The sequence below is a fragment of the Ambystoma mexicanum genome, chromosome 6p (assembly GCF_040938575.1).
Source record: "Ambystoma mexicanum isolate Mex_15411 chromosome 6p, UKY_AmexF1_1, whole genome shotgun sequence".
Taxonomy (NCBI): domain Eukaryota; kingdom Metazoa; phylum Chordata; class Amphibia; order Caudata; family Ambystomatidae; genus Ambystoma; species Ambystoma mexicanum.
The window spans coordinates 312,281,276-312,353,364 of record NC_090935.1 but is presented as its reverse complement, the minus strand read 5'-3'; the positions used below and the strand labels follow the sequence as shown (position 1 = coordinate 312,353,364).

Sequence of the window (72,089 nt, the reverse complement as noted above, 5' to 3'; positions counted from 1 at the left end):
GCAGACTGCATTACGCACAGACTCAATGGAAGTTTCAAATGTGATGTGAGTAAATAATCAGGCGTTTTCATACCGGGATGAGGGAATGATGTATGGATGCATGGACAGATGATTTAATTGAGAGTTTGCCATGTACATGGCTTTTCGGGATCTATCCCCTTCCCCTGCGCTATGTGATGCAGAGCTGCCATAGTGGGACCATCGTCTATCTGCCCTTGTTGAACCCTCCCTGTCTCGACGCGCCTTCAAACACTTGTGTCTATGCACGTTACGAATCCCATCTAATGGATTCTGTCTTAACAGACGCATGCACACAAACACTCGTTTGTAATAGTGTTTTCACCTCGATTTATATAGTTATGATTCGCAAGTGATTTTTGGGTGGAAATAATCCTTTTGAGTGGGCTAGCATGCATATGGCTGTGGATTTAGTATGATCATTGAAGTGAGTAATACAAATGAAGTTCTGATGCCCATGCTATTCTTTTTCATTTCATTTGGGTGACAGGTATCTCCTCCCCTTTTGCCGCTGCCATCTGTATGCCACTCCTGCAGATGGCTTTTACTCCCGACACCTGCTGCTTCGAGTTAATCAGTGGAGCACCATTACGATCTTATGGGACGATCGCCAATGGGCCACATGCCCTTACGCAGTACTAGTGGCTAGGAGCTACATATCAGCCTTTCAGCTGGACTAGTGCCTATCTAATGGGACGGCCCTGCGGTTCTCGGCGCTTCCATGTTGCCTTTTTGAACGTGAATGTAGCCCCTGTGTACCATGAAGGAACAGGGCGTCACACAAGAAGAAGCTGGTCATTTATTGCGGATGCAGCCCACAGTAATGAAAAATATTTTGGAGTTTATGACCTAATAGCTGTATGGGCTTGGTGAATTTGATGTGCATTAAAATTTGATTCTGATTTCAACCGTGTAGCGTTATTCTTTGCAAGTAATGTAGCATATTCCTATTTGTGGAGCGGTGTATTGTGAGGAGATCTGCATTGGGTTCCGGCTTCTGAGTATAGTTGCGTGGTACTGTACTGGCCGCGTTTGCCTACGAAGCCCAGTAAGGTCAGGGATGGGGCCTGCCATTATGACTGTTTTAATGATGTCATGCTCAGGGGCGGGGGATTAGCTTTTGTGTTACAGATGCCGGTCAGCCAGGTGGATTGGTGGAATGATGTGATTATCAGAAAATGGCTGGTCACAGGTGCCTGTGTTTGCGTGTGTTTCTTGGAGGGAGACTGAGGTCATGTCCATTGGAATAGCTTCTGTATTCGTGCCATCTGTGCCCTGCAGCTCCCATTGGCCCCTCTTGAGATGAGCCTGGCTGCTCAGTCACTCTGCCAACTTGTGTGGTACATGCTTATGCTGATGGTTGGTTTGTTTACTGGCAAGGGTACAGGGCTGGTGCAGTCTCCCTCAGGATACTGCTTTGAATGTTGCCTTACACTGGTGTCAAGCGATGGGGGCCTGTTGTTGTTTTGTCTCATGTTTCAGTTCATATTGCTGTACTTGAACCTTCACGTGCCTGTGCTGCATCAGTACGGCAATGGTGCCATGCCAAATATGGATGGCCACTCACAAGGCACTTGGAGCCCCTACATTCATTTGTTCGTTGGTATGCATGGGTGACTTGTACATTTCCCTCAGGATACTGCTTTGAATGTTGCCTTACACTGGTGTCAAGCGACGGGGGCCTGTTGTTGTTTTGTCTCATGTTTCAGTTCATATTGCTGTACTTGAACCTTCACGTGCCTGTGCTGCATCAGTACGGCAATGGTGCCATGCCAAATATGGATGGCCACTCACAAGGCACTTGGAGCCCCTACATTCATTTGTTCGTTGGCATGCATGGGTGACTTGTACATTTCACTGGTTGCATTGTGTAACTTCATTGCACCTACGAGGTGTTGTGCAATGTGGGCAGGGAGTGGTGTACAGGCACTCAGTAGGGCCATTTACGGTTGGTTCACGATGCCGTAATTCTCACCATGGCGGAATGGTACTTTCCGCCATGCTTGATGGCGTTAAGTGAATGTCCGCTAGGGTCAGCATTCGCGTACCGTTGCGCCATGGTGGTAATTACGGTTTTGCATGGCGCGCGTGCGCGTACTTGGTGCAGTTTGCGTTGGCGTTCACTACGGTGTCGCTGATGGCATCGTACTTTACGGTGACGGGTCATAATCGCACCGAGCGGTATTCGATGGCGGTATTGCATTTCCGCCATCGTTTTTCGATTTCCGCCAGGGTCGTAATGAGGGCCCCTGTCATAAAGGACACATCAGGTAAACAGGTGTGATTTGGGAGTATGCAGTCGTAAAACTGCAAGTCGGGAACCTGCACATTGAGGGCCCAATTCATGGGAAAGTGTGCAGAGATCTGGCAATGTCCATGCCCCGTCAACAACTCTGTGCAAGCCTGCGCACAGACATTGTTCTGCGCGCACAGCGTATTCATGGAATCGTTCAAGCAAAGTAACTGTATACGCAAGTCATGGCTGGAACACCCCTGACAAGCCCTCACACAAAGCAAAAGCAGGCACAAACAGCTACCTTTGCATGCTCCCCAGGCGCGAATACATGTACCCTTAAAGCAGTGTGTGGGGTCCCCCACAAGCAGGCCTGCATCTCGGGGATGCTGCGCAGGTTCCCCGGTAACTGTTACCGGCACCCTGACAGCATGAGCATGATTTATCATAACTCAGGTAAAACTCAGAAAATCTAAAAGCAAACCCCTGTAAATCGTTCCTGCACCCCACTATACTTCGTACGCACACCCCTAAGTTAGATCGGAACCCCGGCTGCATACACACACCCCTAAATTACACACCCAATCTTACCTCTGTGTGGTGAATCCTATGCGCAAGTGTCTTTACGCCTGCCTTTGAGTGGCGGATATAATAAGGGCTTTGCATGGCCATTTCCCTGTCGGATACATGAATACTTATCGTTCTGCGCAATAGTGGGCCTGCAATGGACTGCCTGCCAGCACCCCTCGTAATGCCCACATTTTCCATTGTTCTTTCTCATTGGATTTTGCACACAGTTTGGCGGTCAAAATCCCCATTTACCGTGTAAATAATCCCTTGAATCGGGCCCTGAGTGTTAGACATAGAGGTAGACCTATCCTGGAAAGAGTGTATAGCTGTTCTGAAAGGCAAACCTGCAGACAGAAAAGAACCCCTTTGATTGCAAAGGCAAAATTAATCTGTGGGCGCAGTCAATGTGTGAGTGGAAACTGAGTCTGCAGAAGTGAGCCAGTTTATGGTAGTAAAACAATCTCTGTGTGTCATGGCAAACTATGAGAGAAAAAGAATCTATGGTTCAAGATTACTTGCAAATGTAATAGCAAATCAATCTCCTATAGTTGCAGAAACAGACTGCGGAAGCCCAATTCATGGGTAAAATTGGCCGGGAGGATAGCTCAGGGGCAAAGTGTGTATACTGGCAGCAAGACAACGCAGATCGTCCCAGGTTTAAATCATGTGTAGAGAAACAATACATTAGAGAAAATGACCTCTAAACCCGATAGCAAAACCGGTCTAAGAGTGCAGTCAACGTGGGCATGCAATAGCAGCAATTGGAATAAAAATAGACCATGGGAGCAAACAATTTATCAAAGCAATTGGTGGGTGTGAGAAGGTGCCTGGAAGAAAGCAGGCTGTGCAAGTAAACACCTAAGAGTGCAATTAAAGTCTATGGAAGCATAACCAACCAATGGAGGCCATGTCAAAAACGGTTTGTGAATGTAACAGTTTCTGGACGAAAACAGTCGATGGAAGCAAAATAATTTACCAGTGCAATTACTGTATCTGGAACGCATTTTGCTCCGTTACGTAATTTGGCAGTGGGAAGCCGTTACGTGTAGATAGATATACAGCTCCTTGACACCAAACTTTATTTGCACGGCAGAGTCAAATGTGCAGGGCAAAAGTCAGCATACAAGCATGGCAGGCAGCGTTTAATTGTAATTGTAAATGATTCCTGCCATGCGAGCATAGTAGGCTGCGTATAATTGTAAACACTGCATTGTTTACAATCGATCCCTAAGGATCATACAGCTGACGGGATCCATAGGCATCCCCAGCAATTGCACCAGTATACAAATGCATGCCGTGTAAATTCTGGGGTATTTTTATAGTGGAGATGAAGGGAGGCGACGGAAATGCAAGTTGCGTGCTGCCCCTCCTCTCCGCCATAGAAATGAACGAAAAAGAGCAGTGGCGTCAATGGAAGGCGCAAAAGCCTTGCACATGGCTTTTCCGCAGGGGTGTTGCTAGGTCTGGAAAAGATCTGGGGCTATGCTAATGTCGGAACTGTCAGGACTCGGAGCTAGCTGGCCTTTTGGATGTAGCCCCTGAGATTCTATAGAGGCTACACACAAAAGATCTGGGGCTACAGCCCCCTCAGCCCTTCCCTCCCCTCAGCAACTCCTCTGCAAGTTTTTACACCTTCCATTGACGTTACAGCTCATTAGAAAATGAGGAAACAAAAGCATGTCATGGATGAAATAGCAAAAGAATATATGGGTGCATTAACAGTGTATGGCTGGGGACCCTCTTGAAGAAGCATAAGAGTCTATAGTTAAAAAGTGGTCTATGTGTGGACTTTCTACGCGTGCAATGACACCAGTTTATGGACCTCACAGAACTATATAGGGTGCCTTAATGTATGTACTTGTAATTAACGTATACAGTCCAACAATCGGCTGGTGTGGTGGGGCACACACAATCAGTTTCCGGAATCACTAATTCCTGGGGCAGCAACAGTGTAAGGGCGCAACACACAATTTAATGCAAAAACCCTCTGTGCGGGCCGCCAAATATAAGGAGGTAAACAGTGCATTTTTACATTTTAGAAAACATTTTAGAAAAATGTTGCTCGTTTTTTGAAAAGCGATCCATTGCGGGTAAGCGATCCAAAGGTCAGGGGTCAGCAGTGGGAAGCAGGAGAAGAACAATCTGTCCGACCAATAGCAAACTCGCTCTATGGGCCTGAGTCACAAAGATATGCACTAGAGTAAACCAGGAGATGCATTGAGAATCCCATGTGTGCACCTGCTGCCATACACCTCATCCAGAACGCCTAAAACTCAAGCAGGTCTGGAGCTGCCTAGAGCGTCTTCCCGATGCCTGCATGCAAACGTGATTCGAAATGATTTGCTCGGGGGCATTTCAGAAATGCTCCAGGCAGCTCTGGACTGGCTCTTGTTTTTATCATTTATGAGAGGCTCGGACCAGCTCCTGAGTTGCTGCTTCCTGCTGTGCACATATTTGCGAATTGATCGCTATGAGTACAGTCAATGTGCGGATACGCTAACAGTGCATAGAGGTCGAAACAGTATTTGAATGAACAGTTGAATGAGCGTATTGGAATAATGTGGTGTGGTTAAATTCTAGTAACCACAGAGGTTTTTCAAGGCTTCAATAATGCAACCAACGGTCTTTTGCATGAAAAAGTGATTTTGGAATTTTAGAAGTCCTATAGCGCCCTCTTGTGGCCGGCATCTTTATTTGTTAGATTAAGGAAATATCTGAAAAAAACATACACGATATGATCCAGTAGTTCTCGAAGTTATTGTTTGCTTTGCTGCTATGAGAGCAAGCAATGAAAGTGAAGCCACTGGGCCCATGTATTATAATGATGTTCGCATAGTCTGTGGGATCTCATATATTGTCCCAGTATTCCTTTCATGTCAAAGGTTGAGGACCTTTCCGCTGTGTCGCTTAATGCCATGATATCCATGCAAGTCTCTCTCCTTTTCACACGCCCATAGAAGTATGCTTTGATAAATTAATGTTCTCTTTTAATCATGCCAATGAAATAGCAATTGGGGTCCTTCCTACCCTGACGGGCCCCCTCTAACATCAAAAACAGGCTATCTGATTCCAGGCTTTCTGGTTCCGGAAGCAACTGAAAACCTTTCTCTGTGCTTCTGCTTTCTCTGCTCCTCTCCTCTGCTGACCTCCTGGCTGCAACTGGAACTGCACTGGCTTCCTGGGCACCCCCCCGATCTCGTGCCCATGTCCTCCTCCGCCAGCGTCTCACACCTGCACTGCCCACCAGGCAACACTCGCCCTTAGGGACTGTTTCTGTATCCCTACAGTCCCCCTACTGGTTCTCGACACCTGCTGTCCGCACTTACCCTTGCACTTGCCACTTGCTGGCCATTATTTATTATCTTATACTATTGTACTGCACTGTCCCTGCCCCCTTCCCACGCACCTGTACAATCTGAATGACACCTGGCCCAGTAGGATTGTGTGTCCGTCCTCCCTTTGTTCCCCCTCCCCGCCTCGTCGCGCCTTGAAACACTTGTGTATAGGCGCGTTACAAATGCCATATCACATCATATCAGAAAGACCTCTGATCCCAAAGGATGTCATCTGGACTGCCCTTCATACAGAAATGGAGTCCATTGGATGTACGAAGGGCAGTCATGAATTTCCTGGAGAGATCAGAGGCCTTTCTGGAATCAGATAGCCATCCAGGTTCGGGCCCTCCTCACCTGTGTTCCCCCAATCCGGGAAACTCGGCGCATGGGCCAGGCCACCACCCTCCTCCGGCACATCACTGAAGTCCCTTCTTTGCATCACCTGCGGCCTTGTTTCTCCAACCTTCTTTAAGAAGCTGGCATTGCGGGTGACATTCGCAGTCCCATCTGACACAGTCACCATTGAGCCGTGCACTGCCACCACGTCCATTGAACCAGGCTCATATGTTAGCAACAGTTTGCTTTGGGGGTGCCGGTTCTTTCCAAGCACCTCATCTCCCGGGGATAGCTGCTGGGGCCATAGTCCTCTCCTGATGTTCTTCTGTTCTTTCCTGATACTCCTCTCCCGTTCCACCTGAGCATTGTCAATGGCGGATGATTCTCTCTCTCTTACTTCCAGAATCAAGCCCCTCGGACATCGCCAGAACATGGCTTCTGCCGGGACCACTCCTGGGGACGCATGTAGGGTGGCCCGGTACTCCCTTAGGAACTGATAAAAAACTCTCTGCAAACCATGTCCTTGCCCATGGGCGATGCAGAATACCTTGTTTAGCGTCCTCAAGAATCTTCCCGCTTCGCCATTCGCCCGAGGCCAGACAGGAGTGATCTTACTGTGCTGTATACCATATTCCTCCATCAGTTGGGTGAAACTATCCCCCTGGAACGGTAGTCCATTGCCAGAACACGAGGTCTGAGGCAGGCTGTGGGTAGCAAAGATCTTCTCCAATGCCACAGCCACCTTGTTAAATGACACCGTCTCAATGAATACCACCTCCGGATACCGGGACCACTCGTCCACGACCACCAGGAAGTGATTGTCCCGGCCTGTGGATCCGAAGTCAGCGTGGACAATCTCCCAGGGCTTCCTCCCTCTAGGCATGGTCTCTATCAGAGGCTCGTTCTGCGCCAGGATGCCGCCTTGCACCACACACAAAGCATAAACTCCTCAACCCCGTCTCAAGGTCTGGGAACCATACATTCTGCCGCAGGCGGGCCTTGGTTTTGGCAGTTCCCTAGTGTCCCTGGTGTGCCAACTCAGTGACCTGGGGGACCTTTCACTATGGTATTACTATTCGATCCCCTCAGAGTAGTAGTCCCGACCCCACAAACGCCAGCTGTTGCAACGTGAACCTTACTTCTTGGGTCCTCTGAGCCAGCGTCTCCAGAACCAACTTCCATGAGCCCTGTTGAAGGGCTGCCTTCATTATTTTGAAGCATTCATCATCGGCCGCCGGATGGGCATGGAGTTGGGAGTGGCCGCCTCCACCACCAGCCTCATATGTTCGTCGGCCTCATCGGCACTGATGTTTTCTTGTTTATCCGGCTCACACCTGCGGTGTCTGGACAAGTAGTCAGCCACATTATTGCTGCTGGGCCGGTACACCAAGGAGACTCCATATTCTAGTATCGCCAGCATCCACCTCTCAATGTGGGCAGGATGCTTGGAAGATGAGCCAGCCAAGATAGGCAGCAGGGGCTTGTGATCTGTAACCACGGTCACCGGCCATCCCAGCACGTATAGGCAAAAATGGCGACATCCCCACAGGGCTGCCAGGGCCTCTCTCACAATCTGGGAATATCGCTGTTCCTTTTCTGATTGTGCCTTGCTTGCATATGCGATCGGCTGTTCCCGGAGCACATCCTTAGCAGCAGCATAGGTTGCATGTGCAGGTTGCGGTGACTGGAAAACTTTGTGAACTGCCGAGTATAGGAGCGTTGCCACCTTGCTGTCTTTGTCCGTCTCCCCAGTGGCCCGGAAATACATATCAAGCCTGTCAATCCACATTCTCCATCTCGGTCCCAGGCTGGATGGGGCCTCCGAGATGTCAAATTCGGGCATTGGTGCAAGTGCTCCTTGCTGTCTCGGCACATGTGGTGCTTGGGCGGCAGTGGCCACCCGGCAGCCATGGTAGCAAGCACACAGGAACCCCACACTGGGACTGGGGCCGCAACTCACTGACGTACTGGTCCAGGCACAGATGTTGAGTGTGATAATGTTGGTCAGACACCCCTTCACAGCTACTTCTGATTATCTTCCTCCACCACCACACAGCCAGCCAAATGCCCTCCCAGGCACCTTCTTCAACTGTCCAAAAATGTAGGCAGAGAGCTACTTGGTACTCTAACACCACAGGGTGCTGAACTCATTAGCCCCCTTTCACGAATGTCCAAACAGCCAGGAATAACAAAGAAGGATCTCTAATGGCACAGATAACTGCTCCGAAAATTGAGTGGGGTGGGCCCAGGTAACAAAGAATAAAGAGAGTAGGGCTCCCCCAGCTCCTGACCTCACACTCGATGTAAAAGAAATGTCCTAAACACTTCTAAATATGAAAATGCACAGCATCAGCTGTCCCCTCATCAGGGAATCCAAACGTTTCGCCTGTTTGGGCACATAAGCACTCTTAAAAAAGAGCTACAACCCTCTCCAGCACATATGCAAAATGGCAGCCAAACCGCATGGTCACCACCGGCTCCGTGGCATGCAGAAGACGGAGATAAAGAAAAAAATGCACCGCTCCCTCACCGCCTATACTCGAGTTGGTGTCCCGCCTCATCTGCACTGTTCAGTTGCGATGTTCTGATGTCATCCGGAACCCCCGTCAGCCTACCACTGCTTACACACACACACACGGGACGTGTGCATTCAGTTTAGGCTCCACGGTCGCTCTGATGCAGCCGGGAACGCCCCTTTTATTTATAGCACATGCAGCGGAGTTGCATCACTCTGTGGCGTGGGTGTGCCCTTAACCACAGTCATGAGGGGGTAGAGGGCACATTTTTCAATAGGCGCTGATACTTTGGATCATCTCCCTTTTGTTATTAAATGCACTCCGCTCGTGAGCGCATTTAATTTTAACAGGGCGCCTGCAGGGCATTCTTCCGCTACACCAGCTCGGTGGTGGCGTTGAAAGACTCCCCCGAACTGGCGTGGTGGGGGACTAATGGCAGGGCGCCCCGAGCAGTCGCCCGGCCAATGAACCCCTAAGGCCGGCCCTGGCTAGGGCACATCTGAAAGGACATCTTCCTGAATCAACAAATAGTGAGCCTTGCATGTCACGTCATAAATTTCTGCCAAACCTCTGGCAGTAGTGATTGCACTAGGAAGACTGTTTTCAGGGTCAGCAGTTTCAATGATATTTGCTCCAGGGGCTCGAAGGGAGAAACTGTAAGGATTTTAAAACAAGTGGAAGCTCTCAGGCGTGCAACCCAGACACCGCAGCTGGCCCGGTGGGGAGGTGGGGGACTCTTCAACAGATGTTACACTAAATCATGAGCCCATGATCCTGTTCCCCGTTTCTCTGAATGCCAGAATCTCCAACCATTCGGCTCTTAAGGTGGAGAGTAATAAACAAAAATTAAAAGGAACTGATGGATAATGAGAATATCAGGCCCAGGACTGCTGATACTCGCTCTTATTCCCACCAGCCACGAAAATTACTCCAATGCCTATCATACGTATTCAAGGTTCATGGTCTCCATTTTGATTGGCTGGACAAAATCTCAGGACCGGTCCTGGAGCTGCAACTTTTCACTCTCAAATTCCACGTCCCCAAACCAGAATATTAGCCGATGTATTCCTTGTTCCTATGGTGTCCGGTCAAAGGGTCGACTACAAAGGGTCGAATGGTCAAAGGTTCGACACCAAAGAACCGAAAACAAAAGGATCTACTTTTTTGTGAAATTACATTTTTTGGGGGTTTTCGTTTATGGAAAAAAGTGTTTTTTACCACAAAAAAATGTAAAAAATAAAAATAAAATAATGTCGATCCTTTTGTTTTCGGTCCTTTGGTGTTGACCCTTTGACCATTCGATCCTTTAGTTGTCGATCCTTTGACCTACAACCGTTCCTATTCTATGGACAATGGAAGGCTCGGGAGGAGAAACTCTGAAGTCATCCGGAGGGCAAGGGGTAGGGGGTCCCAGCCCCTGTGGGGCCAAAACAGGACCACCAGGATGTTTTCCGCTTCTGACTCTCTGACCTTGGAATCAGTGGGAGGGGAGGGATGGCATATAACTGCCCCTCCAGCATCTTAGTGACCATTGCATCCACTCTTCAGGCTTCCAGGAAAGGGGGCCATGAGCAGAACTGGGGTGCCTCTGCAAAGAGATTCACATTCAGGCCCCAAACTGCTTGCAAATGTTGGGAAATACTTCACTCTGCAGAAGGAAATACCCCGCTCAGTCTGTCGGCCTCTGAATGATCTGAGCCCTGATGACAATTGCTATGATGGACAGGGGGTTCTCCTCCACCCCCTCCCCCAGCTCTTTTTCCAGAAGTCCCAGGGTTCTGGAGTGAGAACCCCCATACCTGTTGGTGTAAGTCACAGCTGTAGTATTGCCTGTTTGAAGCAACACTTATCTTCCCCTGAGAAGTGGGGAGAACAAGTGCAGGGCCCGGGATGCTGCTCCCAATTCGCACCAACTTGAGAAGTGGGACACCGTCTGCATTGTTCATTTATCCTGGTCTGTCTGATTTTCCACCACTGCCCCACAACCCATCCCGCTGGTATCTATAGTAAAAATGCTTGGTAAGGGCTGACTCAGAGGATATCCCATCAGAGGATTGTCCAACTGTAGCTACCATAGTAGGTCATTGTTGCAGGGACTGGGGTCACGCCCTCAGAGTATTTGCAGTTCCCTTGCAGAACCTGTGGAGCTGTGAGAATAATTGTTTCATATGAAGAGCAGCCCAGACCAGAAAGGCACACAAGGCCATGTGTCCATGACCAATACAGAAACTCTCTCATGGTCCCATGCAATGTGCACAGGAGGTGTTTTAGGGCTCCATGTGGCCTGGCTGCTCTGTCCTCTGGTAGGAACACCGTGCCTCTGCCTTCCAGAATCTCACCCCAAAAATCTCATAATCCTGGGAGGGAAGAAACTGGCGTTTTAGCTTCTTGATAAGGAATCCCACTGACTCCAGGATCCTGTAACTCTGATCCACATTTTGCACCAGCATTTCTTATGGCAAAGCTTAGATCAAGCAGTCATCTAAGTAAGGAAAACCCTGTGTCTCCTTCAGACTGAGTGAGGCAACTATCGGCTCCATGACATTTGCAAAGACTCAGGGAGCAGACTTCAGCCCGAAGGGGAGAGCTCAGAATTGAAAGAGAAATTAATTGCAGAGTACTTGACCCCGTCGTAGGCCAGGATCAGCAGTGGGCAACCCACTCTGCAATTTGGCCTTGAGCCGAATGATATTGAACTTCCTTTGGGCCCGTTTTTATAAGCATACAGCAGATGCTGAAAAATACACACATTTACATCCATTCACATGTATTGGCATTTTAAAACATTTCTTTTTATTGAATTTTCATAGAATTAAACATACCGTGACCAGACAGTATAAACATCCACATATTTCTGCACAACTCCAAAAGTCCTATCCCCCTCCAAGACCAAAACATACTTGGCTCCCCTTTCCCACTGCATCTCTTCCCTCTTTGCCTTTTAAGTACAGTTCAGCCCCTGGTGCATCACGCAACTCAGTGCCCCCACCCGTCACATCAGAAAAAGCCACAACCCTCGCTAGCATCATCCCAATAATCCTTTCCCCGTATAATTATAATTGACCGTTTCATTGGGGCTTCAAGTCTTGGTGGAAGCCAGTTCATTCAAAAATTGCCCCAGTCCACTTCCATACTTCCTTCCCCCTCCGAGTCGGTCTGTTTCCTTAAATATTCCACTTCTGCCAAACCCCATCTTTGCACATCCTGAAGCCATTACCTCGGTGATGGGACAGCCGCCCCTTTCCATGAAATTGCCATCCACCATTTGGCCAGAACTAACATAAATCCTAGAAACACTTCTGCTTTATAGGAGCCATACAAATGTTCAATAAATTAATAAAATAAAATAAATCTCACCATTGTATTCCATGTTCTATGTCTCATCTTCCCTGGTAGGAGTCCACACAGGCAAACAGCAGGAGTGTGTTTGTAATTACTTCCTAATATCGTAGCAAGATGTCCCATCACCTCGTCCCAATATCCAGTTATCACTGGGCAGTCCCAAATCGTATGCCAAAAGCCTGCATGACCCACCCTATAGTGCGAACATTCATGTGACATGGAAGGGTTTATCATATGTAATTTCTCCGGTGTCAAATACATCCTATGAAAGCAATTATATAAAATAAGTTGAAACCTCGGGTTTTGAAACACCATTTTAACCTGTTGCCACATCTTCACCCATGGTTTGTCTGAGATCGATAACCCTGTATCTCTTTCCAACTTATCCTTAACCGCTAACTCTCCATCTTGTCTTATGGGTTGTAGGGTCGTGTATAGCCTGGAAATGTTTCCCCTTCCTTTCCCTAGTGTTAGCAACGTTTGTACCACTGGGCTCGTCTTCAGTTCTTTTGGAATACACTCCCAAATCGCTGTTAACCTCTGTACTACTTTTGCATATGTAAGAAAGTAACCACTCGATACCTTATATGTCTGTTTCCATTTGTCAAATGTTAGCAACATCCTCCCAGTGAAGAGATCCCCAATGTGGTGCAGTGTTTCTCTTTCAAAGTTACTAACCCTACACTTCTCAATGCCATTCTGATTGTGGTGTCCAATCCGATTGGCAAATCTGCCCCATACAATCCTCTCACTCTCATCTTCACCAAAAGCTTTTGCCACACTTCCCGTACTACCTTAGAGACATTTGTGTCTTCTTTGCCACCACACAATAGTTCTGTACTCTGTCTGCAGTTTGGAATCCCTCCCAGTAGACTGACAAGTTCCCCCTCCGGAGCTGTATCCCAATAAGCTACCAATTGTAGTTGTACCACCATAAAGTACAGCTCAAAATCCGGCATATTCAATACTCCCTCCTCAACTCTATGCCACATCGTTCTCATGGCTACACTACATCTTCCCGTATTCCATATTAATTCACCTAGCATTTTATAAAGTATCCTGACGAAGACCCTCTGTTTAGCATAGGGGATATTAGTAAAAAAGTACAGCAACCTGAGGAGCACCACCATTTTGCACAGAGCCACCCTCCCCATCAACGAGAGAAGTAATTCTTCCAGAACTGTACTGCACACCCCATCCCAGATAGCACACAACCCGTGTTATAGACAAAGGTTCCTCGACATCTTGAAATACCTGTATCCCTAAGTATGTAAAGGACTCCTGCTCCCACCGATTCACCGCCAGTCTGGGAGAGTTCCACCCTCCTTTGCAAGTATACCTGCTAATGGGAACAGGAAGGATTATTCCTGTCTTCACTCTGGCCATTGGGCTAATATATAGGACTCTCAACCAGTCCATGAATCCCCTGGCGGAACCCGTAAGCCTTCAGAACCCTGAAAAGCCATGGCCATTCATGCAAATCAAACGCTTTAACTGCATCTAATGTGGCCAGTGGCATTTCCGCCTGAGAACCCTTTACTTGATCCATCACATGATATAATCAGCGTAAGAACATGCTGGTGTTACACCCATCTATGAACCGAACTGGCGTAGGTGTACCAGACTCAGCGCTATCCTCACCAGCCGGGTTGCCAACACTTTCCCGAGAAGTTTCACGGCCACATTTAACAAGGAGATAGGCATATATGAGGCACACTTGCTGGGGTCCTACCCCTTCTTGAGAAGAACTGTAAGTATTGCCTCTCTCATCGTATCAGGAAATATTCTCATATGAAATACATTGTCGTGTACCCTTTTCAATTGCGGGACAAATATATCTGCGAATGCACGATAAAACTGAACCGGGAACCCATCATTGCCTGGAGCTCTATTCGTTTTCATGGATTGAATAGCATGTAATATTTCCCCCTCCTTTGTTGGCATATCCAACTCATTTCTGATATTCCCCTCCGACCTTGGTAGTCGCACCAGTTCCACCAAATCTGTGGTATCCAAATCCGAGAAAGTTCCCTCTCGTTTGTATAAAGCAGCTTATAGTATTCTCGGAGCACCTCATTTATCCCCTGCTGTGATAGAATCAATTTGCCTGGTTGGTCCTATACCTGGGTTATTGTGACCCAGGATGCTTGTGTTTTATTAGCCATGTAACAGTCAGTCCGCCTTGTCCCCTTCCCTGTGTATTCTCATAGTGTAGATACTACGTTCAAATTGGGATAGAGATATCTGAGCTACAAGTGAGATTTTAACATTTCTGCTAAGTCTACCCCCACTTGTATACCCTTCATCAAGTCCCCTTGCAAACATTGAATCTCCTTCTCCATCCTCTTCAATAATTCATTCAGGGTTATCCTGACTGCCATCATCTGGGACATACATATCCCCCTCAAGGTTGCCTTAAAAGCTTCCCACTGTGTTCCTATATCTTCTACTGTCCCTTCATTCAGCTAAAAAAACGAGGTTATAGCCTCTCTTAGTGACAGTAAGAAAGCCTTGTCTTCCAGCGTGCCTGACCCGAGTCTCCAAAATACAATTTGAGGCCTTCTTGTGGTCCTAGCAGGGTTGTCACTAATGGGGAGTGATCTGAAAGAGTAATGTCTAAGTATTGAGAGTCCACAAACCAATGAAAATATTCCCTAACTACAAACAGGTAATCTAGTCTCAAATACGAGCCATGAACACCAGAATGAAATGAATATCCCTCTTCCTGGTTCCTGATGTACAAAACAATTAAAATCACCCCACTCCCCGATATAGAAGCCGGACCTAGAACCTCCCATCATTTCCAGTACTGACTGGAAATATTCCCTATCATCTGTATGCAGAGCGTACAAATTAACCACGCATATATCCTACACCTCCAATTTACCCACCACTGCTATGGACCTCCGTGCAGTATCCCCCATTGTCCTCCATACATGCAAGTGAACCCCCGTATCCCACCCATATCAGCACCCCCCTGGCGAATGGGGAGTATGAAGAGCCAATCACACCTTGCCCCACCACTTAGATTCCAGTTTCTTCAGCTCCGAACGCTGCGGGTGAATTTCTGGCAGCAGCACTTACTGCATAGTGTGTAATTTCAAGTATTTTCCCACTCGTAGTCATTTCCTGCTGTTGCGCTGACCCCGTACATTCCATGTGCCTATTTTAAGTCGGCCTTACCCCATTTATCTGAATATGGTTTGTTTGAGCTCCTCCCATGTTTCTCAAGTGCCCTTTCTCATCTTGCCAGATGCATTAACCCCTAGTATGTACTGTTCCAGTGATAACAACTCCCAACAATGAACAACCCCACCTAATCCCCAAGTCCCCTCCCCACAGTCTGCCAACTGTGCCTCCTAACCCCTCCCTCTCCTACGTACCTCCCACCACCCCTCATTCCCCCATCTACCCCTCCAACCATCAACCAATAACAACCGAGTAGGCTCTCCATCCATCCTCCTTCCTCCCTGCGTGGAAATGGATATCAATCACAGAGGTAGACGATTCCTCCCTTCTGTTCCGACCACTCTTACACTGTTCGCATCAACTTGCTGTTCCTAGTGAGCATCTCACCAGGTTCGATGTTTGACCTTAAGAAATCAGACTCTGACTTTTTCCATTATCTCGTCCTATTCTCTGTCCAGGTTTGTCGATTCCCTGCCGATGGATGACCCGTCCTCCCTCGTGTGGCCACTTTCTGTGATCTGTTCCCCTGTCAGTCCCATGCATTTTGCGGCGAGGTGAAGTAAAAGGATTTTCTTTCCTCAAGTACACGTAGCTTCTCCGGGAAGAGTGTCATATACTGCAGATTCATCTATCGCAGTCTGCCTCTCACCGAGTCAAATGATGTTCTCTGTTTTTGAACTTCTTGCATGAAATCCGGGAAGAAGAGTATTCTGGCATTGTTGACCTCGAAGTGGCCGGCTTTCCTCACCACCTGTAGGATTGTATCTCTGTCCCTAAAATTTAGCAATTTAGCCACTATTGCTCTGGGTTCTCCCCCAGGCGGCAGAGGCGCCAGGCACCCTGTACGCCCTCTCCACATTGAAGAGCCTTGATAAACTTTTGAGACATAAAGTTTCCAGGATCAATTTCTCACCATACAGTTCTACGCTTGGTTTATTCTCTATTTCTCGGACCCGACCAGGCATATGTTATTTCTATGCAAACAACCTTTTGTGTCCTCTGCTTTAGTTTCCAGCTCCTTCGTCGAGCCAATGAGGCCCCGTATTTGATTTCTAAGCTGTGTCAGATCCTCTTCAATAGTGCTCACTTGGTCACTCGATCACAAACTTTCCTCAGATCTGCTCCTACCAGGGACACATCCACCCCCCACCTCCTGGATCTTCCCGTCGAAAGGCATTCTTGACTCCTGAATCACGGTCATCAGCCCCTCAAGCGTGACTCCACTGCCGGCGTCAGCACTTGCCCCAGCTGTGACATTATCTCTTCCTCCCAACTTGGCCGGCTACTGTTTGGGGCCTACATAGCTCTCCATCCTGTTGGCCATTAACCATAGTGTCACCCGTGTTTAAGTGGTAGGTAGGTGCTTTTGCTTTAGGTGAGCGATTTGGGTCTTCACCTGTAACCATCCACCAAGAGTATAATCATTAGCATTTACCCTGTGTGGCCCGTGTCAAGCCAGCTCCTTTTGACATATAAACTGAGGCTGCCTTCTATGTCAGGGGTCCTCTGATAGTGTTACGTGCACTAGCGTCACTGGAGAATCAACTGTTCGCCCCAATATCAAGCAGGAGGCAGCTTGCCCCCTCACCAAAGCTGAATGTGTCCCGGAGTCTTCCACCTCAGCGCCCTTCCCAGCACACTGCTCCCTCTGTTCAATTTTGCCACCCCATCAGCGGGACTCATCCGGGGGCCTCCTGGGCAGTATTCTGTCTTTTGTAGTAGTGCTATCATATAGAATTGTAGAGGAAGAGTCAAAAGCCCCTACCAAAAGTTCTGCCCCCATGTTCCCTATATGTTGGGAACCAGAAATTGTGACACCAGTCAGGATGCCTTTACCAGAAAGAATTCTTGAAACATGCTATCCATTGAGAAAACCCTATATGCATACACGAAGATATGATGGTCTTCTGGAAAAAGTCCCGGAAGAAGTGTGAAAATGGATGGAGAAAGAGGACTGGTGACTTCATGAAAAGCAGCACTGAAGCATACAGAAAAGATACGCAAGACAAAAGAACATAGACATTCTATAAGATCTGAAGAGGAGGTGTCAAAGATGAGCAACAATTTGGGCTCGAAATGAAGATGCTCATGCAAAGAAACATTGAAGAAAATGCAAAGTCATTTTACAATTGTATGGATGCAGTAACGCAAGTAGACAAAGTGATCTTGAGGCTGGCTACGTAGTGTATAGATTGCGGCGATGTGCCAATGTATATACATAGGCATGTATAGAACCTGGATGTTCCATGATGCACTTTAACAAAACTTGAACCCTGTTAATGGAAAGGGTATTAGTGTGGCGCAGTTAGAAAACAGCTAATAGCGAAGGAGAATTCAAGAATGCTTGGCTGGCCCAGCAGCAAGGATCGAGGCCACCGTGAGCCTGGTTGTCTGTCAAGTAGCTACATGAACGTGAGAAAGAAACACACTTCTGTTTGAAGTGGAATGAAAAAACACTGAAGGCATCAAGAGTTCATCATTTAATAGTATTATGTGCAGCAAAAGGCTCAAAAACGTGGTCTCCAGTCACATGGTCAGATGAAAATAGACTTTGGGTCGAGCTACACCGAAACCAGAAGATAAAACCATACCACACTCCCTTTTATTCTCAGGCACAGAGAGCTTCTACAAGGCCAAGTAGTTCAAAGCCTTAATTGAATGGCAGACCGCAAGAGTGATGATAGATGTCAGACTAATTGGGTGGAAAGTTATGGTCAAGACCAGCCCACAGGCACCTGGGGTACCAGCCTGCATGCTGCTAGCATGTGGAATATTCCAGAAGGGCATGTAACAGAGAGCCCTATAGTTTGTGTAACCAATGGATCGTTGTGTATTTTGTGACGATGAAGATGACTTGCAATAGAGAAGGGCTTAATTGTCCACCTGATGTTGCAGACCCAATCACTACCCCCATTTGTATGGAACAAATACTTAGATGTTCCCTGTAGGCCTATCACATCCTCAAATAGGTTTTTGTAGTTTGCCACGTAGTGGGACGTCACTGATGATGAATTTTAACTATAAGAGTTGTGTTTTTTATTAAATTCACGGAGACCGTGCTTTGCGACGTCCGTTGATGTCCGTTGTAACTCACTGTTTTAGATAATTGCAAATAAAACTGTATTATGTTTTGCCAACTTCCTGAGTCAGTTTGATTATTGATGTATGAGTAAGTTCTGCATCCCCATCCATCTCTAAGTATTGCTACCTCGTCTTAAAGGACTCAGGTCTATGGGTTCACGTGGTAGCAGAGGTAGGATGGTTAAAGATCTGTCGACACAGTAGGCTTTTAAGTGTCTCAGAATATCAACGTCCTCTGCCATCCTGTGGATAGTGGCCGAATAAGTTCTTGCAAGACACAACGAGATAGGTGGGACGGGTCCCTCTTTCACAGAATTCCCCTCCCGGTTTCTACAGGCAACTGAGCGGAGCAAAGCTATGGTGGCCGGTTGAGGAGGAGACGATCAGGAGAGTCAGGAGCTAAAAAAGCGAATGGTGAGTAGATTGAGAAAGGTGGCAAAAAATGATGTATGCATATTAAGTGGGGAAAGTGATAATGGGAAGAAAGTAACAGAGGGTTGGTGTGGTATTTAGTTAATGACGAACAGCGTCAAGTAGAGATATAAGAAAAATGAGGGGTGTTATAGATTAAACCCATGAATTCTACGTCCAGGGATGTCTAGAAGAAGTTATTTCAAAATCCAAGTGGATATACCTAGGTTACGAGTGAACGAGGTTCGCTAATGGAGATAATTTACACTCTGATCGGAGTAACTTTAGGGGCAAGAATAAGCAGCGAGGAGCGCTGAGAAGAGATATATGTTGGGGCCGGCCAGTCTGTCTGTTTGTATTTTGTATGTGTTGTATGTGTTAAGGAAATGATGAAATGTCAAAGAGCAACAAATAATAGATTGTAGTAAAAAGCTGAGGGTAGATTATTTATTTGGTATCGATCGAATAGGTAGATTGAAGAAAAGTGAAACATAGCGGTTTGGAGCAGTGACGATTGGTGCACGCTCATATTATATTGTTTTTATGAAAAGTATTTTTCTGTGTAATATAACGATAAGTATTGACAGTCGATTGTGACTTGTCATAAAGGAGGATGTTGCTCCACACATGCATCTCTGCAAACAGCTGCCAAAACACACACCCAAGTTTAAGCAGTATAGTGCAGAAGGGGTTATCGGCACGCAGATAAAATGTCCATGCCATGGCCACAAGGGGGATCACTGTCAAAAGCAGTTTTGCAACACATGACCACATACTTGCATGCTGCGTACACGGGAAAGAAATTGGAAAAAAGGTTAGCTAGCCTAGAGGTTTGGAAAATGTATCAGGAGAAATGGGCAGACCTGCCTCCTGAAGACTGGATGCTTAACCAGTGTAAAGAGGGGGGTGTTGGCCTTCTGCTCCCACTACTGCGCCTGAAGTAAATGGCGATAGTGCGAAAGATGGTGGATTGTATCCATTAAGAGAGCTTAAAGCAGTGACAAGAACAGGAATCTGATACATGAGCCGCCTGCATATAGCAGTGACGTCCAGAGAGAACTCTAGAAAAAGATGTGATCTCTAAAGTCCCACGGGACAAAGAGAAAAGTGAACGACCAAATGTGACCCTAGATATAGAATGAGATATTAAGAGATGGAAAGGAGAAAAAGATAAAGCTGATGAGATAGCACTCATACAGAACAAATGGATGGGCGGTTAGATATTGCTCAAACTAGATGGAAAGAGCATTGAGGAAGTACAGCAAGGGGAAGATCAAGATGAGCAAGATAAAAAAAGACAGGAAACAGGAAACACGTTTGAAAGATGAGGCTAAAAAGAAGAGTAGATTAAGACGAGAGCAACTGTATCAGGAAGATTAGTTAAGAAAAGAGGAAAGAGCAGAAGAACAAAGAAAATATGATAACAGGCAGAGAGCAAAGGAAGAACGAAACAGGCTAGAAAAAAAGAGAGAAGAAGAGGAACAGCAGAAATTGAGAGAGAAAAGAATGCAAAGAGACAGAGATAAAGAGGTGCGTAGAGCAAATGAGAGAAGGGAAGCAAAAAGACAGGAACAGGAAAGGGTTAGGGAGGAAGCAAAGAAATGAAGAGAATTTGATGAGGAAATGGAACGGAAGACAAAGCAGAGGGCATGCAACATTGATCGCATTGAGAAAGAGCTAATGGAACCTAGTCCAGTAGTATTATGGAAAGACATAGAGGAGTTCCTCTCATTGCAAGAACCGATGCCTGGACCCTCTAGAGAAAATGTAGAGGAGGATTTTGAGATATGAAGCATCAGAGACAGAATCGAGAAGGCTTATCAGGAGATGAGGACAAAAAGTGAATCTTGAAATAAAGGGAAAGACGACCGATCTGAAAGTGCCCAGTCACAAGGCAAGGAGGGAGGTCTGTTTAGCCTAGAGCATAGAGCCCTGTCTTTGGCAGGCTCACTCTAAACAGAGACGAGAGGATGACTAGTCTCATACTAGTTGGGGACAAGATATGTCAGACAAAGACAGGGGGCCTCATTACAAGTTTGCCAGTACAGTAATAATGGTGCCGGTAAGTTACCGGCACCGCTGCTACCGGCCCGGCAAACTACGAGGTCTGCGGGCGGGTGCCTTTCCACCCGCCAGTTGTGTCCTGGCGAGTGGAATGGCACCCGCTCGTAGACCATTCGTGAATGGTGCCGGTGCATCCGTCCTCCCCATTCCTATTGAGTCCAATGGGTCTCGAATAGGAATGGGGAGTATTTTTTTCCGGCACCTGGCAATAGGGAATTACTGAGACCGCCAGGGCTGTAATTCCCCTGGTACGTCCCCATTGCTGGGCGCTGGAAAAAAAAAGACTCCGGCAGCAGCCGTGGCGGTAGTTACCGGCACGGCTATCGCCGGACTCATAATGAGGCCCAAGAAAACCTTCCGTGGGGAGGAGGGTGCTGGTGAGTGCGGTCCCGAGGGGTGCTTTCAGACTGATAAAGTGAGGTGGTCAGATTTGAACCTGCCTAAAGAAAGGATGCCAGAGCCTATGGCGTGGCCAGAGCAACCTAAAAGGCGACCTCTTAGTGAGAGGGGGGACTTGCCACCCTATGTGAGCAGGCTGAGGTGATTACCAGGAAGCAGGCTATCTGGAACCATTGTCCCTACCATGAATAGGCAGGCGATGGGAGACGATTGCTATTTTGGGATTTCACAATTTCCCTTGTTAGAAAAAGGAGGGGCCAGACCATAGTATATACCCATGGCCCAAGATGGATAAGGATAATCTAAAGTGTAAGCTCCTGAGTTTGACTTCGGGCACTGGGAAATGGATCTATGAATTAGAGAAAATGACAGGAGGAAACACGTTAGCTATGGGGACATCAAGGGTCTTCTAGCCACTTTACTTGGGGAGAGGGCTGATGACATTTGGACAAGAGCAGGACACTGAAGTGTCACAGCACAGAATGCAGCGCATGATGGGGCGCCATTTAATAATTGCAGAGCGGTAGTCTGGAAAGCGCATATCCTGATACGTCAGATATATGCACAATTGTGGCACATAAAATGCAAGAAGGCGAGGATCCGCTTGCTTACATTCCGAATTTTCAGGAACAGTGGTCTTTGGAAACTCGAGCGCCGTGGGGGTAAACCGATACAATGTTGACTAGCGGAGAGAGGCTAGGGTCACAGCAGACAGTGGATATGCCGCAGGTGAATAACCAACAGCAGTTGGATCAAGGAGGGAACAGATTTATGCAGAGAGGCAGAGGAGGCTTCCACGGAAGAGGAAGCTTTTAGAATAATCAGGAAAACTTTCAGAATAACCAAAATGGTTTTAGGAATATGCAAAATGATTATCAAGGCATGCAGAGAGGGCAAATTAAAAGACCCCCTCCTGTGTGTTGGACATGTGGAATGACAGATCATATTGTGCGAACATTTGGGAGCCAAGTGTATGTGCAGAATGGGCAATTCTCAAGAGGTTATCCTCCAGTATACAGCCCACAAAGCAGGCACGGGTTTGCCCAAGATCAGACAGTATATCATGCATGAGCACCACGAATACAACATGCTTTGCAACCACAGCAAGCACCATAGAATCTACCGCAAGGACCGTCACAGCACGCACCCATGCAGATACAGCAGAGCGCAAATACAGGACAGCTATTGACTCCTAGAGTAGGGGTTGTCACCATTGAGGGTGTGAATCCTTTTACAGGTACAAGAATCAGTATGTACCCGCAATAGGACAGCTCACAGGGTAACTTGATGTGTTCAGTACTATCGGTGACGCCAAATCCTCAAGAGGAACCAAGGGTTGATGTTACCATACGAGGAAAATCCTTTTCTTTTTTAGTAGACACAGCGGCAACTCGCTCCTGTACACGAGAGGGAACTTTTTCATTATCAGCAAATGCCATGAATGCTCAAGGGTTCTCTTCTGGAGCTACACATAGAGTTCCTTTTACTGAGAAATTGGCAGTCTCTATGGGAGAGTGTGATATGTCTGTTCTGTTGTTGTATTCAAGGCAGACACCAGTTAATATACTGGGCTGAGATTTAATGATGAAGCAAAATATGACGATTTCCTTCACTGATGTAGGCATAGTGTGTTCAACGCCAGGAATACATTATTTAAATGTGGGCACATTTTTATCATTGCATTTAAAGGGCAAATAGCTATGCGAGGAATGTCGTTAGAGCCCAAAGTTTTTCATTATGGGGTATGCATTTTGTTAACGTGGTTACCCGGTTTAGTGGGCAAGATTATGAGAATACCTGATGAATTTCTATTCAGGCCACAGATACCTATAGACAAAGAGGGGGGACAGGTTTTTCCCTTGGAATTACAGGCAGCCATAGTGCGAGGGAAGATGGCAATGTGCAACGGTTGGGATAAAGACAGGTCATGGAGAACAGTGATTGCTATTGGGGAAGGATATAGATTGACTGATGTCACTGACGAGGATATGTTTAGAGATGACCTATCAGATGACAAAGTAGAGTTCGAGATGAGCATTACATATTGGATCAGAACATAAAGACGAGAGGTTCCACAGAAGATGTTGATAGTGCGTCAGCGTCCTGCATTTTTCGATTAGGATATGGAGAAAGGACCAATCTCTTTATGGACTACGGGCCCTTATGACGTAGGTCTGTTAAAAGGGGTGGGAGAAGTAAAAATTAAGTTGAAACCAGGAACAATTTTACCTCGAGCAAGGTAGTATCCGATGTCTAGAGAGGCAGACAAGGGTAATTTCAAGACTATATCAGCTATGATGGAACAATGTATCTTAGTGACATCAGAGTCACCATGTAATACCGCAGTGTATTATCAAGAAATAAAAAGATGGGTCACAGCATTTAATTCAGGATATGAGACCGATAAACCAGATTGTAGAGGCATATTTTCCTCTAGTTCCGAATCCTGCGATGATTCTGTGCAGAATTCCCCTGGAAGCGCAAGATTTTATGGTAATTTACTTGAAAAATGTGTTTTTCTCAATTCGATTGCATGAAGATTTCCAAGATCTTACGTCGTTTACGTTCCGTCAGACTAAGCTGAAAAGTACACATTTGCCCCAGTGGTACTGTGAGTCTCCATCGATTTTCAATAGGGTCCTGCAGATGGACCTAAGCAATATTGATTTGCCAAATGTTGTGTTGCAATACGTAGATGATATTTTGGTCTATAGCACAACAGAAGAAGAGTGCAGATGAGACTCAATTCAGCTAATGATTATTTTAGAAGACAAAGGCCCTCATTACGACCCTGGCGGAAATCGCGGTGCAAAATGCACCATGGAGCACGGCGGAAAGCTGCCGATAGCGCCATGGGGGTTGGCGGATTTTCCGCCCCATTCCGACCTTGGCAGGGCGGTAAATCCCCATTCCCCATTTTACCCTTCCCCATTCCCATTTTTGCCCCATAGGGTATAATGGGAGTGGGGAAGGCGTTAATTACGCCACCGTAAAATACGGTGGCGTAATTAACAACAAGGTCCCGTAGCGCCATGGATTTCTCCGCCCGGAAAAAACAGGCGGAAAACGCTCCATGGCGCTACGGGAACTCGTAGTAGGGCGGACGGGTCCGCCGCGAATAACGCTGGCGTAAACCCACTCCGCCAGGGTCGTAATGAGGCCCAAAGGATATAAGGTGGACAAAGAGAAATTACAGTAGTGCCAAGAAGAGGTGTTGTACATAGGATAGTGAATCTCGCATGAAGGAAAGAAAGTTACACCTGAAAGAGCTGAGGCAATCTTGAAAACGTAAAAACTGCACACGATAAAGCAAATGCAACAGTTTTTAGGACTTTGTAATCATGTTAGAGCATGGGTATTTGGTTATAGTTCATAGACGAGACCTTTGTTGCAGGCCCTGAAAAAGGCGCAGGTGAATAAGGAAAAAATTGAATGGACTGAGGAAATGGTGGAAGGGTTTGGTGAACTAAAAAAGGCAATTTGCACAGCTCCAGTTTTAGGAATTCCCAATTATTCTGAGGAGTTATTTTTATTCTCACACATGAATGGGACAGTCATGACAGCAGTACTCACACAGAGAACTACATTGGGGTACAAACCCTTAGCATATTACAATGGGAGTCTGGACCCAGTTATGAGGGGTCACTTCCCTTGCGAACAATCAGTGGCAGCAGCCGTGTTTGCTACTGAGAAATCTGCAACCATAGTGATGGGGTGTTCCATGACATTATTCGTTGAGCATGCTTTGTTTGCTTTTTTGGAGAAACCTAAGGGTACACTGACGTCTCAAAGAGCCTCTGCTTATGGGGTGATTATATTGAATCTAGAGATCAAAATAGTCAGGAATAAAATGGTGACTCCTGCCATGTTTGTAGCAAACCACTGGCAGAGGATTAACAAAATCATGATTGCTCAAACTATGAAGAGATTTATGATGAGATCCTGAGGGTAAAGGAGAATGCACTAGCAGCTGGGGAGGTTCTCTTTATTTATGGTTCTTCGAAGATCGATCAAACTGATGGAGAAAGGCATTCAGGCTCAGCTGTGGAAATACTCAGAGCCAATGGGGAATTTGAAGTGGTAGCAAGTGCAAGACTACTGTCTCATTTTTCAGAACAGGCTGCAAAATTGGTGGTGCTTATTGTCATACTCGAGAATCACGCAGGGCAGGAAGTGATGGTGTACTGTGACTCTGCCTACGTGATGTCAACCTTGCACACATGGTTAGCACACTGGAAAAGGAGGGGCTACATCCAAGCGGTCGACACTCCAGTGCAACACGCCACATTTTGGACAGCTCCTGGTAGCCATTGCAATAGTTAGGTGTGCAGCACACACTAAGAGAACTGACTTTATTTCATGCAGAAACCAAGCTGCAGATGAAGAGGCAAAAAGAGTTACATATACTTCTGATATTTTTAGTTTGATACTCCTGGTGTGAAAGAGAAAAGGGTTGTAATAATGGTTGTGAATGAAAGCTTTAATAATAGGGAGAGCCTCACAGCAACCATTGCGGAGGACTGGTTTGTACTGAAACTGTTAGAACACGTTGCTTTTTATGCAGTAAATTGCATTGTATGTCAAATGTTTACTGCTGGGCACACACTGTGAACAGTCACATGAGCAATTCCTCAACCAAATGGTCCTTTTCAGCATTTACATATCGATTATGCTGATATGCTGCAGATTTGTAATAGATATAGGTATATGATAGTGGTAGTGTGCCCATTCTTGAAATGGATCGAAGGTGGGCCATGCACACATCCTGACGCCACTTGCGCTGCAAAGTTCTTAGCATGAGAGGTATTTCCTAGATGGGAAGTATGTGAGATGTTGAGATCAGATAAAGGCCCCCAGTTTGTGAATGTGGTATTTGAGCAAATTAGCTAGTTGCTTAGCATTAAACACAAGTTTTCTTCTGCTCATCACCTGCAAGCTAACAGACTATGTGAGAGACTCAATGGTCTGCTCAAAGAGAGAATAGCTAAGTTGAAACTAACACTGAAAAGGGGTGGTTGCATTGCCTGCCCCTTGCATTATATGTATTGAGAAATCAGCCCCGCTCTGACCACCACCTCATGCCCCACATGTTAGTTACAGGGAGGTGAATGAGAATGCATCTAACGCCTCCATCGAGGACTAGAAGTGATGCCCAGACAACTGCAGAATTGTTAGGAGATGTGCTACGTGATTACTTAACATGTATGACCGCTAGTATCTCTGTCATTTCAGATCAAGTCAAGCAGACAGAGTGTCAGTCTCAGAACACAGATGAAGACCATACAGCAACCAGACCTGAAGGATTATGTATTCCTAAATTGTTTGCTGGAGATAAGGTTCTAATAAGGAATTTCACAAGAATGTGGCACGAGCATGATTTAGTTAGCAGTAAAAGTCCAAGGGAGATGAGCTTGGATACATCTAGGAGACGTGAAAGTCTACGCTGGAGATGCCTACGCACCCCCAACCCAATCAGAAGCAAGTCAAGGAGAAGAAGTTTCTGGATGCACAGATGATTCTATCTGACGACTATGCCCACAAACTACTTGTCATGATATTTTACTATTTGCTTCAAGTACATCCTTATCTTGTTTGGCGAAACACTAACACTTATGTGTTTATGTGAGAACCTATAAATTGTCGAGCAATCAGCCGATTACTTATGGAGATCATAGAGCACATTCGACAACTACCGTAGCTTCTGCCGAGATTGCCTGAATAAAACAAGTTTTTCCTTACTTAAAAGTAATTACAGGCAATCATGTGGTCTATAGAGCATATTGCAGTTCCAGAAAGTGAGCAGAGTCAACGATTTGTGGAGAGACATTGATGGTGGAGCCTAATGTATTGGTTCATAATATATGCCTGTTCAGCATCCATTATCATTTTTCAGTTTCTATTGATTCACACTGTGTACTTTAATGGTTCTAGAAGGGAGGGAGTTCCGTTAATCCTTCCCACTCCAGTTACTTTGGCAGAATTAGACACTGTAAGAAGGCCAAGGCCTTATGTGCTTGTCCCTACTCCAGTAGCTCACGTGGGGGTTCCTATGCCTGTGACAAGTGGCTCTAGGCTTCCCTTTGGAGTGATGTGCATTTTTGATTTACTCCATGATCATTATGTAAGACATCACTTGCCAAAGAAGAGGCCTAAGAGAAGTACAAGGGAGGACAATTATGAATTAAATGATAATCTTGACAGTACAGTACATTTGTGGAACAACATGTGGTATCAGCATGTGAAGGAGGTGGGAAAAAGACCTTCTGAGGAGGATTTCTATGTATGTGCACTCCTGATTTATGCTATGGGAAAGTCTAAGATGTTCATAGCTATTGAAATAGATGTTCAAACAGCTCATTGCTTGACTCACCTTGAACTCTGTCCTACAAGAGGTCAGTTCCAGGGTTGAACGGCATCCTTGGTATGGGTGACAGATTGGACATCCCCAGATGAAGATGATTATGTTCAAGATTTGAAGACATGAGAAAGAACGCACACCAGAAATCATGTGATAAGATATGAACAGCCTTGCATGAAGGGAGCATACATGAAGCTGCCCAGAGACTGGGGAGGACTATGTTCTATCGTGATCATTCATGTTCCAGCATTGGTGATTCCAAAGAGTGATCTGAACATTGGCGAGTTGCCAAAGCAGATGCTCACCTGAGGAAAAAGAGATCTGCTGAGCTCTTGAATTTCTCAGCCAAATCGATAGAAGCCTTTGATGCCATTCATTATGAACGTAGATTGCTTAGTCAGGCTTCAGCAATATTTATAACAGATATGTCCTGGATATGATTACAGCTATGGATGGAGGTGTTTGTGCCAAAATTGGAGAATCATTTTGCACATTCATACTTTCTCACGACGATGAGAATGGCACCTTGACAGAGGCCATAATGATGCTGACAAATCTACACGTCAAGATGGAAGATGAAGTAGAAGACATTGCTGATGACAGCTGGTTCACGTCAATCTTTTCATGGGTTCCACAATGGATGGCGAGCATTTTCACGTTCCTTGGAGCCCTTTTGGTGATGATCATGTTTGGGTTCTGTGTGATCCGGATAATAATCACACAATGCAAGAAGACTGCAAAGAAAGCTGTTGGAATGAAAATCGTGATTGATGTCGAATCAGAATTCGAACCAAAAGAGCTGACAGATGAAGAGATCAGAGACTACGTAATGGCCAGCATTCATGCACCTGAGGGAACAAAGTTCCTGTATCCAAAGAACCACAAGAAGTATGTGGGAAGATGGATTTACTGTAGTCCCAATGGGCAATGCAGTCGTATGACCTGGAGTGTTGATGAACATGTGAAATAAGCAGGATGCCTGAAATAGTTATAAAGATATGGGTCCCAAAGAAGTACATTTTCCAGACGAGGATGTCTTGATGTGAAGAGTGGTGGGAGAGTCGTTGATGAATCGCCCAGATGGGGGAGTGTAGAGGAAGAGTCAAAAGCCCCTACCAAATGCTCTGCCCCCTTGTTGCCTATATGTTGGGAACCGGAAATTGTGACACGTGCAGTACCAGTGAGGATGCCTATACCACAAAGAATTCTTGAAACAAGGTATCCATTGAGAATACCCTATATGCATTCACGAAGATATGATGGTCTTCTGGACAAACTCCCAGAAGAAGTGTGAAAATGGATGGAGAAAGAGCACTGGTGACGTCATGAAAAGCAGCACTGATGCACCCAGATACAACCAAAGATAAGCAAGTTGAAAGAACATAGACATTTTATAAGATCTGAAGAGGAGGTTTAAAAGATGAGCAACATTTCGGGCTCAAATGAAGATGCTCATGCAAAGAAATGCTGAAGAAAATGCATCGTCATTTTACTATTGTACAGATGCAGTAACGCAAGGAGACGAAGTGATCTCGAGGCTGGCTAAGTAGTATTAATATTGCAAGAGGATCCTGTAAATAAGGCATTGCAATAATCCAGTCGGAGCCAATAGGCGCACAGTCAATGGTGAGACAGCTATCAGTGGACAGAAATGGTCTGCAGGCATTAATAACCTTTGTGGTGTGTGCCACAGAGTATACAATGGTGTTGACCTGCCTTGTGTGTGACAGGGTGGCGTCTATGTACACGCCCAGAGTCTTGACATTGCTGGAAACTGAGATGGTGATGCCATCAATGGTGAATGCTTTGTAGGGTTGGTCTAGTTTGATTGAGTGAGCTTTGTGAGCCGACTATCAGAATTTCTGTCTTATCATTGTTTAGGTAGAAATGGTGGGACATTATCCACGCCTGGATAATTTGGAGGCTGTATGCAGAATGATTGAGTCGGTGGAGTAGATTCCGGTGAGAGGAAGGAGGATCTGTATGTCATCAGCGTAGTTACTGTAGGATATGACTAATCATTTAGCAGGTCAAAAAGGGGTTTGGTAAAGATATTGAAGAGCGCTGGGGAGACAGACCATCCTTAGGGGACACCGTAGGTGACGGGGGCAGGTGGCGTGGCAACATTGGCTGAAAAGATCCTCATAGATCTGTCGGTCAGAACGTAGGTGATCCAGGCAATGGATTCAGAGAAATGAGCTGCCGAGGAGAGGTGATGACACAAGATTTGGTGGTCCATGAGGTGAAAGGCAGCCGATAGATCAAGCAGGAGGAGAAGGGCTGAGTTGCCGGCATCTTTGATCTCATACAGTTGGTTCTTTAGATCCAGCAAGACACATTCTGTGCCATAATCAGGTCGGAAGCCAGATTGCTGCAGACCTAGGAAGTTGCTGGATTCCATGTATAGCTGTATCTATAGGTCGGCCACCCAGTCCAACATTTTCAGGAGGAAGAGGACGGTAGTGATTGGGCGGTTGTTAGTTGGGGTGACCAGGTCTAGAGTCGATTTCTTTTAGCAAGCACGAGGAGAATGAGGCGTTAATGAGTGGTTATGAAGGGTGCAATGGAATCAGCGCAGCCCTTGACTATTGTAGCTGAGCAGACATCTCCCAGGCAACAGGATGGTTTGAGGCCTTTGATAATCTGAATAACCTCCGTTTCAGAGACTGGTTTAAGGTTAAATAAATGTAGGTTTTGGACAGAGGCCGGGGGCCCAGTGATAGAGGGGACTGGAATGACGCTGCCCAGGGTGTTTTTTTTAATGAGGATCTTTTTCTGGAGCATATACATTTTTTGAAGCAGTGCATTTTGAATGTTGGAGCACCAGGAGTTGTCCTTTCTGCAGTTTATTGGTAGAGGAGCAGGAGATTCCAGTTCACAGAATATTGCAAAGAGCTCACAGGAATTAGATTTCACGTTAGGGATGCTGGTGTTAAATGTAGTGCTTTTTTGGGATTATTGCCTTTTTGTATAGCCTTGCTCCAGATGTGAAGCAGGCTTTGTTAGGCTAGAGAGGTTTGATGGGAACTGCCACTTTCCAACACCTAAGGGTTGTACTGAGTGTCAGGAGCTTGGCAATTTTATCCAACCAGCCTACTACTTCTCCTAGGCCATTTCATTTTTATTATAGGAAAACCAGCCTGAAGCGTATGTATCACGATCCACAGTTTTTCTTCACCGACTCCATTTCATGCATGTATTGCTCTCAATTGGGCCACGTAGATTTTCCGGTATCTGGCATAGCAAGTCCAGTGGATTTTCCTAGAAACCGCTACCATTTTATTTTGTTAGCCAATATAAGTTTAAGCATTTCCTTAGGAACAGTCCCTCAGTGTGATTCTTTAAACTGTTATAGAGAGGTCCTGGAAAAAGTGTAAGAAATATGTCTGAATTGAACATTTCTCTATAAGCCTCATTGAGAATGTTCAAGTTACTGTCCCTATATAGGAATGCAGGATCCTCAGTGTTTCCAATTCCTATTTTCATATTTATTTTGTATTTATTGAGCGTGATTCGCCAAAGCGCTTTACAAATATCACATGGCGGTACAATAAAACTGTTAGAATATCATAAAATCAACTACAAAAGATGGGCTTTAAGATCAGAACAGAGAAATGAGTATGAAGACATAGAGCATAGGGAAAGAGGTAGCATGTTCCAGTGTAATGGAGCAAGTAAGGAAAAGGAGCGCAATCGAGACTTGTCACAAGGAGTATGTAGGACAGATAAGAGAAAAAGAGACTGAGAGCAAAGCGTTTGAAAAGGAAAACAAAAAGAAACCAAAGATGAGAGGTAGAGGGGGTGGGGCAGGTTGTGAAGAGATTCTGGTACGTTCAATATACTGTAATTGTCATTAGGAGACTCTTTCCTTTGCCACTTTTAAACTTGATGGGAACTATCTCAGGTTCCGGAAGCACCCCAAGACCTTCCTCTTTGCTTCTGCCTTCGCTCCCCCTCTCCCCTGCTGATCTGCTGTCACTTGGCACTGTGCACCTGGCCACCCTCTGTCCCCCTGGGCCCAGGTACCTGCTCAACCTGCCATCCTCCTGCACTGCCTCCAGGCCACCCCTTGCTCTGGGAACTGTATCTGTATCCATCTAGTCCCCCACACCCTCCATTTTCTTCTTTTTCGACACTGATCAGACTTACCCAGTCTGCTGGCATTAACACAGCACTTGCCACTTGCTGGCTGCCCTACCAATGTTTATTGCCTCCATCATCTATTTATTTTTATATGTTATTATATATTTGTTCCCCTCGGCTCGGCACTTTCCACTCTCCCCCTTCCATGCACTTTTCCCCTTTCCCTTTCTCATGCACTTGCGTGTTCTCAATGTCACTGGGCCTAGTAAGATCGCTGTTCTGCTCTTCCCTGTTCCCCTCCCTCCCTTGCCTTGTCGCGCTCTGAAACACTTGTGTGCGAGCGCGAAACAAATAAAATATCATATCATAGCAGGATGAATTAACTGTAATTATAACGTTGAACGGTGGCAACCGCATTCCTACCTGACAGATTGCTATTATCTGCAAAGGTTGAGAGTTGGAGCCTGGTCCCGCTTACGGGCCTGATTCATGGAAGTGTTTTATAATGGTGCAACCCCATAGGAAAACGTTCTGTGAATCAGGGCCTACGTCTTTTCCTAATAATATCTTGTACATCTCTAAGCGTCCCAGGCAATGTTTCAAAGTTAAAAGCTAAAATCATGCCCAATCATTTTCCAGTTTCAAACTTCAAAACCTTGCCTTGTTCCTGAATGGAAGTCTCCTAGGAAGCGAGCATCCGATTGACAGAATCATCTCAACACAATTCTTGCAAAGGAGCAGACTTGTGAAGCCCCATCCCACCCTGGTGCCAAGCAGCTGTATAGCCATTGGTCATGGGAATTGAGTTCATCATTTTGTTTGTGTTGTCATATTTGTGGATCTTTCATGAATCCAGCCAAATTAACGTGTAACAGACTCAGAATTAGGTTCTTCAATCTGACCCCATATCCAATCTTTTTGCTTAAATCTCAGTGTAGCTGCAGGTGTCTGTTACATACAGCCATGAGTGTATATTATACAAATTCCTTTTGGCCGTGCCCTGTTTTTGAAATCAGAGTGACTGTGATGGTCAGTGCCTCTGTCATAATTCGTTTTACTAGTTTCAATACTATTATTTACATGATTGACTTTTCAAAGTGCCCAAACATTACTTCTTAAAATATATCATTCCAAAACCCTGGGGTGTTGCTAGGTCGGGAAAAGATCAGGGGCTAAGCTAATGTCGGGGCTGGTGGGACTCGGGGCTAGCTAGCATTTTCATTGTAGCACCTGAGCTTCCATCCAGGGCTACAACCAAAAGATCCGGGGCTATAGCCCCCTTAGCCCCCCCCCTAGCAACGCCTCTGCCAAAAGGAAAATAATAGACTTGCTTGTGGGATTGGTTTATCTGGGTCCTGTACCTGCAACCCTGTCACTGTCAGTGCAGGTCTTTCATTAATTTCTCGGCTACAAAATTGTCCGCAACTTTGGTATCCTGTGAATATGTCTGAAGAGCACCTTTCTCAATAACCTCTTTCTCAATAACATTGATACAATAAAACATATTGAACAAAGGAGAAATGGTTGAAAGGTTAAAAGCATTATGGATGAGTGGGCGAGAAGAGAGGGAAAGAAAACAGATGGCCATCACTTTCCACATCATCAGAATTTTAAGGGGTTTGTTGCATTAAATCTGATCACCTTAACTCTCTTAACTAATGTTTGTTCACCGTATTACAAGGGTTTTGGCGTACTATAGTTTATTCAGGGCCCACTGGCCACGAGCCTCAGCATTCAGCCTTCAGCCATGGCCAATGGGCACAGCCTTTGGCCGTGGCCACTCTACATGTTGCACCAATATGTATCTGCGAGGCCCACTAGCCACGGCCTTCTGCTGTGGCCACTGTACATAATACACCAATATATTTTCCCCAAAGACCCATTTCCCCCTGCCCAGTAGATGTTATCACTGCAGATGTAAAATAACGTTTTTCTCACTCCCTATTTGCATGATAATTTCCACTGAAACAATTTTCCATAATGCAGACTCCTGCGGTAGCATGGCAGTGTGCCAATTCCCACGACAATGGAAAAATGCTCTTGAATTAAAAAGTGTTCCCCCTCCTCACAGGCACTTGCCATGTGTCCCTCTCCTCGTTTCTTGGTAGAGGTAGATGCATATGCATGTAAATTCACAAACCGCTTAATGATGGGGCATCCCTCCCACCGTGTATTTATTTTTGTCGTGCAACAGGATAGCTCAGCAGCAATGTGCTCACCTTGAAAGCAAAACGACACGGAGCCACACAGGTTCGATCCCCGTGTCTGCGCTTAGAAACCTCTGGGTATGAGGTGCGTTATAAATAACCTATCAAAATCATCAAATCTTGTTTTTTTTTAAAGGGGAATAGTCTGTGTGTGTCTTAGTTGCAATGTGTTGCCTCTTCTGTCAATAGACTGGACAGAGTTCCAGGTCTCCATGGCCTGACAGAATCCTGCTGATTATTCTCTCCTGTTTTGTATTCGTGTGCATGTTGTCTGCTAAGTACATAAATAGTTGTTATCACTTGTATTGGTGTTAACGTGATTGCTCTCCTTTGGTTGTGACAGGAAATGGTTTGGGGGATTCTAGGCTGCACTTGGTATATGACAGCCAAAACCTCTTGTGTTTCTCCCAGTGCTTGTCTTCAGCGACATGGAATCACTGGCGTGTCCTACACCTTTCTTTGTACATGAAATACCATTAGGTTTCCGTCTAAAAGATTAACAGATCAGACACGCAGGTGGTAAAATAAAGCATGTAATTGAAAGACCATTCCACGTCAATTATTTACAGCAAAGCAGTACAAACAAGACATTATCTGCTTGAAACAACACATTTAGTTAATTCTGAACACACAATCGTTATGTATTTTACACCAAGATAAAATCCTGTTTACAGAAAGGAAATCGCATTTGTTATTTGCTACAATCAAGTGTTTAAGAAGCGCGCCTCCGCGGCCTGGGATGCCGCGTCATCAAGATTCCAGTCGATCACTTTGAATCATTTTCAGCTTGGGGTATTTTCTTTCATGTTCATTACTTGAAAAAGATAGTCCAGCATCTGTAAAAATGAAAAACAGACTTTAGTTTTAATATTTCCATGTACAAGAGAATCATACAGTAACGAAACATATCTCTTGTGGTTTATTATGATTGATCTAAACCATAGCATCAATTGGTCACATAGGTCAAAAACTAAACCAAAATCTGAATCCGAGGACCCAGTGTATAGCATGGAGATAGTAAACTGTTCCCCACTGCCTAAAGACCACTCGGTGGCGGGTAGCGCAGTCGCCATATTTAGGTGTGGTACACCTGAGGATGTGCGTGTGTGTGTGGAGGTGGGGTAAGGATTACCCTCTGGGCTGGTGCAGGTATCCACACTATGAGGCCACAGCAATGAACACTCACCTTCAGGCTGCTTACTCTCAGGTGCTGGGTGCATGGGTGCGGATACAGCCACCCGCTGGTAGAGGGCTACCACAGATTGTCCACACTTTTAGTGCAGAATCGTACCCGAGAATGCCCGGGCATTAGAATGAGGATCATACCTGCCATCACGAGGGACGTAGCTAGGATTGTCTAACAGGTGGGGCCTGAAGCTAATGTAGTTGGAGCCACCGCAGTGACATGAAAATCTGTAAATGCCCACAAAGCGCTGCTGAGAGGGTATTTACAGATTTTAGGTGGGCTTTGCCCGCTCAGGCCTACCCTGTCTATGCCTCTGGCCAGGCCCATCTCACACGTGCAGCACAAATGGGAGTCTTAAACCTGAGAAAAGCATATGTTCTGTCTATGCCATAACATGTCTCCTTACTGGCTCAAGTATTTTGTTTTTTAGATTTTGGCTCACCTGTTCCGGTAGAGCGACACCTAGTGGAGTAACACTATTGCTATGGGTAGTGGTAGATGGCAAATGTGTATAAATACACCTCCACCTTAACAGGGTGACGGTGTACACTCCTAGCTGCATTGCAACAGTGGTCAATATCTAGTGGGGTCCCTAACACCAAAGGAAGCCAGTGCCATTGTGGAGGTGGGAACCCCGACTGCTACTGAAGCTGGTGGTTGCATAGTCCCATGACTTGACAGTGAATTGCCCGGGATGCTAGACGGCCCCACCTCCTACTGCCCAGATTAAAATCAGGAATATATGTTGCTACATAAGCCTGGTAAATGTATTAGCCCAATGCATAAATCTATTTGTATCAATAGGTCACAGGTCCAGATCCAGCAGTGCAGACTCAGCCTTTCATCTTTATGAGGTCAATAAAATGAGAATTGCTGAGTTTGGTAATAGCAGGAACTGACATTATAGTGATTGGAATTTTTGGGATTGAAGAGCTTCAAAAAGAAATGATTTGTATTACATAATTGAGATAAGGCTGAAAGAAAGCCAACATTTAGGTTTTTAGAACATCACCAAAAAAGTAGGTTTTAGATTTCAGTGGCAGGTAAGACAATAAGAAAATGGCGGCAGGTAAGAACTGCCGGACCCATCTAGGACTTCTATTTTCCTGTCTAATGCTAAGATGTTGCAGAGCCTTCCAGCACGCTTCCACTCTAGTATTTCTCTTAACTTCCATAATATACCTTTTTGACTTTCCTCTTTGTATTGGTCCCATTGAAGCATAGGCATGCAGGCTCATTATGCGTTCCCGGTAGCACGCTGGTAATTCCGGCAGGACACCGGGGAACTACTGTACTGTCTCCGCCGCCCGATATCCCGGTGTTACTGGGATATTACGGGTGGAGGTGACGCTGGTATATCCTCATTCCCGTGTTGTCCCATAGGACCCCATGGGAAGGGGATGCCGCAATCACAGGCACCGGCAGTGCCATTGATTGTGGCAACTGTCTGCCAGCAGCGGCCTCAACTACTGGCAGGTGGATCACAGCCCCTACCGGCAGACTTGAAGGTCCGAGAAGGTGCCGGTACACGTTGTTACAGGCACCTTATTTCCCGACCGGCAAACTTGTAATGAGCCCCTATATCTCTAAATTAGTGAACTATATGACTCCTGGTTCTCCCAAAAAAACATTCCTTGCTCCAGTTCCTAGCTTAAGGAAAACGCCTTGTAATGTGTTCGCCTATTTTCTGCATTCATATTCATGAGGTATTTGGATGCTTCCTGGTTAAGGGTACTCTTTACTTCCTCTTCGCCAGACTTCACAGACTCCTCATCGATCTCCAGATGCAGCCCGGGCTCTAGGCTGGAAGGCATGCAGCCCTGGCTCCAGGCTGGAAGACACGCCGCCCTGGCTCCAGGCTGGAAGACACACAGCCCTGGCTCCAGGCTGGAAGACACGCAGCCCTGGCTCCAGGCTGAAAGAAATGGAGACCTGGCTCCAGGCTGGAAGACATGCAGACCTGGCTCCAGGCTGGAAGACACGCAGTCCTGGCTCCAGGCTGGAAGACACGCAGACCTGGCTCCAGGCTGGAAGACACGTAGCCCTGGCTCCAGGCTGGAAGACACGCAGCCCTGGCTCCAGGCTGGAAGGCACGCAGCCCTGGCTCCAGGCTGGAAGACACGCAGTCCTGGCTCCAGGCTGGAAGACACGCAGCCCTGGCTCCAGGATGGAAGACACGCAGCCCTGGCTCTAGGCTGTAAGACACGGAGACCTGGCTCCAGGCTGGAAGGCATGCAGCCCTGACTCCAGGCTGGAAGACATGCAGCCCTGGCTCCAGGCTGGAAGGCATGCAGCCCTGGCTCCAGGCTGGAAGACATGCAGTCCTGGCTCCAGGCTGGAAGACATGCATCCCTGGCTCCAGGCTGGAAGGCATGCAGTCCTGGCTCCAGGCTGGAAGACATGCAGCCCTGGCTCCAGGCTGGAAGGCATGCAGTCCTGGCTCCAGGCTGGAAGACATGCAGCCCTGGCTTCTGGCTGGAAGGCATGCAGACCTGGCTCCAGGCTGGAAGACACAGAGACCTGGCTCCAGACAGGAAGACACAGAGACCTGGCTCCAGGCTGGAAGACATGCAGCCCTGGCTCCAGGCTGGAAGACATGCAGCCCTGGCTCCAGGCTGGAAGACATGCAGTCCTGGCTCCAGGCTGGAAGACATGCAGTCCTGGCTCCAGGCTGGAAGACACGCAGACCTGGCTCCAGGCTGGAAGACACAGAGACCAGTCTCCAGGCTGGAAGGCTCCAGAAGGATGAATCTAACTTTGCCCTGTTGGGAAAGACCTACAGAAATGGGACGTTCTATGGATGAGGCTGATTCAATGGCTGGTGTAGCAGTGACACTTCTGGTTCTTTCGTGCTGACCCCACTCTCTAAACATGCCACCATTAAGCGCTCTCGTTCATGTAGTGTGTGTACGCTTTATGGATATTAAGTAAATATTACCCTGATTTTTTCCAAATATTAATGAATGTCCCCACCCCAATACCTGTTCTTCCATCTTGATCTGCTTCCTTGCAGTTTTTCCCCCCAAAAGATGTTGTTTTTTGATAACGACCACCTGCCTGAGCAAGCACTGGGCCGTCCCCCTTGAAGAATGTTACAGGTCATGAACTATATTTGGAAAATGATTCAAGATAGTTCTCAGAGCCATCGGCCAAAAGGCCTCTGCTGTGATAATGATTTACAATTTATACAGCGCTTACGCCTAAGTCCTGTGCATAGAACATATTTACATACATCATCATCATCCCAACCAAAGTTGGTACTCATTTATCGACCTCGGAAGGAAGCAAGGCTGAGTTGGCCGTGCCGGAATTCGAAGCTTCGACCTGCAGATGACACATAGATCGCAACAACAAGAGATCAACCTGCTGAGCTATCTTACCGACATACCCCACTGCATTGGTGAGATATTTCCTAATTATGAGTGAAAAGTAGGAGATGTTTGCACCACCCATTTTACAGATTTCATTTGAATTCGATTTAATTCGGAATCTAGCGAACATTATCCAATGACTAAGAAAGGTGTATGATAGAAGTCAGAATTTCAGAGGTGTAAATTGTTCATTCTATGCTCATGCTGAAGTGAATCATGTACACCTGCGCCACCAGGTAAAGCAATGCATTAGCTTGCATATCATTTTATTTCCAAAGGCATGTTAAGCATTCATTTACTTTCATGAGTTTTGGCACATATGAGGAGCTTGAGCACCACAGTACTAGTGAAAATGAATGCTATGGCATATGGAGCAGGGAGGATGGCATTTGTGGAGGCAGACATGCACCAGTGCTTTGGCCATGACCCAACCCTCAACACACTCTAGCACCACAATGTCTGCCTGATAGTCTGCATAAGCTCCCTGTGGGCCCCACTCTTTCCTCACTTCTCTTTTACTCCTTCCTCACCAATTCCTTTGCTCCTCGTCAACCCACTATCCCTCCCCCCATGTTCTCGTTGCTCCTCCCCCTTTCATTTCCTCCATTATCTTGCCGCTAGACCCTCCCTCACTCCTCACCGGCTGTTTCCAATGATTTATCAAAGCCAAACCCATTGGCTTTGCAAACACTTATTTTTTTTATTTCTCGTCAGTTTCATAATTTATACACGCATTAAGGGAATCATACATTGTATGAAATCTATCGAATGCTAATTGATATACAAACATTGAAATATTAAACATTGTCTCAGTCTTGAGATTCTGGAAAATTCAGGAAAATAGAAGAGGAAGGATTCCTGCATCGTATTCAGGCAAAACATACCAGGTGCAAATGTAGAACACACGTTCATCCCAGAGGGGTATCTTGATGCTATTGACAGATAACAGATATTTATTGCTACCCGACTTAATGTTACTGCTTTTATCAACCTCGGGACGTAGAAGGGCTAAGTGGACCTGACAGGATTTGAACCCGTGATCATGGGGTCAAACACAGGCCCCTGTAGTGGATGCATTAGGCCACTGAGCCACAGATTCCTTTATTTATGCAAAATACTGTCACTTGGAAAATAAACGGCGTGGTCTATGCGTGGGCGTTGTGAAACTGACGAGCTGTGCACCAGCCCTCCTATAACACATAGTGTGCCTATTGTAAACCAGGGAACCTGTGTGTAATGATGGGAGACTCTGCCACATTATTCCCCGAAGGCAGTTGTCTGCTTCATAACCTCGGCATTTGTCCATAGTTATACCAACAGTATTTCTCTTTCCATTAGTTACCCTTATCTCCCTCTTTTGGAAAAAGGGCGGATGGAGACATTTTTCTTTCATTGGCATAAAAAGCAGCAGATTTATTTTCACAACATTACTAAACACTAAATGCTTCTCATCACAGCAAAACCAAACGTTGTGAAATTGTTCTCCAGGTGCGGCGACCAGCCAACTGCTCCATCTCATAACATTGCTTTCCCTATTTTCCAACCAAGTCCACTCTAGGCCAAAGCTCCCCCAACCCTTATTGTCTATGCCCCGTCAGCCCTTGCAGGTGATCCTGGGCTTGAGGAGTGCCGTTTCTGTCAGTGGAAGCCGAGCCCTCATCGATACAACGCCCTTGCCGCTAGGCCTCAGAGGAGCACTGATTGTTAGAGGAGCGAAAACCCTTCTCGCTTTCCACACAGCTCGTTAGTAGCAACTACAGTGTCACTGGTCGCTAAAACACTGCTTCACCGTTCTGCGACTGCAACGGCGAAGCCTTGCACTTTCCTTGCTACTGAAATCCTTATGTAGGGTGGGTGGGAGGAAAAAACTGCTCCCGATCTCGTTCCTCTGGCGCTTGTTGGGAGACAAGATGGTGCTGCCAGCGCTCCACACCGCTCTTATCCTCAAGGGCACGCCCCCTTCCTTTGTTGCCCTTTCGCAGGCTTCTCAGCATGTTTTGCGGGCTTCCCGCCCCCTCACACTCTTCCCGGGCTAAACATCTCGCTTCGATGGCTTTTGTCCAACCCTTCCCCCTTACCCAAGGGGGAGGAAGGAGGATACTGCCCTGTTATCTGGGCACCTCCTCAAGGGTTTCACCCCGTTGTCACCTCCATAAAAAGAGCCTTTCTTCGTTTGGGCTTGAGCGCTTAGTCCCAGGCTACTTTGTTACATGACACTTATTTTATTTATAAAAGAAGTATATCAACTAGCCCTTAGCTCTGGGTCGCTCCTAGTTGGGCAACAGGGCCCTCCTCTTTCTTGGGCTGCATGGCCATGGATGTGCGGGACAACCACGCCTGGAATTGTTGACAGATCCAGAAGCAACAGAGGAGTCTTGTGAGGTGTGTGAAAGAAAGGCACTGGAACAAAGGAGTGTGGGTAGGCAGGATGCAGCGCTGCCCCCTGTCCATGGCAAAAAACATGAGACAGAAGGGATGTGTGGGAGCACCCATCACAGGTGTGTGTGTTCATGAGGCAGGCGAAGCACTGCCCGCTACTTCATTGGATGCTCTGCACAGTTTATCACCTGAACCGGGCCTTCCTCCTTCACGCAAAACGCCAAAGATAAGCCTCCCAAGACCCCACACACACCATTGTAATCCTCCCAAAGTACACTCGAGCACTCGCAGGGTGTAGTTATGAAAAGCTATTCATCTCTCTATGTCAGCAAAATGCTAAAGTAGGCAACATGATGATAAGACCGCTGCTGGATAATGCAAAGCCCAGATTGATTCACAGTGCGTCACCCTTTCTCAATTCTCATGCTGAACTTCCTTTGCATCTTGTACTCAGGTGGCCCTGAATCATGCTGTTCCCATCTTCATCTTGTATCCTGGCTTGCAACATGATGTGTTACTACTGACTTCTGCAAATGTGTTCGCTCTTCCCTCTTGCTTCTCCACTCTTTTTGACTGCTTACTCTCTGTTCTCCCCTCCTCACCCTTTCTCCCTTTTCCTATCTCCTCAACTCCTCCGCCTTACTTTATCCTATTCACTTACTCTATCAGAATTTTCCCTGGACCTAGTATGATAGCAACCTTGTCTGTCTCCTCCACCCTCCCATAATTGCCCCCCACACCCCTCCCAGCACTATCTGAAATGTTGTCAGGCCTAGTACAGTAGCTGCCTGTTTCCATTTCCTTCCACTCTCCCCCTCCCTTCCTTATTTTTTTCTTAGCTCTTGCACTATCTGAAATGTCGTCAGGCCGAGGACGATAGTTAATTTCACATCATTACTGTTCATGGCCTGTGAAAATGTTGTTGCATTTTCCCTTGTTCCCTCCTTGCCTTGAAGAGCTTTGAAACACATTGTGTATAGGCGCTATATAAATAAACTATCATGTCATACCATATCATTGCGTGGATGGCCTAAGGGTGCCAGCAAAGGACTGAGAAGCACACATGTAATGCACGCATGTAATGACCTGAATTAGAAAAATATTGTGCATGGAGGCAACAGCTTTCAACCCACCCCTCTTCAAAACTCCTGCTGCCCAGAGGCCCGAAGGCCATTTCAACTGAAAAGAGTGAAAGACCCTGTCGTCGGCATCCCTTACTGTAGTAGACTTCCCATACAAAAAGATGACTCTGCACCTGTGGCCACCAACAAAAGCATAAGATGACTGTCGGTAGTGGATCATGCACATTGCCTCTGGGGCTCTACCAAGCCATTGCACAAAACATCCGAGGCCAGGGGCTAAAGACAATCAAATCTACATTTTTTAAAATGTGTTTAATTTCCGACTCCATTGACAGGATTCAAACCTGAGGGGCGTCCATAAGAAACCATCGTAACATCCACTGTGCTATCAGGTAGGTGCTGCATCGCTAATCGTTCATTCAATAGACTGGCTCCCATGTAAAGCCCATCTTTATGTGGCAAACAGTCCATTGAATAAAACAAAAGCAATCCAGCACCTACCTCATAAGGCATACTCTTGACGTCAGACAAGAACTAAAAACATAATTTAAGGAATCATTGCGGACGCCCCAGTTGCAATGGTTTCCAAGTAAAGCTTTCGGGCTTGAAGTGCTGAAGCACGCCGCAGTCATTTAACCCCTGCATCCCTCATTTTGAGCAAACATTTCTTTTCGGCCCTTGCCACAGGTGATGGCGGCATGATATCACGCTTTGAATCGAGGTCGATAAAATGGACAAGATTCGCTCGGATCAAATAACGGGGCCCGATGGGGAAATGCTCCCCGCCGCTTTCTCTACCCGAGATATCAGAAACGCGAGGAACTATTCACTCAAACTGAGCTAAACATCATTTTTTCTGTGGTAACTATTGAAAGCAACTAAGTATTTGATTACAAAAGTAACTAAGTAACTGTAGTAACGCGTTTACGAAATTGGTGGTGGAGGCTAGGGGAGTCAAGAATGTAATTGAGTTCTTGCAATAAAACTAATAAGCATTGGACATGTTTATGACACAATAAGGCGTTACTCCAGTCCTGGCGTAGAGAAGAAATGCTGCACCCACCCACCCTCCCCACCCCCCCGCTACTTTGGAGGTGCTGGATTTCTTTACTTTTATTCAATAGACCGCTTGCCACATAAAGCCCTTTGGAGGCTGCATAAAACTGCAGCTGTGGGGAGGAGGGTGCGTGTGGGGGGGTGGGGGGGTGGGGGGGGGTGGGGGTCAATGGCACACTAATACTGGTGGTCATTTAATCATTGCTGGAAATGGGGAAAATCTATTGGGGGAACCCTCTGTACCTTGGAGGACTGGGGCCGTGGGAGAGAAGTGTGTGGGGGCAACGGCCTTGGTCCAGGCCACGTAACCACTACAGTATCTCTTCATAGAACCCAATCCTGGCGATTTGCATAAAAGCAAAGAGCATTATCGGATGCTGTAAGAAACATTTTAGAGAGAATAATGGAAGTTGGGATTCATTTGAGAGGGTTGTGGGGGACAGGGCTGCAAAGAATGTTGCCCGTATGCTGTGCGTGTCTCCCCCCGCCCCCATAGTTGTCCATATGCTGTGCGTGTCTCCAGCCACACCCATAGTCGCCCATATGCTGTGCGTGTCTCCAGCCACACCCATAGCTGCCCATATGCTGTGCGTGTCTCCCCTCACCCCCATAGTCGCCCGTATGCTGTGCGTGTCTCCCCCCACCCCATAGTTGTCCATATGCTGTGCGTGTCTCCAGCCACACCCATAGTCGCCCATATGCTGTGCGTGTCTCCAGCCACACCCATAGCTGCCCATATGCTGTGCGTGTCTCCCCTCACCCCCATAGTCGCCCGTATGCTGTGCGTGTCTCCCCCCACCCCCATAGTCGCCCGTATGCTGTGAGTGTCTCCCCCCACCCCCATAGTCGCCCGTATGCTGTGCGTGTCTCCCCCCACTCCCATAGTCGCCCATATTCTGTGCGTGTCTCCAGCCACACCCATAGCTGCCCATATGCTGTGCGTGTCTCCCCCACACCCATAGTCGCCCATATGCTGTGCGTGTCTCCCCCACCCCCATAGTCGCCCATATGCTGTGCGTGTCTCCAGCCACCCCCATAGTCGCCCATATGCTGTGCGTGTCTCCAGCCACCCCCATAGTCGCCCATATGCTGTGCGTGTCTCCAGCCACACCCATAGCTGCCCATATGCTGTGCGTGTCTCCCGCCACCCCCATAGTCGCCCATATGCTGTGCGTGTCTCCCCTCACCCCCATAGTCGCCTGTATGCTGTGCGTGTCTTCCCCCACCCCCATAGTCACCCGTATGCTGTGCGTGTCTCAACCCACACCCATAGTTTCCCATATGCTGTGCGTGTCTCCCCTCACCACCATAGTTGCCCGTTTGCTGTGCGTGTCTCCCCCCACCCCCATAGTCGCCCATATGCTGTGCGTGTCTCCCCCACACCCATAGTCGCCCATATGCTGTGCGTGTCTCCCCTCACCCCCATAGTCGCCCGTTTGCTGTGCGGGTCTCCCCCCACCCCCATAGTCGCCCATATGCTGTGCGTGTCTCCCCCACACCCATAGTCGCCCGTATGCTGTGCGTGTCTCCCCCCACCCCCATAGTCACCCATATGCTGTGCGTGTCTCCAGCCACATCCATAGCTGCCCATATGCTGTGCGTGTCTCCCCTCACCCCCATAGTCGCCCATATGCTGTGCGTGTCTCCCCCCAACCCCATAGTCGCCCATATGCTGTGCGTGTCTCACCCCACACCCATAGTTGCCCATATGCTGTGCTTGTCTCCCCTCACCCCCATAGTCGCCCGTTTGCTGTGCGTGTCTCCCCCCACCCCCATAGTCGCCCATATGCTGTGCGTGTCTCCCCCACACCCATAGTCGCCCATATGCTGTGCGTGTCTCCAGCCACCCCCATAGTCGCCCGTTTGCTGTGCGTGTCTCCCCCCACCCCCATAGTCGCCCATATGCTGTGTGTCTCCAGCCCATATGCTGTGCGTGTCTCCCCCCAACCCCATAGTCGCCCATATGCTTTGCGTGTCTCACCCCACACCCATAGTTGCCCATATGCTGTGCGTGTCGCCCCTCACCCCCATAGTCGCCCGTTTGCTGTGCGTGTCTCCCCCCACCCCCATAGTCGCCCATATGCTGTGCGTGTCTCCCCCACACCCATAGTCGCCCATATGCTGTGCGTGTCTCCAGCCACCCCCATAGTCGCCCGTTTGCTGTGCGTGTCTCCCCCCACCCCCATAGTCGCCCGTATGCTGTGCGTGTCTCCCCCCGCCCCCATAGTTGCCCATATGCTGTGCGTGTCTCCAGCCACACCCATAGTCGCCAGTATGCTGTGCGTGTCTCTCCCCACCCCCATAGTTGCCCATATGCTGTGCATGTCTCTCCCCACCCCCATAGTCGCCCATATGCTGTGCGTGTCTCCAGCCACACCCATAGTCGCCCATATGCTGTGTGTGTCTCACCCCACACCCATAGTCGCCCATATGCTGTGCGTGTCTCCCCCACCCCCATAGTCGCCCGTTTGCTGTGCATGTCTCCTCCCAACCCCATAGTCGCCCATATGCTGTGCGTGTCTCCCCTCACCCCCATAGTCACCCGTTTGCTGTGCGTGTCTCCCCCACCCCCATAGTCGCCCGTATGCTGTGTCTCCCCCCACACCCATAGTCGCCCATATGCTGTGCGTGTCTCCCCCGACCCCATAGTCGCCCGTTTGCTGTGCGTGTCTGCCCCACCCCCATAGTCGCCCGTATGCTGTGCATGTCTCTCCCCACCACCATAGTCGCCCATATGCTGTGCGTGTCTCCCCCACCCCCATAGTCGCCCGTTTGCTGTGCGTGTCTCCCCCACCCCATAGTCGCCCGTATGCTGTGCATGTCTCTCCCCACCCCCATAGTCGCCCATATGCTGTGCGTGTCTCCCCCACCCCCATAGTCGCCTGTTTGCTGTGTGTGTCTCCCCCACCCCCATAGTCGCCCGTATGCTGTGTGATGCTGCGTGTCTGTACCACCCACACTGACTCTTTGCATTACTCCCATTACTTGCTGCAGCCACCCCGCAAGATAGGGCTGGCCATCCTGCTTATGCCACCGGATTTGCCCTCAGGCATTGTATGTGCCGCCGCCCTCATCATGGGGTCAGGCTGCTTGGCTGTGCCACCTGTACTGACTCTTTGCATTACTTGCTGTTGCCACCCTTCAAGAGGGGCTGGCCATCATGCCTATGCCACCGGGCTTGACTCTATGCATTACTTGCCGCCGCTGCCCTGCAATATGGGGTTAGGCAACATGCATGTATGCCTGTATCCTCACAAGCACTTATGTAACTACGTAAGCCTTCTTAAGAGCGCTGCGATGCCCGAGGGCAGTTGTGCGCTTTACTGATGTAAATAAATAAACCAAGATAAATGTTTGCCGGCGACCCGCTCCGTCGTCTTCCAGCGCATTCCCTGCACTGCATTTAATAACATGTTCTAAAATGTGTGGGTTCCACGCCTTGCACAGCAGACTTCAGGCCGCACACACCATTTAGACCACACGCCCTCTTTACAGGCCCCTGGATTTCTCACCCCACTTTAAGCACTGCGCACCAGCATTCAGTGCCTTGAATGTAAAAAATTTACCAATTACATTTAAATATACACAGTGTAAATTAATGGTTCTTCGTGTGTATTCCCAGGTGACGCTCTAGAAACGTCGAGTCTCCTTAAAAAGGCGCGTATCTAACAGATAGACTGTTAGGATGAGCAGTGACGCAGCAGGCAACATGGCTGACGGTGAAGGTCCCACGACACGCTCCTGGGCTGTAAAGTCCCCCCCGCCCCCCTCTTTATCCCCGTGAACCACTCACACCATCCTGGTGAAAGATTTACTGCACTGCCCCGGGAGGCAGTGTTTATCGACACAGCAGCACCCTCTCGCCCCGAGAGGGGCTTGGAAGGGCCTGGGGCGCGTGCTCCTCTTTACGCAAGCTGGTCCTGCCGATGCGCCACTTCCCGATGGTGACGATATCGCCTGCCTTTGTTTTGCTTAATTTATTGGACAGCGTGTGCTGTTCAGGGCCCTTTCTCAATAGGTTAGTGTTGCTGAGACTAGCGCTGGCAGCCAACATTCTGCTCACGAGTTATCAATAATATAACATGGCTCGAAGGAAATCGTGACGGGCCATGGGTATTTTAAATGCTTATGGCATACACTCCTATATTCACATTAAATGTTCGCAAATTAAACCAATTTTTTAGGTCGTGTTAGAGAGAGATTCAGCACTCTTGTAACCGAGAAAAATACATTGATGGCGAGTTTACCTATTGCTTGTGCATAATAATATATACTTCTATGCCTATGGACAGCCCAGGGCTTTAAGTGGGTCGGGGCCTCCTGTGATCGCGAAACAGCAGAAATGTAAACCCTTGCTAGGATGTTTGCCCTATCGTTTCACACGACCACTGAAAGTGTCACTCTCCTCTCCCAGTCGCAGTGATTACCCTCCCTCATCTCGCGAGATGCTGCTGTCTCTGTGGAAGCAGCGATTGACCGTCAATGCATGGGGGCGCTGTAACCCCAGAAGAAGCCAAGTGGAAACATGAGCACCCATACACTGCAGAGCGCTGGAAGAAGGCCTCTCGTAAACTGCACCTTCCGAAGGGCTTTCTTCTTTCCTAGCGGCGGGATCTGCGCCCACATGTTACACACAGATCTCTGCAGCAGGCGCACATACCTCATTAGCCATCTCAATGGCGTGGGAAATGTGGACCCACGGGACACAAGCATATGCCTGCAGAAGACACCAACGCCCTGAGCTAGTTTACAGGGATTGGAAGCGGCCCCAGCATGTTTCCATTTGATTTCCTTTGATCATGTAAATGTTTTTTGGGATACATTGCTGTAGTTGCTGATTAAGGCACCTGTGTAAGGGGTGTTCATCTCTTTCAAGCAATGCAGGAAAACTCGGCCTCGTCTGTTAGGACATTCCCTGATTTATATGGGCCGACACCTCCTTCTAAGGTTCCTTAGTTTCTCGGGATTGGTTGACGTCTCAGACAGGGTAGCGCTTATTGGCCATTCTTCTTGTTTCGTGGATCTATAGGACTTCCCCTCAGTGTCCTACACGACTTTGCAAACGGCCTCTGCTGCCTCCCACTCTTGCTCCCTTTCAATAGCCTCCACTCAGGGCTGGCCTTAGCGGTGGCAGTGCCCTGGGCCGCAAAACAAACATTTAGCACCCCCTCTGACCTTAGAAGTCTCCCCTGAGATGGCGTGGCGGGGAGCTAATGGCGCCCTGGGCAGTCGCCCAGGCTTCCCTGCCCTAAGGCTGTCCATGCCGCCACTCAACCATTCGCACTGCCTCACTCAGTTGATGCAGGTCTGTCTGGTTATACACACAACCATCTGTCTGTCTACTTAGCCATTCATTTGCATTTTGGGATCGAGAACCAGACCCAGATGACTGTTCGGGAGAAAGATGCCACGACAAGGAAGGGGCACAGGAAGACTATCCGGCTACTCGCGTGAGCATGCACATGTCAGAACATGCAGAGAGGTGTGCAGTATGGGCACTGCTGCATGAGCCGGTGAGATGAGGTGCATGCCTGCAAGACAATAACCTGTGAAGTTGCCTTGGTGTAGAAGTCCTGCAAAAACAAGGCACTATATGGCAGAGTCTGCCGGGCCTCGGTGGGCAAAGGCGCACAGCGCATAGAGAACCCAGGGCATGGTTTACATTAATATGGAATATTAAGGAAATGTTGGGGCGAGCATTAGGTGACTAGGTGAAAAGTGGTGCAGGACGCGGGTGCTTCCCCATAGGATGGGAGACTCGGGTACACACAAGCAGCCAAAGAACGATGCATGCGAGGCCGATTCTGCCAAGAAAGGGTGTGTGTGGGGTGAGCAAGCAGAGCCTGTCGACACGAATTTTCCCTGTCTTAGTAGCGTGAAGCCTAGCTGGGCGACCGATAGTAGGTTGTATAGTTGTTGAAGTACCAGGTGGTGGCAGGGGTGGTACGGGATGCAGCATATAGTCTAGAACCTGTGCACGAGGACAACTGTGGCAGAAATAAGTGTTGGCAGCTTGTTAGGGTGATGAGATCCTGCTGGGGAGAAGTATGAGGAAGGTAATAGCATGGAGTATCTAATGTGAGGGCCCGCTCTATAGGTGGTCCTATTCAAGGACACCCCAATCCTCTACCAGTGACCGGGGTGGGGCTTGGGAGAAGACAGTGCTGTTTCTCGCTAATGAGGAATTTCTAGATGAGGAGTTTCTTAGGATTGTTTAGAAAATGGAGAAAGCTGGAGATAGTCAATTTCTAGTGGTGGTGTGTTCCATATTATACAGTTGGAGTGTGAAAAGTACTCATTGCAGAGCTGTTTCTTATCACAGTCTAGGTCTCTAGGACCTCAAGGCATTGGTCTGTCAGGCTGAAAAGATTGCAGAGGTGGAAATGTCATTGGCAAGGTATGTTGGGGTGCTCAGCCGGACATGTTCTCTGTTCCTCATGCTCTTGAAGGCAGAGCAGACTTTGGCAGATCGCCATGTTCACATACAAGAGCATTCTAAGGGCGTGTACAGTCATCTGCCGTCACCCTTCCCCCACGTATACGCTGTAGAAAGCAATCCTTGTTTTTCTCTCCCCTCTTATGTCACTCAACCACATTTGATGTGATTTCTATGCATCTGTCACTCTTATCACTCTAATACCACATCAGAATCCAAGCGTTGCATTCATGGATATTATTCTCCCCCAGTTCATTGATATTCAATTGATCAACAATGGAGGGATGAAGGGCTGAGTCGGCCCTGTGGAGGTTTGAATAAATAGCAACACGTTGCTCATAAATCTGTGGGGCGAGTGCTCAACTCGCTGAGCTTTCTGACTGGCTGGACCACCGCTAGAGCTCCTTTGATGGCGGCGTCTAGGTGGCAGTTGAAATATTTGCTTAAATGCTCGCCAATTGCCTCGAGTACACGTGAATGTGGCCAACGGAGCAAGGAGAGTTCAGCTTTAGTTTCCATATCATTAGATTTTTTGGAGACCACCGAACCAGGCTCCGGAAAACGGATTTGTGTTTCCGCAAGCCACTGAAATTCAGGTCTCATCCGATCTCCTTCAAAGACGATGTTTTAGCATGTTGAAAAAAATCAAAATGGTTACGTGAAAAGAGTTGACTATGTTGAGTGATGCAATGGTACCTTTCATGCCGTAGTAAAAAACCGTGCCCCTTACAGAGTATTTCAGCATGATGGTCTACAGTACAATAGCCCACAGTGCAGGATTAGTCATAGGTCCTCCAAAATCAAACAACTACTCCAATTGAGCAAAGAAATACGCACACATACACACGTGCATTGTTCATCTTAAATGCTCTCATTTCATTGACCTCGAGAAGTAGACGTGGTCTACTGAGCTTTGAGACTGTGACATGTAGGGCACAACCAACCGAGTCATTTGTTGGCTTAAAACAAAACTCTCAAAACTAAAATGCAAACGTTAGCAGGACAAGTTTCCCAAGAGCAACTATGTACTTTACAATTAACTGGTGTTTAACCAGAATCCTGGGGCAAACTCAGCCTCAGAAGATTATCGGTCCCATGTTTACATTTTCCATTCAAGAAGCTGAATGCCTCTTCAATGGCCATTTGGTCGGATGGTCATGAGCCAGTTGTCATTTTCTTTTCTCGTGTTCATCTGCTGAGATAAGATTATTTACGTGTGCTCAATTTCTTGATTTTCGATGTCTTTCAAATTACCCAATTCTTGCTGATTGAGCCTATCAGTTAAGAATTAAGAAAGTCTCAGTCACTGGTGAAAAGCTTCTCTTAAGACTCTGGAAGTGAAAGTAACCTCTCCATGTTGAAGAGCGGCCAACCTAGATGGGAAACTGCCCACTATGGAGAGGTGAACCATGATATCGAAGAACTATTAGTCCTTCTTCAACAAAATATGGGACATACACCTTTACATTTACAAGGATCGAATGGGAAGGGCAATCTATGCTCCTTTTGTCTCCCTTTTCTCTCTATTCCTCATTCTGTTCCTAGCCGCTTGCCTTCCTCACCAGAGTGGTACATTCTGGCGAGAGTTGAGGGTTGCTGTCCGATTGATCTACCAACCCAATGCAATCGTTATGTTCCTATCCCCTTGCCTTTCTTGACAGAGTGGTACATTCTGGTGAGAGTTGAGGATTATTGTAAAATGTATATACCAACCCATTCCAATCATTCAGTTGCTAGCCCCTTGCCTTCATCGCAAGAGTGGTACATTCTGGTGATAGTTGAGGGCTGCTGTCAAATTTGTATACCAACCCATTGCAGTCATTCCGTTGCTAGCCCCTTGCCTTCATCGCAAGAGTTTTACATTCTGGTGAGAGTTGAGGGTTGCTATGAAAATTTGTATACCAACCCATTGCAGTCATTCCGTTGCTAGCCCCTTGCCTTTCTCACAAGAGTGGTACATTCTGGAGTGAGTTGAGGGTTTATTTCGGGTCACTATTCGATTGATATACCGACCTAATCCAATCATTCTGTAACTCACCCCTTGCCTTCCTTGCCATAGTGGTACATTTTGGTGAGAGTCGAGAGTTGCTGTCCAATTGATCTACCAACCCAATGGATTCATTCTGTTTCTGGCCCCATGCCTTTCTCACCAGAGTGGTAAATTCTGGTGCGAGTTGAGGGTTGCTGTCCAATTGATCTACCAACCCAATGCAATCGTTATGTTCCTATCCCCTTGCCTTTCTCGCCAGAGAGGTACATTCTGGCAAGAGTTGAGGGTTGCTGTCCGATTGTTCTACCAACCCAATGCAATCGTTATGTTCCTATCCCTTGCCTTTCTCGCCAGAGAGGTACATTCTGGCAAGAGTTGAGGGTTGCTGTCCGATTGTTCTACCAACCCAATGCAATCGTTATGTTCCTATCCCCTTGCCTTTCTTGTGAGATTGGTAAATTCTAGTCAGAGTTGAGGGTTGCTGTCCGATTGATATACCAATCTCATTCCATTCCCAGCCCTTTATCTTTCTTGCCACAGGTGTATAATCTGGTGAGAGTTGATGATTGCTGTCCGATTATCATATTAATCCAATTCTGTCTTCTCTTTAAAGACTATTGAGGCGGTGCATTGGCTATTTCGATATTTCAGATATTTCTTCCGTGGTGAATCAGTTTATACGACTGGGATTTACTTCAGTTGAAGAACCTCGCAATGATTTACGTTATTTTCAGGTATAAAATAAGATGAAACGCACGTATTTGCTTATGAAACATGTATACCTATCCAAAATAAATAAATAAATAATTTTAAATATAGTACACAATTCAGTCAAGTCAGATTGGCACCTCATAAGTGATTTGCAAAGTGCCCCTGTCAATTCCTCCCATTAACTTCCTCACCTTCCCCAGGCACAGTCTACCATCCTAGCCAATCCTTAACTCGTCAGTCGAATGCTTAAAACCACTATCACAGCTAAGCTTCCCCTTCTCACCATGCAATAGATGTCCGAACTTAACGCGCCACGAATCCTTGCCACTGTGCCGAACTATTCTGACGCATCGCGCCACTGATGCTGATGGATATAGCCTCTCCTTGTTCGTTTGCCCTCATCGTAAACCTCTCCCATCACTCCAGCACTGAGGCAGCTTCAAATGCATACAAAAAACTAGCAAAAAAACGAATTAAACAAATATATTGAATGAATGATACCGTGCAAGCCTTCTTTCCTCCGCGGAGGTTATGGAATCGGGGAAGTGTTCTGCCCCCTAATGAGATGGCCATTATCTGAAGAAGAGCGCAGCAAGCTCCTTAAACATCCTCGATTCATTCTGAAAGCTCTAGAGAACGAGTTCTCGTGAGTAGAGAGAAGGGATGAGCAAAGAATCCAGAATAAGATGGCAACCGTGGCAAGATCCAAGCTTCAGGAGCCACCAGGCGCAGCACTCTCTGAAATGATTCAAAAGTTCCCTAAACATGCACGATTCATCCAGAAAGCTCTAGAGCGCGAGTTCCCGTGAGTAGACAGAAGGGATGAGCAAAGAATCCAGAATAAGATGGCAAACGTGGCGAGATCCAAGTTTCAGGAACCACCAGGCGCAGCATGCTCTGAAGTGATTCACAAGCTCCCTAAACATGCACGATTCATCCAGAAGACTCTAGAGCGCGAGTTCCCGTGAGTAGACAGAAGGGATGAGCAAAGCATTCAGAATAAGATGGCAACCGTGGCGAAATCCAAGCTTCAGGAGCCACCAGGCACAGCATGCTCTGAAGTGATTCACAAGCTCCCTAAACATGCACGATTCATCCAGAAGACTCTAGAGCGCAAGTTGCCGTGAGTAGACAGAAGGGATGAGCAAAGCATTCAGAATAAGATGGCAACCGTGGCGAAATCCAGGCTTCAGGAGCCACCAGGCACAGCATGCTCTGAAGTGCTTCACAAGCTCCCTCAACATGCACGATTCATCCAGAAGACTCTAGAGCGCGAGTTCCCGTGAGTAGACAGAAGGGATGAGCAAAGCATTCAGAATAAGATGGCAACCATGGCGAAATCCAAGCTTCACGAGCCACCAGGCACAACATGCTCTGAAGTGATTCACAAGCTCCCTAAACATGCACGATTCATCCAGAAGACTCTAGAGTGCGAGTTCCCGTGAGTAGACAGAAGGGATGAGCAAAGCATTCAGAATAAGATGGCAACCGTGGCGAAATCCAAGCTTCAGGAGCCACCAGGCACAGCATGCTCTGAAGTGATTCACAAGCTCCCTAAACATGCACGATTCATCCAGAAGACTCTAGAGCGCGAGTTCCCGTGAGTAGACAGAATGGATGAGCAAAGCATTCAGAATAAGATGGCAACCGTGGCGAAATCCAAGCTTCAGGAGCCACCAGGCACAGCATGCTCTGAAGTGATTCACAAGCTCCCTAAACATGCACGATTCATCCAGAAGACTCTAGAGTGCGAGTTCCCGTGAGTAGACAGAAGGGATGAGCAAAGCATTCAGAATAAGATGGCAACCGTGGCGAAATCCAAGCTTCAGGAGCCACCAGGCACAGCATGCTCTGAAGTGATTCACAAGCTCCCTAAACATGCACGATTCATCCAGAAGACTCTAGAGCGCGAGTTCCCGTGAGTAGACAGAATGGATGAGCAAAGCATTCAGAATAAGATGGCAACCGTGGCGAAATCCAAGCTTCAGGAGCCACCAGGCACAGCATGCTCTGAAGTGATTCACAAGCTCCCTAAACATGCACGATTCATCCAGAAAGCTCTAGCGCGCGAGTTCCAAAGAGCAGACAGAAGGGATGAGCAATACATCCAGAATGAGATGGCAACCGTGGAAAGATCCAAGCTTCAGGAGCCCCCAGGCGCAACTTTCTCCAAATTGATTCAGAAAATGAAATAGCGGGCAAGAGGAAAGAGGGTTGAGCTGGCCATGTGTTGCCCTCAACCTGAAGTGTTAAGAGTGGGGTGCCAGACCGGTTCCATTCTGCTCTTCAGTTGCGAGAACTACTGGGATAGTGTCAGTACAAAGAAAGGGAAATGGAGACGTGAAAAGACCCCCTTGTACCAGCGCAACTGCAGGTGGTGCAGGTTTTGTCCCACCAAAGGACTGGTGACACCGGTACAAGGTAAAGGTGGGATTTAGTTTCCTTATTTTTTTGTGTGCACAACATTTGAATGCACAGAATTTTAAGAAAAAAGAAATCTTTGTGAACAGACCATAAATGTAAGTGGCTGGTGGTGAAACACAACCTGATCAGGTGAAGATTTGTCGTGGGAGGATAGCTCAGCGGCAACCTGCTCGCCTTCACAAGCGATACAGCGCAGAGCAACTCAGGTCTGATCCCGAGTCTGCGCTTAGAAACCTCTGGGTATCAAGCGCATTATAAATAACCTATTATAATTTTTTGAAAGATGATTGCCGCCCTCGGGCACAAGTGGAAAAGTTCTGATCAAGCAGAAGAGGAAAGAAGGAATATTTTCCGCCCGAGTGCATGCCGGCTCGAAGCGAAGCATCTACTATACATCTCTTCCATGTGCGCTCAAGGTGGACAGCCCATCTAATTTGGATTCCTGGCCACCTAGGCTGCTTGCCTAATGAATGCCGTGCACGGACAGGTGAGCCTTGCAGCCTGCCCACCAGTGCAACCCCAGGGTGTCCGGCAAGTAGAGCATTCACAGCTGGGGAACTTCTGGGGTGCACCTGGGCCCAGGGAGAAGAGCGGCATTGGGACTCCATGCACCAGGAGTTGAGGGGTAGCGCAGCTGTTGCCCCCTTAGCTTACCTGTAAAATGTCCTGGCTTTTTAAAAAGAAGGACTGGTCCTGTGGGGCTATCGAGGATTGACCTCATGCGACCTCATTTTCTGTTAGTCTGCAATACACTACTGGACTTAAGAAGGAAGTGGCTGTGCTGTCACTTTATGCGTAATGATGTTAGCGTATTGATATTCGTTTTATTTCCGATCGCTGTGAATATGTAAATGCCCCTTTTAAACGCTTAGGAAGACAACTTGAATTTAACCTAACAAGGCAAGTTTTATGTATTCTAGCTTGGCATTAAATCATTTTTCAGATTTGTATGTATTTTAGTCTATTTTAAACTCTGTATATGTTTGGCATGTTTATGTTATTACTGTGTAAATGGCGTGAACTGAATAAAGTGTTTACTACTACCTTTAAATCCGGCAGCGGTTTTAGCACTCCAGATTAGAAATGACCGCAGGCTGCCTATGGGACAGGGCAGAGGTGAAACCTTCACCGGATCTAAAGATCATGCTGTGATGATAATTAAAATTGTCTCTTTAGTAATGACCATTGCCAAAATCGTGTGCATTCATTACAGGACTGTGTGTGTTTTTCGGTTCCTTGACCCTGTTCATTTGTTTGTTTGAATGTGTACCGATCTGGGTAGAACAGGGCCGTAACCAGGAGCCCCATTGATTAAAATATCTGGTGTGAGATCTGTCATGTAAGATGGCTCTAAATCTTAGCCTTCAAGTGTGTGAATTTCACACAAATATCGCTGGGCTACATATGATATGATAAGATAGGTTATTTATAACTCGCTTAATACCCAGAGGTTTCTAAGTGCGGACATAGTTTCATATTCTAGTGCAATACTTAAAATACAACTTTGCTTTTGTAGAACACGAGCTGCAGCAGTCTTGAGATTTCACAGCCCTGTAAATACCAGTTGTTGTTGTTAATGAACTCAATGACCCTCATTTTATCGACCTCGATGAAAGGGTAAGCCGGCATGCCATTATTGTAAACTTCTTCCTGGACAGTCTCAGGGAGATCTCTGCAGCAGATACATTCGTCCTTGTAGCTGTCTGTTTGATATCCATGGGATTCGAAATAATGCTTGATAAGCTTACAAATGGCCAAAGCTAAGATTTCATGTTTGCTATCATAAGCAATTCTTTTGGGAAGATTTTAACTAGACCGGTTAATACTGAAGACAGTTAGTGGATGAAGCTCAGGACATCATTCATACATATCAGCACAGGCAGTGCATATACTATAAAAACCTATGTGTGATGTAAAGACTTAGGGTGTTTTTGCCGCAGTAGAATTGATCGAAGTAGATTTTGTCTAATTTGTTTCATCGGACTTTGACACAAATACATGTGGGGGGTGGGTTAAGGAGAATAATGTAGGGGACTTAAGGAGTACGGCTGCGGGTGGTCTCCCCCCGCATATTTTGGCGGCCAAATCTTTCTGTAACAAAAAAAACATTTGATGAAATCTACTTCGATGAAAAAGATTCGACCAGATGACATAGAACCCCATGTAGAGACAATAGTACCTCCTTAAGATTGCTGTTGTCCTCTGTGTCCCAAGACTTCCTGATATTGGAAGGAAGGTCTTCCCTCGCAAACTGGCCGCTTCGGTTCTCGTTCCCATCCAGTAACCGCAGCAAATTCTTCAGGGTCTCTTCCCGCTGGAGACACCTTTCCAGCTGCTTGTGATTTTCGGGAAAATCTGAGAACAGACCCTTGTCTCCTCCGTCATAACTGTAAGGGAACTCCCCGGTACTCTTCTTCCCCATCAAGTGCCCTAGAAGGAAAGGAAATGAGCGGTGAACAGGATGACAAAATATAAACATGAGACAAGGCAAAGTGATGAACCACAACAAAGACTTGTGCTGTGGCGATCATGAAATAAAGAGTGTTACTGCTAATACCCCAAAGTCGTGGCGCACAATTGGACAATATGGAAACTCACGTGACATGAAAGCCAAATAAAAAAATTAAAAGCCCATACTAATGGCACTTTTGGCCTTTCGGGGCTTTTTCAGCTGCTGGGTTTTGTCACCTGGCACTGCCACGCACCCAAACCCAACTTGTTCTGTTTCACGTACAGTGGAATGTATCTGTGAAATACTCAGTACATTTTGCACCGCAGAAAATGTAACAGGGGTTTGTGACTGAAGGGAAATGAAGTAATTAGGGCTGCTGACAGCAACACAGACTGAGGGGCTCATTACAAGTTGGGCGTTAAGGGATACCGGGCACCGGTAAGGAGGCTGGTGCCGGTAATCCCTTACCACCCAATTCCCAGGTCCCTTAGCAGGAACCGTAAAGGACGTGTGGTCTGACCACACATCCTTTACGGGTCCCTCTAAGGGACCAGGGTGCTAATAACGGGCCTGCTAACCGCAAGCCCGTTATTAGCGCCCTCCCCATTGAGCCCTATGGGGGCTCAAATGGGAATGGGGAATGGTTGGTTCAATGGGGACTTACCGGTCCCTCCAGGGTCGGAATGCACCGGTAAGCCCCCATTGAACCAGACCGGTGCCGGACCCGTATTGGAGGTAGCCATGGCGCAAATAGCGCCATGGCTACCTCCAATCTCGGAATGAGGCCCTGAGACTGTGGGGCATATGTTATGTCAGCTGCTTGGGTAGCACTTTACACCAATGTCAGGGGCAGTGCAAGCAGTGGGGAGCAAGCAGCAGAGAGGCAGAAATGGGCGTGTATGGAGTATCTGCGGTAGATGGAAATATCTGCCTGACCACACCCCCTGCCTCCATGGGCCTGAACTGGGACCCTTTATTTGGCAGCATCTCGTTTTTTAAAAATGTGTATTATTAGTATTGTACAGTTGACAAAACAACTTTTAATAGCAGCACCATGACATTCCAATTCATTAATAGTGATGTACATTGTCAATACACTTCCCCCAGACAGGTATGAGACAGAGAAACCTAAAACCCACGTTTTTATAAAATTGGTAGCATCTGCTTCCAAAGAGTTATCAGATAGAAGATGCAAGCATCACCATTACCACGGTCCACAAATCTTCGGCATCAGAGTTCCCAACCATGCCATGCGCTTGTTGCCTTAACCTGTGAAGGGATGGACACTCCGTCAGGAGATGTTTCGCCGACTCAATGTTGGAACTCCCACAGAGGCGACATACCTTCTAATGTCTTGGGGTCTTTTGCCAAGCCCCCGTAACTTCTAGCGTCCTCACAGCGTTAACCTTAAGATACTCCCACACGCAGGAATTTCCCATGCATTGTTTTATATGCCCTGGTGCACCAACTCAAGAGCGCTGATGTATGCATAAAACAATGCCATTGATTATTCTGACGCAAGATCCACAGCCAACTGTTCCCTTCCCCGTGAGAAATAGGGAGTGTAGACTGCAGGGAGAGCAATAGGGAGTGTAGACTGCAGGGAGAGCAATAGGGAGTGTAGACGGCGGGGAGAGCAATAGGGAGTGTAGACTGCAGGGAGAGCAATAGGGAGTGTAGACTGCAGGGAGAGCAATAGGGAGTGTAGACTGCGGGGTGAGGAATAGGGAGTGTAGACTGCAGGGAGAGCAATAGGGAGTGTAGACTGCAGGGAGAGCAATAGGGAGTGTAGACTGCGGGGTGAGGAATAGGGAGTGTAGACTGCGGGGTGAGGAATAGGGAGTGTAGACTGCGGGGAGAGCAATAGGGAGTGTAGACTGCAGGGAGAGCAATATGGAGTGTAGACTGCAGGGAGAGCAATAGGGAGTGTAGACTGCAGAGAGAGCAATAGGGAGTGTAGACTGCGGGGTGAGGAATAGGGAGTGTAGACTGCGGGGAGAGCAATAGGGAGTGTAGACTGCGGGGAGAGCAATAGGGAGTGTAGACTGCAGGGAGAGCAATAGGGAGTGTAGACTGCGGGGTGAGGAATAGGGAGTGTAGACTGCGGGGTGAGGAATAGGGAGTGTAGACTGCGGGGAGAGCAATAGGGAGTGTAGACTGCGGGGAGAGCAATAGGGAGTGTAGACTGCAGGGAGAGGAATAGGGAATGTAGACTGCAGGGAGAGGAATAGGGAGTGTAGACTGCAGGGAGAGCAATAGAGAGTTTAGACTGCAGGGAGAGCAATAGGGAGTGTAGACTGCGGGGTGAGGAATAGGGAGTGTAGACGGCGGGGAGAGCAATAGGGAGTGTAGACTGCAGGGAGAGCAATAGGGAGTGTAGACTGCAGGGAGAGGAATAGGGAATGTAGACTGCAGGGAGAGGAATAGGGAGTGTAGACTGCAGGGAGAGCAATAGGGAGTGTAGACTGCAGGGAGAGCAATAGGGAGTGTAGACTGCGGGGTGAGGAATATGGAGTGTAGACTGCGGGGTGAGGAATAGGGAGTGTAGACTGCGGGGAGAGCAATAGGGAGTGTAGACTGCGGGGAGAGCAATAGGGAGTGTAGACTGCAGGGAGAGGAATAGGGAATGTAGACTGCAGGGAGAGGAATAGAGAGTGTAGACTGCAGGGAGAGCAATAGGGAGTTTAGACTGCAGGGAGAGCAATAGGGAGTGTAGACTGCGGGGTGAGGAATAGGGAGTGTAGACGGCGGGGAGAGCAATAGGGAGTGTAGACTGCAGGGAGAGCAATAGGGAGTGTAGACTGCAGGGAGAGGAATAGGGAATGTAGACTGCAGGGAGAGGAATAGGGAGTGTAGACTGCAGGGAGAGCAATAGGGAGTGTAGACTGCGGGGTGAGGAATAGGGAGTGTAGACTGCGGGGAGAGGAATAGGGAGTGTAGACTGCAGGGAGAGGAATAGGGAGTGTAGACTGCGGGGAGGGGAAAAGGGAGTGGAGACTGCAGGGAGAGGAATAGGGAGTGTAGACTGCGTGGAGAGGAATAGGGAGTGTAGACTGCGGGGAGAGCAATAGGGAGTGTAGACTGTGGGGTGAGGAATAGGGAGTGTAGACTGCGGGGAGAGGAATAGGGAGTGTAGACTGCAGGGAGAGCAATAGGGAGTGTAGACTGAGGGGTGAGGAATAGGGAGTGTAGACTGCAGGGAGAGCAATAGGGAGTGTAGACTGCGGGGTGAGGAATAGGGAGTGTAGACTGCGGGGAGAGGAATAGGGAGTGTAGACTGCAGGGAGAGGAATAGGGAGTGTAGACTGCAGGGAGAGCAATAGGGAGTGTAGACTGCGGGGTGAGGAATAGGGAGTGTAGACTGCGGGGAGAGGAATAGGGAGTGTAGACTGCAGGGAGAGTAATAGGGAGTGTAGACTGTGGGATGAGGAATAGGGAGTGTAGACTGCGGGGAGAGGAATAGGGAGTGTAGACTGCGGGGAGAGGAATAGGGAGTGTAGACTGCAGAGAGAGCAATAGGGAGTGTAGACTGCGGGGTGAGGAATAGGGAGTGTATACTGCGGGGAGAGGAATAGGGAGTGTAGACTGCAGGGAGAGCAATAGGGAGTGAGACTGCAGGGAGAGGAATAGGGAGTGTAGACTGCAGGGAGAGCAATAGGGAGTGTAGACTGTGGGGTGAGGAATAGGGAGTGTAGACTGCGGGGAGAGGAATAGGGAGTGTAGACTGCAGGGAGAGGAATAGGGAGTGTAGACTGCAGGGAGAGCAATAGGGAGTGTAGACTGCAGGGTGAGGAATAGGGAGTGTAGACTGCGGGGAGAGGAATAGGGAGTGTAGACTGCGAGGAGAGCAATAGGGAGTGTAGACTGCAGGGAGAAGAATAGGGAGTGTAGACTGCAGGGAGAGGAATAGGGAGTGTAGACTGCAGGGAGAGTAATAGGGAGTGTAGACTGCGGGGAGAGGAATAGGGAGTGTAGACTGCGGGGAGAGGAATAGGGAGTGTAGACTGCGGGGAGAGCAATAGGGAGTGTAGACTGCAGGGAGAACAATAGGGAGTGTAGACTGCAGGGAGAGGAATAGGGAGTGAAGACTGCGGGGTGAGGAATAGGGAGTGTAGACTGCCGGGGGGATAGGGAATGTAGACTATGGGGAGAGGAATAGGGAATGTAGACTGCGGGGAAAGCAATAGGGAGTGTAGACTGCGGGGTGAGGAATAGAGAGTGTAGAATGCAGGGTGAGGAATAGGGAGTGTAGACTGCCGGGGGGATAGGGAATGTAGACTATGGGGAGAGGAATAGGGAATGTAGACTGCGGGGAAAGCAATAGGGAGTGTAGACTGCGGGGTGAGGAATAGAGAGTGTAGAATGCAGGGTGAGGAATAGGGAGTGTAGACTGCAGGGAGAGGAATAGGGAATGTAGACTGCAGGGAGAGGAATAGGGAGTGTAGACTGCAGGGAGAGGAATAGGGAGTGAAGACTGCGGGGTGAGGAATAGGGAGTGTAGACTGCCGGGGGGATAGGGAATGTAGACTATGGGGAGAGGAATAGGGAATGTAGACTGCGGGGAAAGCAATAGGGAGGGTAGACTGCAGCGTGAGGAATAGAGAGTGTAGAATGCAGGGTGAGGAATAGGGAGTGTAGACTGCCGGGGGGATAGGGAATGTAGACTATGGGGAGAGGAATAGGGAATGTAGACTGCGGGGAAAGCAATAGGGAGTGTAGACTGCGGGGTGAGGAATAGAGAGTGTAGAATGCAGGGTGAGGAATAGGGAGTGTAGACTGCCGGGGGGATAGGGAATGTAGACTATGGGGAGAGGAATAGGGAATGTAGACTGCGGGGAAAGCAATAGGGAGTGTAGACTGCAGGGAGAGGAATAGGGAGTGTAGACTGCGGGGAGAGGAATAGGGAGTGTAGACTGCAGGGTGAGGAATAGGGAGTGTAGACTGCAGGGAGAGGAATAGGGAATGTAGACTGCAGGGAGAGGAATAGGGAGTGTAGACTGCAGGGAGAGGAATAGGGAGTGAAGACTGCGGGGTGAGGAATAGGGAGTGTAGACTGCCGGGGGGATAGGGAATGTAGACTATGGGGAGAGGAATAGGGAGTGTAGACTGCAGGGAGAGCAATAGGGAGTGTAGACTGCGGGGTGAGGAATAGAGAGTGTAGAATGCAGGGTGAGGAATAGGGAGTGTAGACTGCCGGGGGGATAGGGAATGTAGACTATGGGGAGAGGAATAGGGAATGTAGACTGCGGGGAAAGCAATAGGGAGTGTAGACTGCGGGGTGAGGAATAGAGAGTGTAGAATGCAGGGTGAGGAATAGGGAGTGTAGACTGCAGGGAGAGGAATAGGGAATGTAGACTGCAGGGAGAGGAATAGGGAGTGTAGACTGCAGGGAGAGGAATAGGGAGTGAAGACTGCGGGGTGAGGAATAGGGAGTGTAGACTGCCGGGGGGATAGGGAATGTAGACTATGGGGAGAGGAATAGGGAATGTAGACTGCGGGGAAAGCAATAGGGAGGGTAGACTGCAGCGTGAGGAATAGAGAGTGTAGAATGCAGGGTGAGGAATAGGGAGTGTAGACTGTGGGAATAGAATAGATAGAATTCCCTTAGAGGTACAGATGGTGGCAGGCTAGCTATGTGAAAGGAAATATTCACTGAAGGACAACACTCCAATAACCCTTTCACCTTTTCAGCGCCACCTCCCCACTGTACCCATAATGCTTTCATAGGCTCGTGATAACTGGTGGGTGGTTTCCAGCTCCTCTGTGTAACAGGCGTACGTCTTTGTCAATACTTGAAATGATATCTGCTCAATACTACATGCCAATTTCTCCTCGCATCCTCGAATATGCATCAGCATTGTGAGCATGCTTTGTATTGAATCCTTCCCTGCGATTTCAAGTGATTGCACCACAATCTGACATGTTTCGAAATGTCAACATAAACCTGTACATGCAGAGACACACACGCACACTATTAGATGCCACGTGCGCAGACACAAAAGCACACTATTAGATGCCGCACGCAGAGACACACACGCACACCATTAGATGCCACACGCAGAGACACACACGCACATTATTAGATGCCACGTGCGCAGACACACACGCACACTATTAGATGCCGCATGCAGACACACACACACACTATTAGATGCCACACGCAGAGACACACACGCACACTATTAGATGCCACACGCAGAGACACACACGCACATTATTAGATGCCACACGCAGAGACACACACGCACACTATTAGATGCCACATGCAGGCAGAGCAGGCCTTGGGGGGCGAGCCGGGCGACCGCCCTGGGCGCCACGCCCCCCAGGGCGCCTTTTGCCCCTGCCACGCCAGCTCAGTGGCGTCTTTCAAGGGCTCCCCCGAGCTGGCGTTGTAGGACAAGGCTTTTTACTGTAAAAGGTGCCCACGGCGGCGGTGGTTGCATTTAAATGCGCCCCTCCGCCGTGGACACTTTTCACAAGAAAAGGCGCCATTAGCCCCACCACGCCAGCTCCGGGGAGTCTTTCAAGCGCTCCCCCGAGCTGGCGTGGTGGCAGAAGGTGTGGCAGGCGCCTCGTTGTCATTGAATGAACCCGCGATGGCGGGCTCATTCGATGACAATGGGGTGCTAACGGCACCTAGTTGACCTCCTGCCAGAGCGACGAGGTTAAAAAAAAAAAAAAAAGTTGCCCATCCTGGCCCCGCCCCCTGTTAACAAGGGGGGCGCGGGGGCGGCGGGAGGGGGGAATGGAGGGCGTCAGTTCGCCCAGGGCGCTGCTGCCCTTAAGGTCGGCCCTGCATGCAGGCAGCGACTTATAGAACATACCCAACTCTGTTCCACTGCCTACACATCATGCTATAAAGCTTCTATACTGTGCCAATCGCCTCTGCAGTGGTCTTACAGAGCTGACCTGCTGTGTCCACCGCTCTGGGTAACCAGGCCGGAGACAGGGAAAAGGGACAACACAAAGGCTTCAGAAGAGGCGGGAATAGGAAAGGGAGGCAGAGGACTAGCACATTATGAAGAGACAATGGGATTGGGGTCAAGGGAATGTGCAATGGTAGACACTGAATCAAACGAAAAGATGATCATGAAAGAGGGAAAATAAGAAATCTTGTGAAGCACGTTTGCAGTGTGGTACTTCATCGTACCTTGGCAGGAAACAGTGACAGTCATGGCTGGGTGATGGCCTGAAATCTGCTCGTGAACCCCTTCAAAGTTGGCATGTAGTGTTTTTCAGGAAACCCCTGAAAACCCCAAGCTACAACCTGGGACTGCCAAGGCAATTGCCGGGCAGGACAGAGCCACCGATTGGCTGTGTGGAAAACAGGAATGTGGAAAAACCACAGTGGGAGAGTAAGGACAAGGAAGTGAAAACCGCCCAGCAAAAGCCATGCCCTCATAGCGTGTGCAGATTCACTAATGCAAGCTTCATGAGATGCAGGAGTGGTCCAGGAGGGCAGATTCGCTAATGCAAGCTTCATGAGATGCGGGAGCGATCCAGGAATGCAGATTCACTTATGCAACCTTCATGAGATGCGGGGGCGGTCCAGGAGGGCAGATTCTCTAATGCAAGCTTCATGAGATGCGGGAGCGGTCCAAGAGTGCTGATTCACTAATGCAACCTTCATGAGATGCAGGAGCGATCCAGGAATGCAGATTCACTTATGCAACCTTCATGAGATGTGGGAGTGGTCCAGGAGGGCAGATTCACTAATGCAAGCTTCAGTGCATTGTGTCTATGCTGCTTCCCTGTGCTGCTCTGTTGCTGCCTACTGCTATATTTTAGGTCATGTAGTAAAGCATGGCCCATTTATACGATCCGGAGGATGCAGAGAAAAGTTGCAAAATAAGGCCTTGCGGGGCCAGCTAAATGAAAGGATTAAGCACAATCTATGCAGGGAAACTATCTGTTATACGGTCTGTATGCAGTGACAATCTGGCACCATTTTAAGCGAAATCTCCCAGTGATGCAGGTATATCTTTCCCTCATGCATGGTCAAGTTTAATCTCCCACTGACGTGGGTATACCTTTCCCTCAGGGCTGGTCAAGCTTAACCTCCCAGTGATGCGGGTGTACCTTACCCTCAGGGCTGGTCACGCTTAATCTCCCAGTGATGTGTGTGTACTTTTCCCTAAGGGCTGGACAAGCTTAAACTCCCAGTGATGCGGGTGTTACTTTCCCTCAGGGCTGGTCAAGCTTAATCTCACAGTGATGCGGGTACACCTTTCCCTCATGGTTGGTCACGCTTAATCTCCCAGTAATGCGTATGTACCTTTCTCTCAGGGATGGTCAAGCTTAATCTCCCACTGATGTGGGTATACCTTTCCCTCAGGGCTGGTCAGGCTTAATCTCCCAGTGATGCAGGTGTACCTTTCCCTCAGGGCTGGTCAAGCTTAATCTCCCAGTGATACGGGTAGACCTTTCCCCCATACTGGTCAAGCTTAATCTCCCAGTAATGCATATGTACCTTTCTCTCAGGGATGGTCAAGCTTAATCTCCCATTGATGTGGGTATACCTTTCCCTCAGGGCTGGTCAGTCTTAATCTCCCAGTGATGTGGGTATACCTTTCCCTCAGGGCTGGTCAGTCTTAATCTCCCAGGGATGCAGGTATACCTTTCCCTCATGGCTGGTCAAACTTAATCTCCCAGTAATGCGTATGTACCTTTCTTTCAGCGATGGTCAAGCTTAATCTCCCACTGATGTGGGTGTACCTTTCCCTCAGGGCTGGTTACATTTAATCTCCCAGTGATGCGGGTATACCTTTCCCTCAGGGCTGGTCAAACTTAATCTCACAGTGATGCAGGTGTTCCTTTCCCTCAGGGCTGGTCAAGCTTAATCTTCGAGTGATGCGGTGTATCTTTCCCTCAGGGCTGGTCAAGCTTCATCTCCCAGTGATGCAGGTGTACCTTTCCTTCAGGGCTGGTCAGGTTTAATCTCCCAGGGAAGCGGGTATACCTTTCCCTCATGGCTGGTCAAGCTTAATCTCCCAGTGATTAGGGTATATGTTTCCCTCAGGGCTGGTCAAGCTTCATCTCCCAGTGATGCAGGTGTACCTTTCCCTCAGGGCTGGCCAGGTTTAATCTCACAGGGATGCGGGCATACCTTTCCCTCATGGCTGGTCAAGCTTAATCTCCCAGTGACGCGGGCATACGTTTCCAGCAGGGCTGGTCAAGCTTAATTTCCCAGTGATGCGGGTATACCTTTCCCTCAGGGCTGGTCAAGCTTAATTTTCTAGTGATGCAGGTATACCTTTCCCTCGTGGCTGGTCAAGCTTAATCTCCCAGTGATGCAGGTATACCTTTCCCTCGTGGCTGATCAATATCGATCTCCCAGTGATGCGGGTATACCTTTCCCTCGTGGCTGGTCAAGATTGATCTCCCAGTGATGCAGGTATACCTTTCCCTTAGGGCTGGTCAAGCTTTATCTCCCAGTGATGTGGGTGTACCTTTCCCTCAGGGCTGGTTAAGCTTAATCTCCCAGTGATGCGGGTGTACCTTTCCCTCGGGCTGGTCAAGCTTTAAGACCTTCCTTTACTGCCTGGGCGTGGCCAAGCAATGCACACTGGAACAGGAGAGTGAAGTCTCTTCTGTGTATCCTCTGGGCCTCATGTGTGAGTAAAGGTTCAGGATCTACACCTGAGAGGAAAGGTCCTTACAGATGGCCGAGTCCCAGGTATGTGATGACACTTTTGGGAAATGTGAGGCTGCATTTGGCAAAGTATGGCAGCACCTGTAATTTACATACGGGGACTTAGCAAATGGTTACATTAGTGGGTCCTTTGTGGGTGCACTTGGCATATGATGGCAGCATCTGCACACGTGTGGGTAAGATCCCGATAACAGTATTGTGTGATCTGCAGTTGGTTGTGCATATCTCTAGAGCGCCTGGACATGCTGGCTATACCTTACCCACAGTGACACTACCGGGCATATGCTGGCATGATTGGGGAAGTTGAAGCTACGCTTGACACAGAAGAGCCACAAACATATTGGCTATGCCAGTGCTTATTTTCAGTTCTTTCATCGCTAGCACACATTTTCTCATCATGGGTCTTGCATTTCTTTGTGTCCGCTACATATGGTTCAGGCTTGGACACTAACAACAGAATGCGTTAATGAACTTTAAAGATTACCAACAAGTGAACCAGTGCTGTGAGTTAACACATGGTAGTATAGCTCAGTGGCAACGCGCTCGCCCTGGAAGCAAGACGACATAGAACAACACAGGTTCGCACCCCGGATCAGCGCCTCTGCGGTCTCCAACCCAGATCTCCCTTTATAGACCCCCCACCCCTTCATCAAATGGTCTTACCTCAAACAAACATGCACCCAGTGCCTTAAGTGGCACTGGAAAAGGACCCGGGCCATGGCCTAACGGTGGGGGTCACCTGCTGGCTCCTTAAGTCACGCCCCCTTGATGAGCCCCAGCTCAATAGGCTACAGACACCCCCAATCAGGCAGCATCTTGTAGAGATCAGCACCCTCTCCTCTCTGGGGAAGAGGGTGCAGATCTCTGCACTTATTTGCTAAAGGCTTGTCTGGCAGGGGACAGCGCCTCACCTTCTTAGCATTAATGGTGCCGCTACCCCGCGCCTGGCATCATGCCTGGTATGGGGCAGCATCACCATTAAGGCTGAAAAGGTGAGGCTGCTGCAAGCCGAGGCATTTTTTCCTAAAGCCTGAAACTCCCACGAATGAGCGGGAGCTTCAGAAAAAAAAGGTCTCTGCTTCCATCGGCCTCACCATTATTCCATAGTGGTGGCGCCAACTCACGGGCATCACTTGCTTGAAAGGATGTTTCGCAGATGCAGTACCACCATTGTGGATTAAAGATATTTTTTGTTTCAGAAGCCTGAACTCGCACATAACCGAGAGCTTTAGGCTTTAGAGGGAAAAAAAGCCATGCCATGTAGGGGCCCGGTCTGCCAGGGGAGATTAGTGGGTACTGGCAGGGCTCTGCCTCAGAATGAGATTTCTGAACCCGCCTAGCCCTGGCCCACTTAAAGCCCTGCTATTGCAAAGACACCATACACAGGAGTATGTCTGGTAGACACGGCATCAATCATGCTTCCTAAAAAAAACAGGCAATACAATGAGCCCCTCTTCACCAAACACCTTCCAGTAAATGGTGGTCTGTGGGGGAGTGGGGAGGGGTCCTGTGGTGTGTGACATATGTAGCTTTCCGCCGAAGTATGGAAATATACTGGAATTCATCCGGAGAGAGCAGGTAGATCATTCTGCCGTCGCCTGCAGCAGAGATGTATGCGCGCGTGGTTTCAGCACCTTGGAGAGCGCCCCCGCCGCTGGTGAACTTGCAGCTCAGCTTGCACGCAGCTGGGAGTGGGGGCCTGAGAAAACAATGCAAGGGCCTTTATTGATTTCCCGGGAATACTGGCCTCTTTCCCACGGTTTTCTCCTGTTACCTTCGATTCTGATACTGAACGGGCTTTTATCATAATAAACATGAAAATCCATACGTGTATTTGTCCACCGCCTTTTGCCTACGTTGAAAAGTCTACATCGCCTAGTGACGGTTTAGTTAACCAAAGACAACCGAGGGCCATGAAATGACGCGGGAGGAGGGGGTGCGTGTTTAAGTTTCTTTCTAATCGCTCAATATCAGAGAGATACTGATTACTGCATATGGTTGAGCTGCATATCATGAATGGTCAATAATTGGGGTACGCGGTGCTGTTCACCCGGCGATTTTCCTTTGCCTGGCGCTATAATGAAATGTGCTACCAATATAACGGTTAGCGAGCTCGAAAGGATAAAAGGCTGAGTCTGAGGTGCTGTGATGCGAGCCTGTAATAGTCCGGACGTCCACAGGCCGTTGCTGCACTCAATGTATGAACATAATAAATATATATATATATATTAATGCACAATAATAATATCATAATTAGAAGTGTTCTTATTTACTAACGAAGTTATTATTATGATAAAACAGTGTTAGCAGCTGTAACAATAACAATAGGAATAATGATATTACATTTTGGTGTTTTCGGAAATAACCCCATGCAGCGCAAGGAAAATGCAATGTTGGCTGTGGAAGCCGAGGCGCCCACTGAGTGCCAGCCGATGTGCACTCTGGCTGCACCCGATCAGTTGGGTGTGGAAGCCGGGGCGCCCACTGAGTGCCAGCCGGTGTGCACTCTGGCTGCACCCCATCAGTTGGCTGTGGAAGCCGGGGCGCCCACTGAGTGCCAGCCGATGTGCACTCTGGCTGCACCCCATCAGTTGGCTGTGGAAGCCGGGGCGCCCACTGAGTGCCAGCCGATGTGCACTCTGGCTGCACCCCATCAGTTGGCTGTAGAAGCCGGGGCGCCCACTGAGGCCAGCCGATGTGCACTCTGGCTGCACCCCATCAGTTGGGTGTGGAAGCCTGGGCGTCCACTGAGTGCCAGCCGATGTGCACTCTGGCTGCACCCCATCAGTTGGGTGGGAGGGGAGGGGAACAGAGGCCCTGATTTATAAAGTGTTTTTAGATGGGATGGCACCATTGAACTCCGGTTTTGTGAACTAGCCCCAGAAAGTGTTTACACGCAGGAGTACGAGAAGGACAGGGCGTTGAATGTACCTACCGGGTTGTACCGTTAGTACCTGTGCAGCAGAGAGCGCGGGAAGCATTTACCAGAAGGAAGGCCAGTATTGCTGGTAACTAGGGCACTTAAAGATGGACTTCACACACATTCTGTCTCGCACTCAACCAGCACCCCCCCCCCCCCCTCCACACACACACCACACCCACCCACTAGCAATGCCTCCAGGTGTGATAGAGAAGAACACAGCTGTTCATCTCTTACTTCCGGGTGTGCTGCTGGGGGTGAGGGGGGTTGGTTACCCAAAGAAGAAAAGTTAATCACTTCCTGTCTACTTTACATATCCGCAAAAAAATAAAAAGTGATGAGCGTAATGGCTGGGAGTGCCCTGGCGAGGCGGGTACGGCAATGGCAAATGCATTTAGAAATTACAAACACAACGAGACCGGGTGGGCGGGAGCACGGGTGTGTTTAGAGAACTCGCTCAGGGACAAAGCAGCACCCCAAGAGACGAAAGCGAGACGCACCCGCGCAAGAACACTACAGCCCGTTCCCGCTCACTTCGACCACTGGCCGCGCCTGCAGTCAGTCTACAGTGACAACAGGGAGCCGTGGTCGAAGAGGAAGTAACCCCAATTTTTGTCTTTACATGTTCTAGTTTTTCAAGGTGCAGGTGTGTGTGTCTATGCTTTAAACCCTTTAACAAAATAGCAAAATCCGTCACATGACGACATAACTAATCAGCCTAGAGTAAATTAGAATGCTTGTAAAAGTAGCGATTTCGCCAGCATTATGTGGGCTCAAATGATAAACGAGGAGAGTAAAGTGCGCCTGTGTGATGGAGGGCGAGATGGGCGCGTGCCCTGCACGGGTGGGCGCGGCCGCAGTCACTTACCCACGGCCCAGTGGCTGCCCCGGGGGTATATCTTGGAGAGGGTCCCCGCCTCCTGGCTCTGGGGCTGCAGCGCGGGCGCCGCCAGGCCGCAGGGCACACGGCAGAGTAGCAGCGCGAGGAGGAGCGCCGAGAGCAGCGCGCGGGATCCGCAGGAGTGCAGCGCGCCTCCCATTGCCGCGGCTGGGCTGGGCTGCGCGGAGCGAGGCGCGGAAGACGGGAGGGCGCGGAGCGGGCTGACTGCGAGCTCTTCCTCTCTCTCCCGGGGCTCGGAGCGGAGCAGGGAGGTGCGCGGGCGGGCTCTCCTCAGCTGCAGCCTGACTCGCTCTCAGTGGCTCGCTCTGAGCCCTCCACTCGACGGGGGCTCCTTTATACAGGGCTGGAGCCAGGTGGGGGGTCCTGCTGATGGCAGACTGCATCCTCCGCGTGACGTCTCTGCACGCAGGGTGCGTGTGTCAGACCCGGCCTGCGAGATGTGACCCGACACCAGAGGTGACGACGCAGGGAGGCACGGGCGGCCCACTCCCTCCAGTGTGGAGATGATGCCCCCTTGACCCCCCCACACGCCCCTCCCGAACACCCTTGCACATCACAAGTCGGATGCACGATAAGCCCCTAATCACCCACCTTTCAACAGACGTTCATTAGACTGTACGCCACTGTTTGCCCGGACCGGCGCAGGGCTGCTTTCGCAAAGTTTAAGACGAGATAAGGCTGTTTGGCAGATGTTGGGCTATAATGAGGGGGCGACAATTTGTGTTTCTGGTCAGTTGAGGGGCGGCAGCGGAACTCCAGAAGCACTGCCGTTTTGGTGTAAAAATGTTCCTGTAAATTTGAAAGTGCGGACTTGCGCACTTCAGAGTGAGGGTCGCAGATGCTTAAGGGCAGGGTCGCACGGGGGCATGACATTGTCTCGAGCACCATTGATGCCGTGGCCCACAGTTGCAAAAGGCAACTCATTCCAGACTGTTTGAATAGTACCCAAGGGGGAGTTTGTTGATAAAATGTAATGAAAATGGTTCAATTTAAAGAATATGTATTCGGCAACAAAGGTCAAAACTACTATCTGCGTGGTGAAGTTACTTATCAAATTGGCCCATATTGGCCAAAAAGCCATTACTGTTTTGGAACTGTTAACTGTCTTTTGATTACCTATAGCCTAATTCGAGCCAAACTCAGTATTTACGCCTGCTACTTCTTAGCCAACCCCCACCTTTCCTTTCCGCTCACCCAACCACCCCACTCTATATTGCGCTGCACCATTTCTTCATTGTCTAAACGTACCTATTTCTTCTACCCTCCATTATGCACATTGACTTTGTTTCATTCCTCCATGTAGTCAATCTTCTCCTTCCCTTCTCTCATAGCTTTCAGCCTCAACTCAGTCTAACTTCTACCTTACTCTCTGGCCACCCGATCTCAC

The 72,089-nt window shown here is 48.1% G+C and overlaps 1 protein-coding gene across 1 annotated transcript; it reads right to left on the bottom strand.

The window, feature by feature from the left end:
- Positions 1–34,659: 34,659 nt before the first annotated feature.
- On the bottom strand, positions 34,660–71,009 carry GRP (gastrin releasing peptide). Its single transcript, XM_069626540.1, has 3 exons — positions 70,670–71,009; positions 56,957–57,207; positions 34,660–34,978 (listed from the first exon to the last, which is right to left on the bottom strand). Exons 1-3 carry the CDS (start codon positions 70,839–70,841, stop codon positions 34,925–34,927), a joined length of 477 nt encoding a protein of 158 aa, XP_069482641.1. The 5' UTR covers positions 70,842–71,009; the 3' UTR covers positions 34,660–34,924.
- Between the last annotated feature and the right edge of the window lie 1,080 nt (positions 71,010–72,089).

Coding starts and splice junctions, on each gene's coding strand:
- GRP (XM_069626540.1), bottom strand. CDS start 70,841: ATGGGAGGCGCGCTGCACTCCTGCGGATCCCGCGCGCTGCTCTCGGCG. Junction 57,208..70,669: donor GGGCAGCCACTGGGCCGTGG/GTAAGTGACTGC, acceptor CTTTCCTTCTAG/GGCACTTGATGGGGAAGAAG. Junction 34,979..56,956: donor ACAACAGCAATCTTAAGGAG/GTACTATTGTCT, acceptor TCATTTTTACAG/ATGCTGGACTATCTTTTTCA.